This window comes from Cupressus sempervirens, chromosome 6, assembly GCF_028749045.1.
Source record: "Cupressus sempervirens isolate cs-2001-9-10 chromosome 6, ASM2874904v1, whole genome shotgun sequence".
Taxonomy (NCBI): Eukaryota; Viridiplantae; Streptophyta; class Pinopsida; order Cupressales; family Cupressaceae; genus Cupressus; species Cupressus sempervirens.
Genome location: NC_143123.1, coordinates 55,496,615 through 55,568,703, shown reverse-complemented (window position 1 = coordinate 55,568,703; position 72,089 = coordinate 55,496,615). Strand labels below are relative to the sequence as shown.

The window sequence follows — 72,089 nt, the reverse complement described above, 5'->3', positions numbered from 1 at the left end:
ATTTTATCCATGAGTTGTGTAGTGTTGGCAAGCATGTAGTGTCTCAACTTCTGGGAAGCAAAGACAACTACTAAGAAAGCTTTCTCAATAATGCTATAGTTCTTCTCATAAGAGACCAGTTTCCAGCTCAAGTAATAAATAGCTCTTTCTTTGTTGTCATTGTCTTCCTAAGCCAAAAGGATTCCTAGAGATGTGTCAGTGGCTAAAATGTATAAAAGTATAGGCTTCCCATGAATAGGAGGCATTAGGATTGGAGGATTGACAAGATATTGTTTGATTTGTTTTAAGCTTTTCTCACAATCCTGGCTCCAATTGAATTTCACACCCTTATGTAATATCTTTGTGAAGGGTTGTGATCTATTTGCCAATTGTGAAATAAACCTATGAATAGATTGAAGCCTTCCCTATAGTCCTCTCATCTAACTGATGTTCTGAGGTGGTGGCATGTCCATTATTGCTTGTACTTTCTTTGGATCTACTTCAATTCCTTTTACAGAGATGATGTATCCTAACAACTTTCCTGATGTGACACCAAATGCGCATTTCTTAGGATTGAGTCGAAGGCTGAATTTTTCCATATGATCTAGGATGGATCACAAATCTTTTAGATGAGTATTGCTTTTAGCACTTTTGACCAAGGTATCATCAACATAGTCCTCCATGGTTCTATGCATCATGTCATGGAAAATTGTGGTAACAGCCCATTGGTATGTGGCACCAACATTATTTAAGCCAAATGGCATCACATTCCAACAAAAGGTTCCCCATGCACATGTGAAAGCCATTTTCTATTGGTCTTGTGGGGCAATTTTTATTTGATTGTATCCAGAAAAACCATCCATAAGTGAATACATCTCATAGCCAGCCATCATGTCCACGATCATATCAATATTAGGGAGTGGAAAGTCATCTTTAGGACATGCCAAATTAAGATCACGAAAGTTTGTACAAACCCTGATAGATTTATCATGCTTGGAAATAGGAACAATATTGGATATCCATTCAGCATAATCAATTGCACGAATAAAATCAGCTTTTAGAAGTTTTTCCAATTCTTCTTTGACGAGCAATGAAACATGAGGATGCATTTTTCGAAGCTTCTGTTTAACTGGTTTAATGCCTAGTGCTATGGACAAATAATGCATGATAAGATCAGGATCCAATCCTGGCATGTCAGAATATGTCTAGGCAAAATTTATTTTCTTTTCCTTAAAAAAGGCAATGAATTCTTCCTTCTCTTCAGGTGACAGTGACTGTGCCAAATGTATCAAATGAGGATGTTCTGTTGTGCCCAGATTAATTGGCTGTGTCGGCTCTATTAACACTGATGATCTCTCCTAAAAGTAACTGGGAAGGACATCAAATATCCCATTCGTGGGCACCTCAAAGAGGTTTTCACCCTTGGATACGTCTTTTATTTTTACGTTTTTGGGATCTTATACTGCCACAATGTGGTTTTCACCATCGGACCTCTTGCAGTTTTTCTTTTTTATTGTGTGACTGAGATATTTGATATCAGCCTCAGTCATGTTGATTCTCTACTCATTGGTGAAAGATGTTACAGGTTTGATAGTGTTAAGGTAGTAGGCAAGAGCATAGTCATTCTGGAACGTGGGGACTTCGTTAGATGTATTAGGGTTTCAGTCTATAAGCTCAAGATGTGTGAGTGAGAGAGTAGTGGCTAGTTCAATTGCATTCACATTATAGTCATTAAGTTCGTGGACCAGCAATTTGAGACCTACAGCGACTTCATCCATAGGTGTGCTCAAATGCCTCGAAGTACAAACATTAGTAATTGATGACTCTAGGACATTAGTTGGATCAGACTCCCGTGACCTAACCCTAGACGTTTCACCCACTTCGATTTGATTTTCATGGACATGCACTTGGTCAATGTCTTTATCAATAGTAGCTTCTGAAAGAGAGTCAAATTCATATTCATGAGAATCGGTGCTACATGGCGAGAGATTATAGAACTCCCCAATAGTGATAGGGACATACTTGCCTTCATCCTTTGGATTCTTACACAAATACTCAATACAGCATGACTGATTAGATTCTTCCTTTTTTGAATGATATTTGAGTTGTTCAGTATCGTCCTTAGAAGAGTTACTAGTATCATCCATAGTGCTAACATGTGGCACAAAGTCATCTGGCTTAGCAAAGAATTTAGCAAGATCATAAGGAATAGGATGAGGGTAGGAATCCTCATCATCAGGTTCTTCCTCTTGAGTACCTAACTCAGATTGTGACTCATTTTTAGATGAACTCTTAGGTACGGGTATAAATTTGTTTGATCCCAAATGGAAAGAGACTTTGTTAAACCCTAGACCAGTTGTATCACTATTTTTTTGAGTGCTTTCTTTGAGAGGAACAATCAGGCCATTATTATTGTACCTAATAGGGCTAGTTCCCTTGTAACCAAAATGCTTCATAAGCCTAAGGCGAGACCCATATTTTTAAGGAGTAATTTCTCGAACTTGTTCTATTAGGTCCACGGGAGCCTCTTCTTTGTAAAGCCATGCGGCAATGGCTCTGTTTTCACTTTCATCCTCTAAGGGAACTATAGACTTGACAAAAGTGCCATTATACTTGGTCTGAGGTGTCAGCATGAAGGGCTTCTTCACTTCTGAAGGTCTCCCATAATGTTGAGGAGACTCTGGGAGAGATGTCAATGACAGAACTGGTTCAATGTGGTACTCTCCCATGCCAGTTTCTTTCAGTTTGAATGATTGCTCAATTTGTTTCAGCTTACTGTCATGATAATTAGTGGAATCGCGGTTGGAAGGGACAAAAGTTTCAGTAGCTTTGAGCATATTGCAGGTATAGCTAGTGGTGACAAGAATAGTAACTTTAGAGCCGTGAAATGGGAACTTGATGCATTGGTGGTATGTGGATGGTACAGCGCACATCTCATGTATCTGTGGCCATCCTAATAGAATGTTGTAGGTAAAAGGAATGTCAAGCACCTGATAGGTGACATCCCTTTCGACAGGACCGACGTGGCTTGGTAAAACCACAAGACTGAGAGACTTTCATTCCACCTCATCATACGCTTTGATAGTGATCTTTCATCGAGGATCAACAGAGTCTTCAGAATAATTCAATTGTCTAAGAAGAGCAGCAGAGACAATATTTAGGCCAGCACCATTATCAATGAGTACCCGACAAACATGTTTCTGGTGGATCATAACCTCGATGTGTAGAGGCAAATTGTGTGGGTGATTTAGCGAGTTGTCATCCTCCTCGGAGAAGGTCATAAGATAAGGTGAGGTCAGGTGACCTACCATGGATTGAAATCTCTCAGGATCAAGATCTTGAGGAACATTTGCCTCAGTGAGGGCTTTGTCCAAAATCTGCTTGTGAGTAGGTGAGATTTTAAGCAGCTCAAATATGGAAATCTGAGCTTTAGTTTGTTTCAGCATATCAAGAACACTATAACTAGTTGTAGTCAAGTTCATTGTGGGTTTTGCACCTTTATTGAATGGACCAACAAGGGCTTTGTCTTTGTGTTGTTCAATATTTGAAGTAGGAGGCCTAAGGCCTTTAAGCACCAACTTAGCGTGAGAGTGAGTATCAGTGTTAGCATAGAGTTGTGAGGGTGCATTATCCATTGCATTGGAAGTAGGGCCCCTCAAGACAAATGGTTTCTTGGGTTTGTCATTATCTTGCTTCCCCTTAATGGTAATAATGTTATAATATTTAGGATCTACAGGGTCAACCATATGAATGAAATTGTCATCATTGGGATAGGTATAGTTGACCTTGTTGTAGGGTTTTGGCTTTGAAGTCTCTCCCTTTTCATAAGATGGGAAAGGTTCTTTGAATGCCTTGTGGTCTGAGTTTTTATTATGTCCATCTACCACAAGACCACCAGCATCAATCATGTCTTGGACTTTATGGTGCAAGTTTATACAGTTGATAGTTTTGTGTCCCTTGTTTTGGTTATATTCATAGAAAGAGGTCTCATTCCACCATGGTGGACGTGGATGTGGATCATAGGGAAGAGGGTTGTCCATTGGTGAAATAAGCTTGTATTGTAGTAATGTTTTGTAAACCACATCCAAAGGTTCCCCCAAAGGTGTATACACTCACCTGGGGTGTGTTGTCCACGAGTTTCTCAGTTTGTTCCCAGACGTCTTATTGTTAGGGGGAGGTTTCTCAGCATTTTTGGCCACTTTAAGACCATCTGTAAGATTAAATGCAACCTTAACAGGTTTGGGCATTACATTGTCAACAACTCCATCATGTACAATTTCTCAGTTCTTGTTGATGTGTTTGGTTTTATCCCTATTGGAAGTGGAACCTTGTTTTGTGTCTCTCTGAAGAGTGAGTTAACCCTTCTTGACCATAAATTCCTCAATCTGGATAGCCTGTATAATCATGTCTTCAAAGGTACGTGGACCTTGAAGTTGGACTCTGTATCTGAAACCAAGTAAGAGGTTATCAGTGAAATATCAAGCTTCTCTATTTTTGGAATTTTACCAGAATACTTAGTGTATAGTTGTCTCCACCATTGGAGGAATGTGAGAAAAGGCTCACCAACCTTCTGTTTAAGGTTGCATAGATCTTGAATGTTGATAGGGTGTTGAATGTTATGAGAATATTGCTGAACAAAGAGATTGGCAATTTCATCAAATGTCTTGATACCAGGAGGTAAATGTGAGAACCACTCCAAAGCCTGACCACCTAGGCTCCTAGAAAATAAATGCATGAGGTATGTGTGATTGTGCATAAACTCCATGGAAAAAGCACCAAAATCCCACAAGTGATCTTGGGGATCAGTAGTACCAAAGTACTTGTCATATTTGGGTAGCTCTACGCCTCATGGAAAAGGTGACATGTTTATGTTTCTGTGAAATGGAAATGGACAAAGAGCGTCCAATGTATATGTCTTTATAGGTTTCTCTTTCTCATGCATCATCTGAGCCAATTGGTCTTGCATAATTTTCAGTTGGTTTTGGAGCTTAGAAGTCTTAGTTTCTTCCTTAGGTGTGATAATGGTTTCCACATTGAAATGAGAGGGTAGTTTAGCTCCCTCTTGGGAAAGTTTGAGAAAGTATTTTTCTTTCTCTTCATTGAGTAGGATTTCCATGACCTTTTGGAAGTTTTTGTCTCTTCAACATTTTTCTATGTGTTTAGGGAGTATCTCCACCTCTTCCTATTCCTCATCAGTGTTATGATCTTTCTCTTTCTCTTTGTCATGCGTTGGTGTTTCTTGATGTCTACTATGACTACCATGTTCAGGTTCACGATTAGTCATTATAGGAATGTGTTCTGTTTCAGTGTGTTGCATTTCAAAACGCTCTTTGAAAAAGGAATCTGACATCATGTTTGGTAATGTAGGACCTCTATTTGTTTCAGTATCCTCTTGGTACAAAGGATTCCTAGTTTTCTGCAGGTTTATGGAAAATTTTTGCTGAGCTCGAGGTGACCTAGCAAGTGAGGGGGATCATGAAGATGCCTCACTAGCCCAACTAGGTATAGATTGTGTAGCAAAAGGTAAGCGATCTCTATCGTGATTACGGCCCCTGGCATGACCACGTCTAAGGTTATAAGGATAAAACACGTTTCCACTTCTGGTTGCAATAGTCATAGACAAGGACAAAAAGCTAGAACTTGGACAAGGACCACACTAAGATTGAGTCTCAAAAAGGATGAGATAATAACAAGAATGTTGTCCACCTAGGCACAAATAGTCTAATTTAAATGCTAGAATAGCTAGAGATTATGACCAACGTGAGACAAGGTATGACAAACATTAAGAAACAAAGACCAAAGGTAACTTAAGAGACGAGACTAGTCAAAGTTCAAGACACAAGTCTTTAGCTAAGAGAAGTGTCATTGTTTCAGGATTGTTTACAGATAGAGGGCAGATTTCAATCATTTTGAGCAAGCAAGCAGATAAACAAGCATGTAGAACAACAAGTAGGTGATATCAAGCATGTCTAAAAATAATGAGCAAGGGCGAAAGAAACCATGTGCATGAACAATCAAGTGACTTAGTTTGTGCTAATCCCTAAGAGAGCTAATTGTGTATGTTTTCAAAGAGTTTTGCAATCATTGCACACATTCCTAGAAAACAAAAAAATTTGGCCTCTCTAAGGTTTTTAGTAATGGTTTGACTCTGCAACTTTTATGACTCACAGGGGTGACCTCCAATCTCAGTGCACTGAGGTTTTGACACAGTCCGAGAGCTTAATCTTCAAGAGCTGCTGGGGAGATCTGACAACCCACAATGAACTACACTCATGGAGATTTCTTCAACAAGGACATTTATATAGCGGTTGTCACTACCATGGCAAAAATGGCTATTACTGCTTGAGGTTCCATCAATGCAGTTTTCCCTATAGAGGGATTTTTTGCTACGATTAAGCCTCTCTAAAGGTGACCGACTCACAATAGTGTACCACAAGGGGACTTAGCTTCTAGATCCAAGGTTTTGACACCTTTTCACTTTTAGCCCAATAAAAGCAAACAGATTAATCCGACACGCTAAACTAAAAGTATATCTTAAAGATCTATGATATCAACTCCCAGTGATCTATCAACCTCTATGGAGAAAGGATGCCTCAATCAACAAGTTGAAGATTCATCTACCTATGAGATGTTCAGAGTATCCTCCCCACCTACAAGGAATCCGTTGTAGAGAGGAGTTTCACTAGGAACCCACTCTCTCAAGATCCATGAATAGTTTTCAAAAGAAAATCTATCCAGAAGCAACCGAAGAGCACAAGGTGGTACACTTAATGCTTTAACTAATGTAAGGTGAGTCCAAAGATGTGGAACATTTAACCCCTCACACAAGCCAAAACGAGTCCACAACTCAGAAACTAGTGAGTTTTAGAAAGCACAAAAGGGTTGCCTAGTGGAACATTTAATGCTTCTGTCTTGTAGACCCCTCCCCTTTTAACATGGTGCTGAGCTTGCAACCACAGGGTGGAACAAGGGGCCGGTGAATTAGCGAGTCCAATAACCCAAGATAGCTAATTAGATCTATCACAAGCAACTAAGCCTACTAAATGAAAACTAATGGAGATCACAACCTACTATCAAATTATGCATGTGTTGTAAGATAAGAACATGGAAGGAAACACACACAAGCTTGACATGAGAGATGTTCATTTTAGGTCCAAATTAAGTGTTATCAGTCAAAGAAAATTACCTGGTAATCCTTGCAATGCATCTTTTCTTTGTTGTACCTTTCATTTACACTTGATCACTCGCTCGCAACGAACAAAGCAACAAACTCATGAATGCAATATATGTCAACTCATCCAAAACCAAGGTTAGATCTGAAAATCTGATTTTTAAGAGTGATAATAATCAGTAAGTAACCCAAATGAAAGCCCACATCATGCATTGATTCATTGTAAAAAATGAAATGCAAACTATTCATTAAATGCCTTTTTTTTTTTTTTTTTCAATTGATTTTTGACTTAGTCATAAAGATAGGATCTACATGATATGAATTCGGATCCAAAACTCAAAATACAAAAAAGTAACCCCTATCAAAAATTAGAGAGCTTTCAAAAAAAGAAATTTTTTTGTAAAGATCTTTTAATTTGTGCCCTAGGGAGTTGTTTTGTCAAAATAGACCAGTTTTTGCAAATTGAATTAGTGACCCATAATATGACCTCTAAAATTGAAACACAAAGAACCAACTCTATTTAAAATTCCAAGAGCTTTATGAAACTGTAAATGTTTCCAAAAAATGTGCTGATTTACACCTTAAAATGATTTTTTATGAAAATGAAGAAAATATCATAAAAGCTAGAAAATGTTTTGAAAAAGACTAAAAATTGGACCAAAGCTTCTTGGACATATTGCCGCCCTGCACAAAAAAATTTAGATCAAAATACGCATCCATTTGAAAGATATGAGCAAATCTTTCAAATCCAGCGTTTCTTTGAATGTACAAATAGATCTGCACAAAAACCAGCAAGCAAAGGTGGGTTACCCCACGGTGGGCACCAAAAATGTATGCCTAAAATGTGAATACAGTTCTATGAATCATTATATTCGAGATTACTCAAGAATGAGGTTTCAAATGATGACTCATAGCTCTCTAGTCATGGCATGCAAGGGTTTTGCAATGGAGGCCCTCAATTTGACCTAGTTCATGCCCATGCAAGTATACCATGGAATGAGAGATTCAAAGATCCAAAATGCATGCAAATGGAGATGAAAACTAATCTATATGATAATAATGCAAGAACAATGCAAAATCTAATCTATGAAAGCAAGATCTAATCTTATGAAAGAAAATATGACTCTAAAATAACATGCAAATGCAATGATAAAAGCCCATGATGAAAGCCATGGGTGCAAGAGAGAATGAGACAAGAAGATAGAAGTTCTCCACAAAAAGCTTTATCATTCAAAAACTCCTTCAAAAATTGCTCTCCAAACCTGCCGCATAACAATAACATCATTCATTCTTAAAATGAGGAGAGGGCTCTCCCTTATAAAGGAAATTATGGAGGTGAGAGGCTTCTCACAACCAATATGGGATAATAGAGTTTGATCCATGTGACATGAAATTCCACCAATGAGAAAAGAGGAGTGGTTGAAAAGAAAGTGAAAAGATAAGTCAGACTTAGAAATATGTGCATTTAAGTGTAGAAATTAAATAAAAGAATTTATTTTATTTCTCTTTCAGCAACAAGAGATATTTAAGTGGGATTTTTATTTAATTAAAAGGGAGCAAGTTCTTTTAATTAAATAGGAGATATTTAATTAAATTAAAAGAGGGGTTTTTCTCTTAATTAATTAAATGTGGATGAATTATTTAATTAAAAGAGAGGTTTCCTTTTAATTAAATAGGGACTTATTTTATTTAATTAAAAGAGGAGATTTTCTTTTAATTAAATAAGACTTAGGATAAAATGACCAACATTAGAAATAAAATAATCGAATTTGATCAAGGAAATTGATTTGAATTGATTTAATAAAATATTGCAAACCATTGATTCAAGAAATTTGATAAATTGATAAATTGAATAATGGGGGCCCATAGTCTAGGTGACCATTTTAGGGTGTATACATTTGCCCCTCTTTGACTAATGTGTGATCGATTTGGGAACACATGTAGTCAAAGAAAGAAATTGAATCAAAGATTGAAGTTAATAATTATTGCCCCCTCATGATCGAAATCGAAATGAGATAGAGGAGAGACAATGAATTGATAAATTTGATCAAATTGAACAAAAGATAAGTTTCTTGATGTAAGATGAAAGATATAAAAATCATTGAACCAAGGTAGATCATCAAGCATGAAATATTATGCCCCAAAGGTGATTTTAGAAGAAAAGAAGTGGGGGATAAAGAAAATGGAAGATAGGAGTTTGAAAGATATGGAAAGAAAATAGAAAGAAGAAAAGAAAATGCCCCAAAATCAATCAACTGTTTAAGATAGAAATTTTGATTGAGATAATGAAAGAAGATAAAGAAATGAAGATCAAGACATAACCACAATTGATTAAAAGTCCACAATAAAGATGAAGGGAGAACCCTCTCAAACTCATAATGTGGCCTAAAAATGCAAACTAACATGAAGTCTAATAATGCAAGCTAGATGAAAATGCAATGGTGTACATGCAAAACAGAAACTATAACATAGGATTTTGTGTTCATAATTAATTAGAGAATGTAAAGAACTTATTTTCATCATTGGGCCATTATTAACGAACATCAAAAAAATCACACAATCATCACTAGTCACAAGTGCAACTATGAAGATACCTTTCTCATTTAATTAAATCATTACATTTAATTAATTAAGATAGGTGTATTTATTAAAAGTGATTTAATTTAAGGTTTGGTTCCGAAGTTGATGATACAAAGACCAATTGCTAAGCTTTTAAGGACTATCTCTACAACAGAGCTTAATCCCAAGGAATCTAGGTGGAGCACCTAGATACCTAAGATTGAAAGCATTTAGAAGAATATCTCCAAAATGGAGTTAACCTTCAAGGATCCAGATAGAACACCTAGATACCTGAGATTGAAAGCATTTAGAAGATTATCTCCAGAACGGAGCTTAACCTTCAAGGATCTAGATAGAACACCTAGATACCTGAGATTGAAAGAATTTAGAAGATTATCTCCAGAATAGAGCTTAACCTTCAAGGATCCAGATAGAATACCTACATACTTGAGATTGAAAGCATTTAGAAGATTATCTCCAGAACAGAGCTTAACCTTCAAGGATCCAGATAGAACACCTAGATACCTGAGATTGAAAGCATTTAGAAGATTATCTCCAGAATGGAGCTTAACCTTCAAGAATCCAGATAGAACACCTAGATACTTGAGATTGAAAGCATTTAGAAGATTATATCCAGAATGGAGCTTAACCTTCAAGGATCCAGATAGAACACCTAGATACCTGAGATTGAAAGCATTTAGAAGATTATCTCCAGAATGGAGCTTAACCTTCAAGGATCCAGATAGAACACCTAGATACCTAAGATTGAAAGCATTTAGAAGATTATCTCCAGAACAGAGCTTAACCTTCAAGGATCCAGATAGAACACCTAGATACCTAAGATTGAAAGCATTTAGAAGATTATCTCTAGAATGGAGCTTAACCTTCAAGGATCCAAATAGAACACCTAGATACCTGAGATTGAAAGCATTTAGAAGATTATCTCCAGAACGGAGCTTAACCTTCAAGGATCTAGATAGAACACCTAGATACCTGAGATTAAAAGCATTTAGAAGATTATCTCCAGAATAGAGCTTAACCTTCAAGGATCCAAATAGAACACCTAGATACCTGAGATTTCTAAAAGATAACAAAGTCTATTCATGAGTCGTACGATCATCCCCAGAACTATGCTTGATCCTCTAGAGTCGGGGTTTAGACTATCCCAATACCTATCCATCGAACTCTAAGAGGAGCTATTATAAGGTTGATCAATTGATGAAAAGATAAGATAGATAGAAAAGATGCGAGATAGAAGTGAACAAGATGCCCTAAGTGATGAGATGCCCCAAGTGACAAGGACATAAGATGGGAACGAGATGCCCCGAGCAATAAGTATTCAATGATGTAATCATCCTATCCCCTTGAGAGTGAAATCGAAAGATGACAGATCGGAAATATGATTTGAAGCAGTATACTAATTTTGAGATTCAAAAAAAGAAGTCTGAGATGTAGTAGAATGTAGAAGAAATCAGAATGGTTGAAAGAAAAGATGAGAAGATCAGAATTATTAGAAGAAATTGAAGAGATCAGAATGATTTGAAGAAATGTGGAAGTTGATCCGAAGTGATTTTGAGGTCCAAAAGTCCAAGTTTGATTTGAAAAGATTCCAAGAATCGCAAAGTATCAAAAGAATTTGGATTGCCCAAAATTCTAAAATGCATTTTTGAGCCACTTAAGTGTGGCAGATTTTGAATTCAATCCCAAAAAAAAAGGGTTCTAAGCAGCCAAAGTAGCCAAAAGAGTGATTAATCGATCATTTGTGCAGTCGTGAAGAACATGATACTTTGAAGAGATCAACAATCCCTCATCAGAGAAGGTGAAAGTAGATTCGCAATTGAATCACATGCTTATACAAGTGAAGTATGCAATGCGAGACTATGTTAAATGCAATCCTAGGTCTAGTTACCAAGCCTCAATATTTAATCATCACCGAATATAGAACAAAGCTCGTAGGTCATACATTTCCCACTGACATTGCAATCATGGAAATATGAATATAACATACCTTATTGGTTTTTCGAGATTAAATGTAAGCATTCGAGGCACAAAAAGCTAGAATGACCAAAACATTTGTCCCTTTTAATGTAGCAAGTTAACATAAGCAGCAAAGCATAAATGCTAGGATGACTAGAATGTTGCTTGCATGACAGGCACACCAAACACATGGGAGATCCCTCTTATGCTAAGTATTCAATATGCATTCTGTCCGCAATGACCCTTATGTTCATAACCTAAGACAAAAGTGCGCTAGATATACTCGTAATGACCCGTACGTTCACTTAGTAGGACGAGTATCAGTATGTACTATAGCATGAAGAGTTCACTCAAACAAAAAAGGAGAAGAACCAAAATTATTGGTGTATTCATATAAAAGAAGTCAAGGTACACACAACCATCCAATATGAGATGGAGGCTCTTATAGTGGACACCCCTCTTATAGGAGTAGATCAACTTATTGGAACTAAACCGCAAACAAAAAGCAAAGAAAAAAAGATCATGCCCCTAGTCATTACTTCTCTAGTCGAAGATGACATCATCAAGTTGCTCGAGGAGATATGCTAAAGAAAAACAAAGAAAAACAAAAAAAATGCTTAGCATATCTAAACAAGTATATCAATTTTGAGTTCAATGTTTTGGGATTGATGTCAAGTGCTAATGTCCAGAATACATGCAAAATTAATCTCATTAGTAGGGTGACAATAGTTGGCAAATGCAGTCAGAATGACTGGTGACGTATTTCAAAGAGGAATCTTCACAATGAAGAACCTAAAGAGGACTGGGCGGTAGTAGACAGACATAGCCAGAACGATCGGTGACTAACACAATAGAGATCTTCCATAAATGAAGCTGGAGACGTGACCTAAGCAATAGTAGGCAGACACAGCTGAAACAACTAGTGACTATTGTGAAAGAGATTCTATGAGGAGAATCTTGAAAAGTGTGACACTAGTGACAGTAGGCAGATGCAGTTTGAAACAACTGGTGACTGTCGTGAAAGAGATTCTATGAGGAGAACTTCAAAAAGAGTGACACTAGTGACCATTTAATTCCATAAAGAAATTTCCTTTTCCCTTCATTTCCATAAAGAAATTTCCTCGTGTTTAATTCCACCCAAATATTTAATTTTCTTTTATAATCAAGAAGGCGACATTTGTTGAAAAAATAAGTAATGCATACTTATGCATTCATTTTATTTACTCTTCTTAGTATGGTTAAATTTTATTATCTAAAAAACTATAAATTTGATCTCCCTATCAACATTACTTCCCTTATATTTCTTTTCAAAAATCAATTTGTAATACTTGGCTTTGTGAATAATATTATGAAACAAAGCTATCAGATTTCCACAATTCATGAATATTGTATATGCTTTTTGGGGAAGATTGTGTATTTCTTTACACAATCTTCCCCAAAAAGCATATATAATATTATGAAGCTTATAAAATCCTAAGTTTTTCACTGATTCAAGTGTGTTTCCTAAAAAAAAAATATTTTCCTTCAAATAAAACAAGTACCAATTGATCTTAAGACCAAATTGATTACAAAAGAAATAGTAGTCAAAGAAATAGAAGTTCAACTTGATTAGAAATGTTCTATCTATAGCAATTGATGATCTTTTAAATAAATTTTTGTTTCCCTCTTCATCTAAACATATAATTACAACATGCTATGGTCATTTTTTGTAGTAATATTTGTTTGCATTTTTTTTCCTTCACTATTGGAATCCCTTAATGTTTACAAACATTGCATTATTTTTGTTTGCATGAGAGATTTTAGAACTTGCAAGTACTTTCATAGCTTGTTAGCTTCATTCTCAAGTAGACAAAATCTAGTTTTAGATTACATGCCTCTACCTATGATACTAATTCTTTCTAAATTCACTCTTCAAACATTTTTCTTTGAACAAGCAACTGAACTAATTTTTTTAATTATGAATCATCATAATTTTTCTTTCTTTAGAAACTTGATTTTCTACTTTGAAAACTTTCATGTTAAATTTTTTTATCTCCTTAAGAACACAAAGTAAGTCACAATAAAAGTCAATATGATATTCTAAATCACTCTATATCTCATATCATTATTGCTAACCTAAATTCTCAATGATATTTCCTCCATGAAAAATATCACTGTGTATCATTGTTTGAAATAAGATGTTATCTCTTGTCCTTGTACCAAACATCACACCCATTCATATAAAAATATGAAACACAATTAAGAACTTATGTTTCAGGCCATATATGAACAATATACATCCACAATAGGCATATTATCATCCTAATGAAGAGTTCCTATATTAGTAATATTTCTAGATCTGTATTATCACAAAACTTTAGAAATCTAGCATCACAATCTTTTAGATTAACTCTATTATCTCAAAACCTCACAAATCGACCATCATAATCTTTCAATTTATATTTTAATTTTGTTAATGTTCAATTTTTTTTTTGTTATTTCAAAGTTTATTGACTTTCATCATATTAATAATTTATAGAAATAGTTTTTATTATAGTTGTAACTGTTACCCTATAGTTATTATAAAAATTAACAGTCAAGTAATCTAAATATTGGAAAACCTTGTTTTTATTCTTTACAATATAACGCTTAGGAATATATATCATGTTCCTACAAGATTCAACCCTGGTGATATTGACCATTCATGGTAAGCTAATGAAATTAAGGGAGATGGAGAATAAAAAGTACTTGAAAATTATCTTTATAGACTAAGAATAGAAGTTATCAGAAAGGGAGAGAAGAAATCATCCTATTCTATTTGCTTCAATATTTTACCATATCAAATCTCATCTGAGAGAAATACTAAATATAGAACAATTTATTTTACTGTATTGATTTTGTACATTTGTTTCAGTATTATTTTCTATGAAAACTAATCTACAAGATATAGATTACCAAGCAATTTCTTCTTCTTCAAATTTATGGAATGTCGGTAGTAAAATCTCATGGAGAACCCAATTCCAATACTTTAACATTAATAATATTGTCTAATACCAATAGGCATGATGTTTACTCTAAAATATTCATGTTTCACTTGGTTATCAATGATAGAATTAGCATGTTTGTAACACACAATAGAAGGTTTTTCCTATATATATATAGTGCACCATTGTAGTGTAAATTTGCTGAAAATAGTCAAAATGGTTAAGTCTTTGCTATTCAACTATTTTAAAATATTACATATTAAAGGAAGAATTAAGTTTGGAAAAAAAAGTCAATTTTGACTATTTAATACTTTTAGTCTAAGAATTAAACTTACTATATAATATTTAACCAATTCCCTCAAAAATAGGTCTCAATAGAAGAACTTAGAAAATCTAGGAGGACTTGATTTTGAATACATTAAAACTCATTTTCAATGACTAAATTGAAAATGGTGGTTGGAGATCTCTTTCCAATAAAGCATATAGATTTCAGTCTCAATTTGTGTTTGCAACAATGATACTCTTTCTAATTTTCATTTCACTAGTCATGATCTACCATAAAAACTATCCATGTTTTCTTATTCACCCACAAAAGGATTTAGGAGCTTCTATATTTGTACTAGTTTCACATTGACATGTATTGAGGAAAGATAAAAAGAGAAAAGTGTTTGAAATTCGCACAAACTACAGGTTGTCCTCGAGCCCCATGCCTAGCTACCATGTTAGGTTGTTTTCGACAGGCACCCAAGGACGACAAGCATTTATGTTTGGTAGGTGAATCTAAATTTTTGAATGTTGAGAGGGAAAATGGCATATAGTCATAATGAATGTTTCATTCTAGTGGTTGAATTAATTGCAATAGACTGATAGAGCAGAAGAAGGAAGAAAAGTTTCAGTGTTCAGTAGAACAAAAGGAACAAGCACAAAGTGTGCAGATCATTTTGCAGGTAGACAAAAAGGAAGTTCTATAAGTTCATAGTTTTTTGGATTTGTCTTGTTGAAGCAATGATTGCTCTAGGCATTGTAGTATGCAGCCATTAGAGCTGCAAGTTTGAAGTTTGAATTTTTTAGGTTTTTCCAAGTTTACAAGATTCTAGGGTTTTCTAGTTGAAGTGAAATGCTCCCAAATTTTTTTTTATAATAGTTTATAATATTTCAATAGCAAGCAAGCAAGTAGGTATAAATATTATTGTTTTTATTCTCCTATCCATCATTGCATATTTTTCAATTGAAAATTTCTTTGTTGAATGCTTGGCTTCCTAGTTTTAATGGTGAAGAAATTTTAATTGTAAGTTTAGCTTATAGGTTCACTCGACACTTCCTTTGATTGTCGAGCTTACTCAGCTTCCACTTGCTACTAAGCATTGCAGTTGATGACGAGCTCACTTAGCTTCCTCTTGTGTCGAGTTACTTAGCACCTTACTGTCACTTGGCTTCTATTGGTGCCAAGAAAAATTTCACTCGACACCTTCATGAGCCGAGAAAATTTTTAGGGTTGAGTTTTTTTTAAAATTTAATTTAATTTCTCTCACATGGTATTAGAGTTTTGAAGCCCCACCTCCACAGTGAGTTAGGGAAATTTTTTTGGGATATTTAACAAGGAAAGAGATGTAGGAAAGATATGATAGTAGCCACCACCCTTCAATGGAAAAAATTATGATACAAAGTGCTGACGGAGAATGACAGGTGTATCATTCATGAAAAGGATGGGAGCAAGAACTTACTTGTAGCAGTTCAAATGACAAGGAACAAAATATTTCCCTTGAGGATAGAGACATGTTTCTCATCTCAAGATTGTGTTGCACCTCCCACACAATCAGCTCTAAGGATTGTGATTGAAGACCCTTCACAGCTATGGTACCTCAAGTATGGTCATCTTGGCTATACTGGTTTAAATTTATTGTTAAATAAAAGAATGGTAGAAGGTTTTCCATGAATAGGAAATTCATGTGACAAGTGTGAGGCTTGTATTTTGGGTAAGCAACATAGGCTTCCCTTTAATTCTAGATATTCTAGGAGGGTTAGATATCTATTAGAGTTAATGCATATTGACCTAGTCAGTCCTATGCAAGTTACTTCCATTGGGGGGAGTACTTATTTCATGAAATTTATTGATGATTTTAGTCATAGGACATTGGTTTATTTTTTGAAATCTAAATCTGAAGCATTTGATAAGTTTCTTGAGTTCAAAGCCCAGGCTAAAAAAGAATATGGACACTATATCAAGGTCCTAAGATCAGAAAGAGGAGGGGAGTATACCTCCAATTCTTTTGTAAATTTTTGTAAGAAACATGGCATAAAGAAAGAGCTCATAGCTAGCTATACACCACAATAGAATGGAGTGGCTGAAAGAAAGAACAAGACCATTGTTGAAATGGTAAGGAGCATGATGAAAGAGAAAGGTCTCCCAACTGAATTTTGGGAAGAGGTTGTGGAACAACAGTTTACCTAATTAATAGGTGTCCCACAAAGGCAATCTATGATAGAATTCCAATGGAAGCATGGTCACGAGGAAAATGGATAGTTGAACACCTAAGGGTGTTTGGATGTGTTGCATATGCACATGTGCCTAAAGATAAAAGGTAGAAATTAGATGACAAAGGTGTGAAGTGCATCTTCATAGGGTACAACTCAAAATCAAAGGCATATAGATTGTATGACCCACTGAACAACAAGATGATTCTCTCAATAGATGTGAAATTTCTTGAAAATCAGTCATGGTATGGACCAATTGATGAATCACTAAGCACCTCAAGTAAAATGGTAATTATGAGTGAAGAGGATGCTGATGAACAGCAAGAAGATGGAGAAGATAGAAGAAAAGGAAAGTAGCCCCAGTCATTGATGAGCTCCTCTAGGCATGACCGAGTGTCGGTGCCAAGTAACAGTGAAGACCAAGCTGGTTGACAAAGTAGCAATAGTAAAGATTCTAATCCCACACTCTCCTCCCTATTACCAAGAAAGACCAAGAGTCTTAGGGAGATATAACAAGATGTAAGGTATGAAGATTATGATGAGAGTGTTAATTTTATATTACTTTCTTATAGTGATCCAATATATTCTGAAGAAGTTGTTAAGGAGAAGAAATGGTGTAAGGCCATGGATGAGGAGATAGATGCTATAGAAAGGTATGAGACATGGGAGCTAACTGAATTGCCTCCCAAAAAGCAAGTGATTGGAGTGAAATGGGTCTACAAGACCAAATGTAATGTTGAAGGCAAGATTGATAGGCATAAGGAAAGGTTGGTAGTCAAGGGCTACAAATAGCAATATGATAGAGATTATGATGAGACATATGCCCTAGTTGCAAGAATGGAAAGTGTGCATGTTTTCACAGTAATTATAGTTCAACACAAATGGAAGGTATTTCAAATGGATGTGAAGTCTTCTTTCTTGAATGGTGTATTGAAGGAAGAAGTCTATGTGGAGCAGCCACGTGGTTATGAAGTTGTAGGTGAAGAACACAAAGTATATAGATTGAAGAGAGATCTTTATGGGCTCAAGCAAGCTCCAAGGGTATGGTACAGTAGGATTGACTCATATTTGATGAGCAATGGCTTTAGCAAAAGCAATGGTGAGCCTACTCTCTACATCAAGGCAGCAAATGGAAATGTGTTGATTATTGTCTAATATGTAGATGATTTGATTTTTATTGGTAATGACAAGGCTCTAATTGGTGAGTTCAAAGAGGCCATGAAAAATAAATTTGAGATGACTGACCTTGGTCTCTTGAAGTACTTTCTAGGCATAGAAGTAAAAAAAATGCATGATGGCATCTTCATCTCTCAAGAAAAATATGCAGGGTAGATCTTGGAAAGAATCAAAATGTAGAATAGTAAGCCAACCCCCACACCAACTGCAATAGGTCTAAAGTTGACCAAGGAAGACTCTAGCAAGAGAGTGGATCCAATACTATACAAGAGTATGGTTGGAAATTTAATGTATTTGACTGCAACTCAGCTAGACTTGATGCATGCAGTAAGTTTGATTTCCAGATCTATGGAAACACCAAATGATTCCCATTGGCAAGTAGGAAAGAGGATCCTAAGGTATGTGAAAGGTACCAAGGGATTTGGAATTTTATATACTACAGCAAATGAATTCAAATTGGTAGGTTATATAGATAGTGATTAGGTTGGAAGTATAGATGATAGGAAGAACACTTCCAGATATGTATTTGATATGGGATCAGGTAAAATTTCATGGGCATCCAGGAAGAAACGTATTGTTGCTCAATCTACAATAGAGGCTGAATACATAGCAGAAAATATAGTAGCATGTCAAGCTATTTGGTTAAGAAGGATCTTGATAGATTTGAATGAAAGGCAAGAGAATGGAACCGCAATTTATTGTGACAACATTTCCTCAATTGTATTGTTCAAGAATCCAGTCTTCCATGGGAGAAGCAAGAATATAGAGATCATATATCACTTCATTAGAGAGTTGGTGGAGAATGGGGATATAAAAATGGAATTTTGTAAGTCTGAGCAGCAACTGGCAGACATCTTCACAAACCCATTAAGCATTCGACCTTTTGTACACCTAAGAGAGAGTCTTGCTGTAGTTGATTTGGATCAAGTGTGATCCTAGTTTGTGGGTCTCAGGAAAAAGGGGGAGTGTTGGAAATTTGCATAGAATGCAAGTTGTCGTCGAGCCCCATGCCCATCTACGCTATCAAGTTATTTCCTTTAGGCACCCATGGATGGCAAGCATTTATATTTGGTAGGTGAATTTGAATTTTTAGAGTTGAGTTTTTTTTTTAATTTTATTTTATTTCTCTCACAAAAAGTATAACACATGATTGGCACTGATATTAATTGGGAACTACTAATGGACTGCAAGAATCTTATGAATGATAAAGTGGATAAATATACTATACAATCTAGAAATGTTTAACAGACTACAATTTCCTAGATGGGTACTGATGTGCATTGAGAAAATCATTTGAATGATTGAGAAAAATAGTAAAATAGACATAGTTTAATTAAATAATATTCAAGTTAGTGCATTGGAAGCTTTTAGATGGGTACTGATATGGATTTAGGAAATCTTTTGGATGATAGAAGAAAAATACATAAAATTCTTAAATTGATACTAATATGATAATTAGTAGTTAAGATAATCTAAATATCAATTTGTTTCTAGATTTGATTGTGTGTTTTTAGTATCAATGTTTCAGATCATACTTTTTGATTGGTGATTATTTATATTTCTTTTTTTGATAATATATCATAGAATGTGATTATGAATATTGATACTAAAAACACAAAATAAAATAAAAAATGAAAACTAATATTTACTAGTAGATTGTGGAAATTGAATGATATTTAATAGTGTTCTAAAATGTAGAGAAATGATGGTTGTAGATGTAAATAAGTGTGGAAAGACTTGTAGATTGCATTGGTTGAGCTATCACCGACCAAATATCAAGTGTGGAAACATCTCAAGTGATGAGGAGGAGCTTATAATTAGATTACATTGTCTCCTTGGCAACCGGTTTGTCAATAAAATGTTCCAAAATTTATGTATTCATTTCCATTTGAAAGCATATATATATATATATATATATACATGTATATATATATATATATACATGTATATATATATATATATATATATACATATATATATACATGTATATATATATATATATATACATGTATAAATATATATATATATATATATACATGTATATACATGTATATATATATATATATACATGTAAATACATGTATATATATATATATACATGTATATATATATGTATATATATATATATATATATATATATATATATACATGTATATACATGTATATACATGTATATACATATATATGTATATACATGTATATACATATATATGTATACATGTATATATATATATATACATGTATATACATGTATATACATGTATATACATGTATATACATGTATATACATGTATATATATGTATATATATATATATATAGTGTTCTACAAATGTAGAGAAATGATGGTTGCAGATGTAAATAAGTGTGGAAAGACTTGTAGATTGCATTGGTTGAGCTATCACCGACCAGATATCAAGTGTGGAAACATCTCAAGTGATGAGGAGGAGCTTATAATTAGATTACATTGTCTCCTTGGCAACCGGTTTGTCAATAAAATGTTCCAAAATTTATGTATTCATTTCCATTTGGAAGCATATATATATATATATATATATATATATATGTACATATATACATGTATATATACATATACATATATATAAATGTATATATATATACATACATATATAGATAGATATATGTATATATGTGTATATGTATATATATGTATGTATATATTTATATGTATATGTATATATATGTGTATATGTATATATATATATGTATGTATATATATATATATGTATGTATATATTTATATGTATATGTATAAATATACACATATACATATAAATATATACATACATATATATACATATACACATATATACATACATATATATATACATATATATATATATGTATATATAATATATATGTATATGTATATATATCTAGGAATGCTGCTTGGGTGAACAAATAATGAAATAAATAATTATTGGAACATCTATCATAGAAAGAATTGTAAAACTTCCATAAGAATTCAAAATAGAAAAGAATCAATTGGTTCAAATGGAGATGAAAATGATGATATTGTTTTGATTAAGTAATGTGAGAAGGGCCCAAATCCATTAAATCAAAATAACATCAAGTCAATAGAAAATAGAAATAAGGTCACAAGAAGTGACACTTACCAGACATAACCCAAACTAGAACAAACAACAAAAAAGAATATAAAATAGAACTTAGAACAACTAACTAGGTTGGGACAAAATCTAAAACTAGTCACCATCTAAAAAGGCCCTACAACTAGACCAAGATGTAGCCAACAAAAAACAAAAAACAAAAAACAACATCCACCTATTGCATTGAGTTCAACAACCTAAACAACTACACTGATCCAATCCAACAACCAACACCATCACGAATCAACACACTGTTACTCCCATATATTATCAAGCTAGCAATTAGTGTCAAAAGTCGCCAAGAGACAAAAAGCATATCAACTGAGTTACTATATTGACCAAATGATGGAGGAAATGATTAAGTTTAATAGTTATGATCAAGATAGGTATTTACCAGGTGATTTTGTACTTACCGAGCCAAAGACATAACTGAGTCATAGGACATTACTGAACTACACAATTGTAACCGAGTAGAATATTCAATAGGTGATTGCATGAAGAACACAATATTTGCCAAGTAATACAACAATTACATCAAAGTTTGATTTGCAACAAAAATTGATAAGATGCAATTGTACTAAGTAAAGAAATGGTTTACATCAAAGAGGTGTTCTAGAAAGTTCTCAAATCCTAATTAGGTTTGTTGGTGTTATAAAACTATTGAATCAACAAAATGCTTGATAGCAAAATGATATCACTCACACAATCTAATGATTAACCAATTCCTATTAACAATTATATGTGCAAACCATTTGGACCCAACTTCAACAAAACCAAGGGTTGTTTTCTACTCTTTAGGCTCTAGAAAACCAAGGTCGGTATACCCCAGGGATGATTCAAGACTAGGAAACACTGTATGAGAATTATTTCAGTTTCATTCTGATTCTCATCTCAAATCCTTAAATACATGCATAATTCTTGACAATTTGATAGACACATCCCATATAATAGATTTGGCCAAAATTCTTCTATAGATCTGCACATGTTCTTAGCAATAGTGGCTAATTGAAGCTAAAACATTCCATGCAAACAAGTACCGACCAACTTTGAAGATCTTCAGGAAATAAAAGTAAAATTGATTATTATTTTGCATTTGAAAACCAGTTATGACACATTTCTCTTCTAGCTAAATCAATTTGACCAGTGCCTAATCCATTAGGGTTTAAGTCTACTACAAATCCTTAGATCTAATTTGTTTCCTTACAAAAAATATTATTAGCAATTCTTATCAGAATTCATCATTCAGAAATCCTTTCTACTAGTATAGCAACCTTATCAAATTCATCAAAGCTTTTACTTAATCCATTGAACTAATAGCAATGTTGAACAGATATACAAACTAACTGGATTGCATTTAATTGCACAAGCCTTTACTCATACAATATCAAGATGACCAAGTAACTAAAAGGAGACAAAATTTAGAAAGAACTGATATGGGGATAGCTCATAATTTGTATTCATTTTCTTTGAAAATTGTATACATTTGCAGTAAACTCAGAATGACCTTAGGAAAAACACAAAGAGCATTCTATATTAATGTATCCTCAAGAACTAACAGAGATAATACATCATAAAACTTTCTCAAACATTGGACCGAAACCAAGCTAAGTATATCACCTAGAAACAATAGAAATCAGACCCTTTCTCTAGCCCTAGAATCTCACTTATATAGTATGAGATACAACAAGCTTCAGGCTAAGAGAAATTGATAGGTGTCTTTTACAAGAGATATTTACATACACCTATCACAAAATGACAAAAATGTAAGTAACAGAAAGACTTATACATCAAACATTCCTTTTGTAGGCCCCTTTCTATTACATCCCTTGGAATCAACAAAGTAAAAAGATTTGATTCTTCTATGAATCTAATTCCTCAGAATAAGTGACCATGAGGCTTGAAAGTGATGTGTCCTCTTTAGTTACCTGCAAGTTTACTTTCACTTGGGGATTTTCTCTATCTTCGTCCTCAACTGTTAAAGTAACAGTTACACTTGCATCATCTTTTGCCTCATCATCTTCTAACATCTACTCTATAGACATGAACTTATCTTTCCACTCATTATAAGCAGTGTCATCTGGCCAATCAAAACTTAGGACTTCTCTTTGTACAGTTATCAGGGAATTTGCAATTGCCTCCATATCCATCAGATCTTTTTTGATGGTGTTATAGAATAACTACACTTTTACTAGCTCTTCATTTGTCCTTTTCCACAACAAATGACGAGTCTCATTAATGATTTTATTCATCCTTTCATAAATTATTTCATCTAATTCTCTTTTCCACTCTTCCTTTTCCTTCACTTTATCAATGGTCTTTAAAGCACAAGGAAATAAATCAAACTTCTCTATAATATGCTTGGAAAAAAAAATTAATCTTTTTTGAAAAGAATCATGTTTGTCATCAAAACCTTGCAATTTATTTAGAAAATCAAAGATCTGTTCTATTTGATGACATGGTAATTGAATGAAAGATATACACATAGTAGTGATATATTTATTCCTTTCTATCCATTTCTGCATAAGGGGTCTGAAACTACCCTCATTTTTCTTCAATTCATCCTTGATAACAAATCAAAAAATGATGGCCATTCAATTCTATCTACTAAATACATGACACCCTATCTCAATTTTGCTTCACACTAATCATTTAGCTCCACATGCAATGCATATAATTTATTCTTTTCTTCCTCAAATTCCTTTACAGTGTAGAATGATGACCTTTCCTGGGGTGTCTGGTATTTCAACAATTGGAGTGGACTGAAAAGGCTCAATTGGTGGCCATGGAGGGTACATAATCCTTGGTTTACTGGTTTCTTGTACTAATTTTTTCCCCAAGTACCTTCTCCATTTGAGATATTTTGTTCTCTACTGATTGTATCTATATACCCCTCTCCTCATATGCTTTCAAAACTTCTTCAAACCTAGCATTGAGTTGGGAAAATCTATCTTCTTCCTGGCTAGATACAACACTACCAAATTTTAACATTTCTAAGGCCATTCCTATTATCTACTTACTGCCTACCTCACCAACCTTGAAAACTATCAATGCACCAGTATGCTGTGCAGTAGAGATTTCCTACATTCTGGTCTTGTCTTTTTTTTCAATTGACCAAATAACAAGGGCTTGGTGGTCATCGCTAAACTTGACTCCCCTATGAGCCTATAATATCTCTTCCTCACTCTTAAGCTAGACATCCTCTTGTTTTGAGAAAATTTGCAACTTTTTGATTTAGTAATGGTGAATTTTTATATTATACCCATGCATTAAGGTCGCACGAAGGAACTCTGAATCATATTATCTCCTGTAGCAATTATTTTCGTGTTTGTGCTCCAACTTTTAATTTCACCCTTTGATCCTATGATGATCAGACAGCTTTACTTGAAAAAACAAAAAGCTTCAAAACTTTTAGAACCCTTGGCCATGTGTCAAAAGGGCACATGCCCACATTACTTAAAATTCTTGCAACTTCTTATTGCGGGCATGCGTTCTCCATCGATCTTTCCTAGATCAATGATGGGCCAAAGTCCTTTTCTTTCACGGCCCACTCAGCTGACTTAACCAATAAAATATCATCCTTTTACCAACGTGCTTTGACAAATTTGACTGTGGCATTTAAAGTTTTAGCACCCTTGACATCACCGCTTCTAACTTGGCATACCTGTCATATTCCACCAATGAGTGCATTTTACTTAATCTGACCTTTCTAGCATGGCATGACTCATCATTCCCTTTAAGTCTTAGTCCCACTATGCCTACTTGCCCACATTAATTAAATGTCAAGCAAGTCCATATTGTAGGTAAGCACTAACCCTAGATCTTATTCAGATTGACGGCGATCAAAAATATTATGTGAATGTAATATCTAGTCAGCTAGTTAGACCAATGAGATGCTTTCTCTATACTCCAGCTTATCTAACAAGTACCACATAAGACAAGTTGTTATTATCCTCTAAGAAAGGCTGGCCCATGATGTCACACTATTCCATGCATCACATTGGCACTTCTCTACAAAGTATAACATTTGTGCACTTTATTATTACAGGCATGTGCTATAGCCCTTGATTCATTGCAAGATCAACGACCAGAAACTCCAAACTATAGAATAATACCTTCATTAAAGAACAATCCAATGATATTGCAAGAATTTCAAAATGTGTGTGAGAATAATGACAACTCTACAAGAAGGTCTGACTAGCTCTGACAACCACGAACCTTTTGTGGTGAACTAAGGCTTAAACGTTAGCAGGGCCTATGTGTCGAAAAGGTGCTTGCCCACAATATTTAAAGACCTTGCAGCTCCATATTATGGACAAGCCTCAACCCTCAACCTTAAAAGGATCTATGATGCTTCACAAATATCGTGACTTGGACCTTTTTCAAATAAAATAATGCAATAAAGGTATCTTTGCATGGATAAACCTTTAGGATAAAAATGTCCCGCCAAAATTTATTTGACATAATAATTTCTAAAGTTTTCAAAGGTGAGGGCCAAACAAGGCAAGGCACAAGGTTATTTGGTGAATTTTTTGCCTAGGGTTTTTTAACCAAATTTCAAATTACTTGGAGTGCACATTTAGGGTTTTTCACTGCTAAATACAACAAAACAAAGGTGGTGAAAAACTAGGCCAATAGTGGCTCTGTATGGGAACAATGAATAAGAAAGATTCATATGAGGGCTCAAAATCCCTGGGAGAAGCAAACCATGAGCTTGACCTTAAAAACTATTACAACTTAGAGATAGAAAAAATGAAGAACAAAAGAATATATAGGGACTATATAGAAGACACAAATATTATACAGAATGTACAATGAAACCTAGACTACTATTCATGGAGAAAAAGAAGTATTTTTTAAGAAAATTACCTCTTCAAGAACTATCCATGATCTGGCAGCTAAAGAATATTATTTGAAAGATCTTTGAGAGCATAAGAATCCTCACCCCAAGTATTTTCAATCAAATAAGGTCCTAACTAGATAGGATCAAATTTTCCATGTTTTCCTTTATCCTCAATTTTTGAATTCCACATTAAGACTAGATCTCCATCTTCAAACTTCTTGCTTACCATTATTTTATCATAGAGCTTCTTGACTTGTAGTTGTAACTTTTGGTTCTTAAGAGATGCTTCTCTTCTAGTTTCTATCAATCCTACCAGTTCATCCATCCTTTCTTGCATTTCATCTGTAGTATCTTCATCATATAAATGAACGTAATTGTAGAGTCCTATCAATTTGTTCTAAGGCATTCTAGCCTGAATTCCATATACCAAATCAAATGGTGCCACACCAATAGCCTTTTTGATAGTCACTCTATTAACCTATATGGCTAATTGCAATTTAGAATCCCAAGCTTTCTTATTATCATCCAATGTCCTTTTTATTATTTTCAACAAACTCTTATTTGTAGATTCAGCTTGTCCATTTCCTTGTGGATGATATGGGGAAGATGTTGATCTAGTAATTCTATATTTGTCACAAAATTTCTTGAATTCTTTAGACCTAAAGCACATTGCATTATCTGTTACAATCTTTTGAGGACAACCAAATCTAGAAATAATGTTACTAAGCAAAAAAATATTAACAACTTTACTAGTAGCATTTCTTGCAAGGATTGCTTCTACCCACTTTGTGAAATAGTTAGTAGCAACTAAAATCTAGGAATAGGAAGTGCTAGATTTGGGAGAGATTTTACCTTTGAAATCCATACCCCATTATTGAAAAGGTGCTTGGACTTCAATTGGCTTTGATGGAATATCACCTAAAATTTTCAGTTTTCTAGCAAATCTTTGGCAAGCATCACATGTCCTAGTCATGACTTGAGCATCCTTGAAAAGAGATGGCCACCAAAATCCTACTCTCATCACTTTATGTGCAATGGTCTTGGCCATATAGTGTCCTCCACAAACTACAACATGCATTTCATTTAAAACCTTTTTTTCCTTTTCTTGATCAATACATTTTAGTAACACTCTCTCAAAATTTCTCCACCATAGACCACCTTTGACAATTATGTATCTGATGGCTTGTAATTTAGTATTCCCTTTTTCATTTTCTATCAAATGGGAGGGAGCTTCCATGTGTTGAAGATAATAGAGAACATTTACATACCAATCATAATGATCCATGTCACATAAGTTAGATCTGAGGTCATCAACTACCATATTTATCTGATTAGCATCCAAATTAGATTTAGCCATGAGTTTAGCCAAACCTTGACCTCTTCCCAAATTAGTTATCTGTATTTCAATATTGAATTCTTGGATCCTATTGATCCATCTACACCTTCTTCTTGACACTTCTTGCTAAGAAAATATGTCTTTGACAGTAGCACTAGGCACAAATGCAATGACAATAGCACCTATCAAGTAGCATCTGAAAGCCTTAACAGCCTTTACTAGAGCATATTCTTATCTTTTATTTATCTCATATTTCAATTTAGTAGGCTGCAATGACTTACTAAAAAAAGCAATGGGTTGTTCATACCCTTCTTCATTTTTTTGCAACAAGACTATAGCTACAGTGTGGAAAGATGCCAAAGAAAAAATGTGTATAGGATTTTTATAATCTAGAGTTCTTAGTACTGGAGCATTTTTTATTACAGTTTTAATATCCCACAATGCTTGTGAAGGCTCACCATTCCAATCTATAGTGGCTCCCTTCTTGAGCATTTTAGAAATAGGTCTACTAATTTTAGCAAAGTTTGTAACAAAACTCCTCAAAAGATTAACTTTCCCAAAGAAAGACTATATTCCTTTCACATTTTTGGGCTTAGGCACCTTATCAATGGCTGCCACTCTTTTAGGGTCTATCTTCACACCATCCTTCGACACTATATGTCCTAATAATCTGCCTTCTGTCACCCCAGAGTACATTTCTTTGAGTTCAAGGATACTCCATATTCCAAAGCTTTCATAAAAAAATTCTCCAAATGCCTACAGTGATCCTCAGCCTTCTTAGAATAGGATCTAAGATCAACCTGGTATACAACCATAAATTTTTTTTTATAATCATGAAATGCCACATCTATAGCTCCTTGGAAAGTAGCTCATGCATTAATCAAGCCAAATTGCATTCTTACATACACATAGGTTCCCCATGGGGTTGTGAAGGTTATCTTAAATTGTTCATTTTTCTTTACCAGAACTTGATTGTATCCAGAGAAGCCATCCATCATGGACATTAGCTTAGAACCAGTTACTTGCTGCAACATGGCCTCCATATTTGGTAATCCATAATTATCCTTGAAGGATGCAATGTTCAAATTCTTGAAATCCACACATAATCTTATGTCTCCATTTTTTTTTTCTGATAGGTACCAAATTTGAAACCTAGGTGGAATGTCTAATTGGTTTGATTATCCCCCCATCCCTTAATTTCATCAATTCTTCTTGCATTTTGGGAGCTAGGGTAGGGTTTACTAGTCTTTTTTTCTGTCTAAAAGGTTTTACATTATCCTTTAGTGGTATGACATGTTGGAACAAATCTTCCCTATAAGCCTTAAGGTCATCATATGACCATGCAAAAACATGTCTATACTTCCTAAGCAAGTCAATTAATGGTTTTCTAATTTCAGCAGGCAATTTTTGGCCAATATAAACTTTTTTGGGAGCTTCATTAGTACCAATGTTTATCTCTTCTAATTCTTGAGGCTTAGGGTCCTTAGCTCCTAGTTTTACTCTATCCTGATTATTAAAAATACTTTCCAAAACCACTAACCCCTTAGGCACCTTGTTGGTTTTCAACTGCATAATCTCCTGGCCAAAAATGGTTTTCTTACCATCTATAGTTTCAACTAAATCACTAAAATCCATTTCTTGACCATAGTATTTGTCTTCATTTAACAAAAAATTTATAATGACTTTGTCATCTTCAAAGACTTGCCAATTTTCAACATTATCAGTTATCGAAGGTCTACTTTGTACTTCAATTTGTGAAATTCCTACAAATGATATCTCCTTAGGTTTGATTGTTACATTTGCTAATAAATCAGCCATCTTATTCTGATTCCTATCTCTCCATGAGATACCAAATGCATCAAAAGATTTTATCTAGTCCAAAACAACATTTTTATACTACTTTAATCTCCTGTTCTTGGATGCATAGGTTTCTTTTATCTTGGAGATAACTAGTTCCGAGTCCCCTATAACATGCAATTTCTTAATTCCATGATGGGTAGAAACTTTCAATCCTAACAACAAGGCTTCATACTCTGCCATGTTATTTGTGCAAGAAAACTTTAAAGTGAATGAGTATCTGAAAGTATTTTTCTCAGGAGAAACAAAAACTACCCCTACCCCTGCACCCTCTTTAGAATGAGCCCAATCAAAAAATATTGTCCATAATATTGGTGAGTTTGTACAACATTCAACTTCATGTTCAATTATAGCAGGAAAATTCTCAACTTCTTGAATAATCAATTCAACTTTAAATGAATTTACACTAGTATCTAAGAAATAAGTGGCATCTTTGTCAATTTCTTCCCCTAAAATGTGACTGACCCTTGGCTCTCTATTTACCTTGACAACTTTATCTCTGATGTGAAAAGTAGCATAGGTTAAGTCACATTGTAGACTACCACCCATAGTAACACTCCACTTTCTAGAAAGCAACATTCCATAGTGTGGAGGTATATCCACTACAAGGACTGACATGGTCAACTCTATTTTAGGATATGCAACTAATTTGAATGGTAAAGCATTTATGGTACCTATGATTGGGACTTCCCTAGCATCCATTCCTCTGCATTTTCCCTACTTGGTGTCCACTTTCAACCTTAAAGCTTCCATTACTTTGAAAGGCATTATGGTATTAGAAGCTTTTGAGTCTATCATGCAATTTTTTAGGGTCTTTCCATTTATGATCAAACTAAGGAAAAATGGGTCAATATCTTCTATATATGCCACTAAGGAATCATCTAAAAATATTTGGGGAATCTGAGATATGATACCACTATCCTCTACTACTAATGTGGTTTGTTGGATAACACTTTGTTCTACAATAGTATTGTTGTTTCCTATCCGTCCCAACCATGATAAAGCCTTGCTTTTTATGCTCTTCAATTCTAAGAAGTTCAGACAAATGTAATTTTACAGTTATTTGGGACAACATGGAAATCATATCAACAGGTTCAAAAATAGTGGGTTTTACAAGAAAACCTAGAATTGAAGTCTTTTGAATAGCAAGCACCATTGTTTGCTTGATAGTATCAAGTCCTGATTTCTTTGTTTGCACAACTAGTTTTGTTGTTTCATTTGTTTGAAATTGAACCTTCTTTTTTGGTTCCAACTTCTTAACTTTGTTGTCTTTGATCTTAGGCACATCTATATTGACCTTATTTTTGTCATTCATCTTATGGGTGATATCTTTGATGAATACAATGGATGGCTTTTCTACATCATTATTTACTATTCTATTCCTCAAATTGTAGTTACTATGAACTTGGGAAATCATTTCTGATGTAATTCTGTCAATCTCCTCTTTGGAGGGCATTCTTAAGCTTATGTGACCTATGTCAGAAGATGTAACACAGACCATATCTTCATCATAACCTTCATCACCTGAAAGCACTTGCTGATAATGTAAATGATAAGTGATTCTTTGACCAGTAATATCATTTTTAGGTTCTTCACAATCATAATCTATAAAATCATCACACATGCTTACCATATTGAAACTTATATCATCATGGCTTTTCTCCTCATTTTCTTCTTCAAGTTGCACACCTTGATCTAGGGAAAATGATTGAGAGACAACACAATAATCAAAAGAATGAGGTGATTGACATACAATGCACCATGGTACATCATCATTCATATTTAGAGTGTTCCTTTCTAAGGGGTTTGGAGTACCCTTATCCTTCACATTTTGTGTCTAGTTAGGAACTGGCTTACCATCTTTCCATTGGGTAGTGTAAGGGTAATTTTGCATTCTAGGCTATCTATTGAAACTGCTATTATTCACAAGGGTTCTCTCAGCAACATTTGGCTTATTGAAATTAGTGGGATTCATCTTCTTCAACAATTCCAAGACCTGGCCTATAGTAGGTTCTTCTAGATTTTTTCCTATTGGAGTTTTACTATCCTCCCTTTTTTTATTATTCTTGGGATTGAAAAGCTTTGGGTCATCTCTCCTACCCATTTTTCTAGATTCTTTCCTATTATTTTCTATATTTACTAAAACTTTATAGGCATCCCTTAAAGTTTTGGGATCCTTATCCCTCAATTGATAAGCCATTTTTCTATCAAAAGCATTAAAATATGTTGTGAGACAAACATCCTCATTCAACCTCATAACTTGAAATAGTTTGTATATACCTTTCTAGAATCTAACATTTAAATCAAATGTGGACTCATTAGGATTCTTCCTGATGTTATTGAATTCATTTAACATGAATCTTGCATTATTGTTTTCTCCATATTGCTCCTTGAACAAATTTTCCAAGTCACTCCAAGAGGTAATACTATCATCAAGCAACCTTCTAAGCCAATCCCTTGCATCCTCAGTTAGTGAATGAACAAACAACTTCATGACCACATCTTCATGTTCAACTTCATAATCATTCAACATGTCTATGAAAACTCTCAAATGTTCTTCACTAGTAACAACATTATTTCTAGAGAATTTAACCACTTTATCTCTTAAATCAAAAGATATGGGATGTGGAGCACTAGGAATACCTGCAAATGATATTTGTCTATACTTTTCCATGTATATAGGTTTCTTCTAGAAACCAGGAAAATTTGAGGTACTTGCTATATTAGCTTGGTTTAGAGGAACATTTTGGGATTGTTGAGGTTGGATAATAGGGACATGAGTATAACTGGTAAATGATGAGGTAGGAGCAGACTGAGATATTCCTTGAATTGAGACTATTGGTCTAGAGGGAGGTATAGAAGTTGAAGCTGGGAGGGATAAATTTGGCCATGAGGCTAATGCAGAATTAGATTGTAATAAACTAAATTTTTCTCCTAGTTTCTACTACTTGAGCTTCATTCTCCACCTTCTCAAGCTCTTTTGCAAGATCTTCCTTCTCTTTTCTAGCCCTTTCCAAGTCTAAATCTAACTTTGACATGGAGTGTTGTATGGGTTTTCTTGGTTGAGCTTGTGGTTCATTTATTTGAACTCCTATAGCTTTACCCTTTCCTTTGTCTATAGCTCTCACAATGGGTTTTACAAGATTTACTTACACAGGTTTATAGTCTTGGACTTGAGAAATAATTGGTTATTTCTTTTGATTTAGGCATTTTTCTTGTTCTTGAACTTTAGCTCTCAAACCATCTACATCTCCAAAAACATCAGTATGAAGAGTCATAGTTTTTTCTACTAACTTTTTATTCTGCTCCTTCAAGGCAGCCATCCTTCTCAGTAGAGCATCTCTTTCTATTATGGCATCCAAGGTGGCTTGCTCCTTCTCTTTTTCAATGATGAATGTGCTTACCTTCTTCCTCAACAACCCATTTCTTCAGAAATCCTATCTCTGACTATACTTCTGCAAGATCTATAGAAGTAGCTTCTAAATCAACAAGATCATCTAGATCTATAAGATTTGGTTCCTCATATGGACTATTTTAGGATTAGAGGGATTTCCAAAAGAATTCTTGAATCCTATCCTATGATGCATCTCAACTATGAGTTCTGGTCTAGGGGAAGTATTCCCTACTGGTGACATATCTTTATCTTGATATGCTCTTTCATCTAGTACTGGGGTACTGAAAATGCCTCCTAAGAGTCTTGTGCTTTCAGATTCAAAACTGAGTGAAGAAGACTCTCTCCCTAATACTGGTTGATACTAGGAATTGATGGATACACTACCTCTAGGTTTACAAGTAGGATTTGGATCTGTCCTTTTCTTATTTTGGTTCTTTCTACAACCTTTCAGTAAATTAGCATACATTGGTTCATTAGGATGAGTTCTTGTGTAAGCTCTTGTGTTTCTCCTTTTGTCATCCATACTCACTATTTTATAAAATTAGCACTAGCTCCAAAACCTGTACTGAGTTGCCACCCTTTTCTTGGGAAAATACATGATTACAATTACTCCTGACTTTGAGGAAAAACACAAGTAGAGATAGAAATATCAAATAAAGATGGACCAATTACTGATATTGTATGACTACAACTCATGCTTGTTAGATAAGACACCTAGAGAAACTGGATATGTCAATGTGTCGATGTGGTACTTGGGCTATTCTCTCTTTAAATTCTCAAGGTTTGTCACTAAAATATCACCTTATAACCATGGGAAAAACTTAGATAATCTGACACACACATACACAATAGGACAAAAGAATCTACAGTAAATTTCATAGATGTGTTGGACAACTCCCTAGTAAAGTCACCATTTTGTTGGTATTTTAAAACTATTAAATAAATAAAATGCTCAATACAAAAATGATATCAATCACACAATTTAAGGATTAGCTAATTCCTATTAACAATTATATGTGTAAACCATTTGGACCCAACTTCAACAAAACCAAGGGTGGTTTTCTACTCTTTAGGCTCTACAAAACTAGGGTGGGTCTACCTAGGGATGATTCAAGACTAGGAAACACTGTATGAGAATTATTTTAGTTTCATTCTGATTCTCATCTCAAATCCTCAAATACATAATAATTCTTTACAATATGATAAACACATCCCATATAACAGATCTGGCTAAAATTATTCTATAGATATGCACGTGTTCTCAACAATAGTGGCTAACTGAAGCTAAAACATTCCATGCAAACAAGTACCAACCAACTTTGAAGATCTTCAAGAAATAAAAGTAAAATTGATTATAATTCTACATTAAAAAACCATTTATGAGACATTTCTCTTCCAACTGAATCAATTTGACCAGTGCATAATCCATTTGGGTTCAAGTCTACTACAAATCTTTAGATCTAATTTGTTTCCTTACAACAAATATTGTCAACAATTCTTATCAGAATTCATCATTCAAAAATCCTTTCTACTACTATAGCAACCTTATCAAATTCATCAAAGCTTTTACTTAATCCATTGAACTAATAGCAGTGGTGAATAGATATACAACCTAATTGGATTGCATTCAATTGCAGAAGCCTTTACTCATACAATATCAAGATGACGAAGTAATTAAAATAAGACAAAATTCAGAAAGAATTGATATGGGGAGAACTCATAATTTGTATTGATTTTCTTTGAAAAATGTATACATTTGTAGTAAACTCAAAATGGCCTTAGGAAAAACACAAAGATCATTCTATATTAATGTATTCTTAGGAACTAACAGAGATAATACAGCATAAAGCTTGCTCAAACATTGGACCAAAAAAAAACTAAGTATATCACATAGAAACAATAGAAATCGGACCCTTTCTCTAGCCCTGGAATCTCACTTATATAGTATGAAATGCAACAAGCTTTAGGCTAAGAGAAATTGGCAAGTGTCTTTTACAAGAGATATTTACATACACCTATCACAAAATGACAAAAATGTGAGTAACAAAAAGACTTATACATCAAACATTCCTCTTGTGGGCCCCTAATTGTTAGATCCCTTGGAATCAGCAAAGTACAATGATTTGATTCTTCTATCAATCTAATTCCTCAGAATAAGTGACCATGAGGCTTGAAAGTAATGTGTCCTCTTCAGTTACCTACAAGTTTACTTTCACTTGGGGATTTTCTCTGTCTTCATCATCAACTGTTAAAGTAACAGTTACACTTGCATCATCTTCTGCCTCGTCATCTTCTAACATCTGCTCTATAGACATGAACTTATCTTTCCACTCATTATAAGCAGTTTCATCTGGCCAATGAAAAATCAATAATTCTCTTTGTATAGTTATCAGGGAATTTGCAATTGCCTCCATATCCACTAGATCTTTTCTGATGGTGTTGTAGAATAACCGCACTTTTACAAGCTCTTCATTTGTCCTTGCCCACAACAAATAACCAGTCTCATTAATGATTTTATTCATCCTTTCAAAAATAATTTCATCTAATTCTCTTTTCCACTCTTCCTTTTCCTTCACTTTATAAATGGTCTTTAAAGCACAAGGAAATAAACTTGGAAAAACAAATAATTTATCTTTTTTGAGAAGAATCTTGTTTGTCATCAAAACCTTGCAATTTATTTAGCAAATCAAAGATCTATTCTATTTGATGACATGGTAATTGAATGATACATATATAGATAGTAGTGATATCTTTATTCCTTTCTGTCCATTTCTACATAAGGGGTCTAAAACTACCCTCATTTTTCTTCAATTCATCCCTAATGGTTGCAATCCTTGATAACAAATCAAAAAATTATGGCCATTCAATTCTATCTACTAAATACTGTTAGAATTATTTTAGAATAACTAAGAGGGGGGATGAATCAATTATTCGAGGTCCAATAATGTCCAATACAATTTTTTTGTCAAATCCTTCTAGCATATAATTGAAATTATCATGCATGCAATTAAACTTTAAACAATCATAAAAAGTAAACATGCATCACACCATAACGCAAAGGATTTTGGTGACCTAGAAACCCTCTAGGAATAAGAAGGTAAAACTAGGGTGGGGATGACACCCACAAAATAATTGCGCAATTGATTTCAACCACTTCTGATGGTTTACCCTATTAAAGGCTTGCCCTGTTGAAGGCTTTACACATTGTTAGATGTGACTCTATTAAAGGATTTCTACACCCTATTAGGAGTGTGCCCTATTAGAGGACTTGAGGGAATTTGCAATTGCCTCCATATCCACTAGATCTTTTCTGATGGTGTTGTAGAATAACCACACTTTTACAAGCTCTTCATTTGTCCTTGCCCACAACAAATAACCAGTCTCATTAATGATTTTATTCATCCTTTCAAAAATAATTTCATCTAATTCTCTTTTCCACTCTTCCTTTTCCTTCACTTTATCAATGGTCTTTAAAGCACAAGGAAATAAACTTGGAAAAACAAATAATTTATCTTTTTTGAGAAGAATCTTGTTTGTCATCAAAACCTTGCAATTTATTTAGCAAATCAAAGATCTATTCTATTTGATGACATGGTAATTGAATGATACATATATAGATAGTAGTGATATCTTTATTCCTTTCTGTCCATTTCTACATAAGGGGTCTAAAACTACCCTCATTTTTCTTCAATTCATCCCTAATGGTTGCAATCCTTGATAACAAATCAAAAAATTATGGCCATTCAATTCTATCTACTAAATACTGTTAGAATTATTTTAGAATAACTAAGAGGGGGGATGAATAAAGGATTTACATAGAGCTATTAAATCCACCCAAGTCCATGGGATTTACAGTCACCTTCTCAAAAGAATCTTTTATCCCTCTCTGAGGATCTCCTATCCTTCTCCTAAGGATCTCTTATCCTTCTCCTAGGGATCTTGTATCCTTTTCCTGAGGCTTATCCACCTAGCTATTAAGCTAACCTAGAAATGTAGGATTTTAATGTCTAATACAATGGTAAGAAAGTATTAGAAAGGTTTTGACCTGATAAAGATTGCAACTCTAACCTTGTAGATTTCAGATCACTCTTCAATTCTTTTCTTTGCTTTTCTTCCTTGGAGTATTGACTATTTGTCCACCCTTCAAGATCTATCTCCTTGAGTTCTTCCACTTGTTATGCCAATGCACTCTATGATCACTTGATCAACTCAGAGTCTTGATGCTCTGCTCTTACTCCTCAATGTGTCCTCTTCTTGACACTTCACGCAAGCCTTCTCTTGGCTTCTTCACATGACCACACTTATGACCAACTTACTCTCTCTCCCCTTTCTGCTGATCTCTGACCTGTGACTCCTTATAAAGAAGTTTTGTTCTTGATTTCTCACTAAAGTCTTCCTGCTCACCAATTTGAATTGATCTAAGAAAATGATATTATTTTCCCTCCAAATTGTTTCTTCCAGAAACTTCATCAGTATTTTCCTTGAATTGGTTTGCATGGTTTACATAAAATTATGTGACATCTACTCATCATCCTTATTATCCAACTAATTCAAAAAATTCAATGTAACAAACTTATCGCTACTGATCTGGTGAATCTTTTACTTGACAAATAATGTAGCAACTTAGCATCATTGGTTTATTGATGCTCGAACCTAACTGGCTTACTCGGCTTCTATTTTTATTTACTAATGCTTGACACTATCTAGTTCTACATTGCTCAACATCCAATGTGTTTCTTGGTTACTCAACTCTTGAAGGATTACTGTGTTACTTGGCACCTGAATGATCTTGCTCAGCACCTAAAGAATTACTTGGCACACATTGAAGTTGAACTTACTCAGCTTCAACTGAGAATTTTCTTGGCTCTAACTAGCTTGCTCAACTCTCACACTATTTCATCAATGACTTAGTTGATCCTTATACTTCATTACAACATCATAACTTCAACCTTTCTCTAGGTGTTCTAGTTACATCTTATTGATTGCCTCCTCCTTGTCAATCAACTAAGTGATAGTATTTGGATCACTTAAGCAATTGCCATTCCTGCAAGTAGTAAGTTTGACATCAATGACAAAATAATGATTGAAAGTATTCTTTGCCATCATTCTTTATTCAAATATCTTTTCAATCATTTCCAACAATCTCCCTCTTTGGCATTGATGGCAAACTAAACTGATCAATTGATTGAGCTGATCAACTTAGTTACCACCATAATTATATACCAAATAGAAAACTTGTTGTTATTACATATCTTCCTTTTTCTATCATGTCTCGCTCTTTTGCTGATACAAACTAAATCCTTTGTTCTGCTTCTCCCTCTTGACTGTGGCATCCTTATTCTGTATTCCCGATCCTTCCTTCATAGCTGCTTGCTGATCATTTTCTTATCTCTTCTAAATCTCCTTCTTTCATCTCTCCTTTTTTCTACTACTGATCTCATACATTCTCATACATATCTTTCATTTCTCCTTTCATTGATTAGTTTCTCATAAATCTCCCTCTTTGACATAAATGCCAAAGATGTAGCATCTTCAACATGCTAAATATAAGCCTTGCATCTCATGTTTTCTCCCTCTATCACCATGCTTGTGACTAATATAGGATTTATGTTCCTATTTTCATCCTCTGCATCATTCTTTTAATATTTCAATGATCTACTCCTATTGATGTAGGGAAACTTCTTTGTTGCTTTAGACTGCTTGAGTTAGGGGCATTACCCCCAAATTTCCTCTAAGATATTCATAAGGATCCTTGGGCAATGGTTTGGTGAAGATATCTGCAATTTGTTCCTTTGTGTGAATGTACTCCATCTTCACTTGTTTTTCTTCCACCAATTCTCTAACATAGTGATACTTGATTGCAATATGCTTGGTTTTTGCATGCATTACTAGATTCTTGGATATGTTTATAGCACTTGTATTATCACAATATAGTATCATAGTTTTGGTTACCTCTTCTTTCATTCCTTTCAATAGATGTTTGAGCCACACAATGTTTGTGCAATTGACTATTGCTGCCACATATTCTACTTCTACAGTGGACTGGGATGTGCATGTTTGTTTCTTGCTAGTCCAAGTAACTAGTCTTTTACCTAAGAATAATGCTCCTCCACTTGTGATTTTCCTATCATCAATGTTACCTCCCCAATCTACGTCTGTGTATGCATTGAGCTCAAACTTCTCATTCTTTTTTGTAGTATAGGCAAAAATTATCAGTTCCTTTGAGATACCTCATTATCCTTTTTACTGCCATGAGATGATTTTCTCTAGGATTAGCAAAGAATCTAGCCACTATTCCAACTACTAATGCTATGTCTGGTCTGCTATGTACAACATATTATAATTTTCTAATCATGGATCTATACATTGTTTGATAGACTTTAGCTGATTCACCATTTTTGGATAGCTTATGTCATGTTTCCATTGGTGTGCTGATAGGTTTGGAGTCTTCCAATCCAAACGCCTTGAGTATCTATTTGATGTACTTTGATTGTGTCACAAATATAACATGTTTTAGTTTATGTACTTGCAATCCAACATAGAACTTGATTTCTCCAAACATAGACATCTCAAACTCATGTTTCATTTTGTCAGCAAAACTTTTGCAAATTGCTTCCTTTCCTCTAAAAACTATGTCATCCACAAAGATTTTAGATACAAGGATATCCTTACCTTCTTCTAATTTGATGTACATGTTGCTATTATCATCAGTTCTTTCAAATCCTATTTGCACTAGATACTTGTGAAGTCTCTCATACCAAGCTCTAGGGACTTGTTTTAATCCATATAGAGCCTTATGCAATTTGCATACCTTTTTTTTGTTATTTTCGTCAAAAAATATTTCTTATTGCTCTATGTAGACTTCCTCTTCAAGTATACCATTCATAAATGCAAACTTAACATCCATTTGATAGACTTTAAATCCTTTGAAGGCTGCATTATGCTAGTAAGGTCCTTACTCCTTCCATTCTAGCAACTGGGGCAATAGTTTCTCCATAGTCTAATCCTTCTTCTTGTGCATACCCTTTACAAACTAGTCTTGCCTTTTTCCTTGTGATTTCACCATTCTCATCTAACTTGTTTCTAAACACCCACTTGGTTCCAATCACATTCTTGTTAGCTAGCCTTGAGACTAAGGTCCATGTCTTGTTCTTTTTGAATTTGTTCTATTTCTTCTTTCATAGCATTGTACCAGTCATCATCTTTTATGGCTTCACTTACTATTTTTGGTTTCATTTTGTTAAGCAGACATGTCTCACTTCTGAGTCTATTCCTTGTCATTGGTCCTGCCTCTTTATTTCCAATAATTTGATCTGTAGGACAATGTCTTCTTACATACTTTTCCAATACTGGTTCTTTTCGTGTTTTCATGTTGTCTCTTTCAGAATCTAAATCTTCATGTTTATTTTCATCAAATATTTCTTCATTTCCTTCATGTTTATAGTTCTCATAATTTGAATGAACATTCTCTGTATTCTATAGCTCAACTTTTGAATGTGTCTGTTGCTCGGCATTCACTGTCTGTAACTCAACAGATATTAGGTTTTGTTGCCAATTGTCATTCTAAGTTGCAACCTCACCATTATTAGGTATACCTTCATAAAATTATACAAAGGTCTTGTACTCTTCTACTTTCTTGGTGTTCCCAACACTTTGAACTTTTGCAAGTTCATCAAATTTCACATTTGTGTTTCCTACTACTTTGTTAGTGTTAACATTCAAGCACTTATAAGCTTTAATTCTAGTAGAATAACCAAGAAATGTGCCTTCCTCACTCTTTGCATCAAACTTTCCATTTCTGGACTCTTTATATATATAGCATTTGCATCCAAATATTTTGAAATGTTTTACATTAGGAGAATGCCCATACCATAATTCAAAAGCTATTGCATTTGTACCTTTCTTGACTTGAACTCTATTGAGTGTGTAGACTGTAGTACTTACAACTTCTCTCTAGTACTTGAGTGCAACATTTTTCTTCATCATTAAGGTCCTAGCATAGTCAATAACTAATCTATTCTATCTTTCTACTATACCATTCTAAGATGTAGTCCTAGCTGTTGATGTCTACCTTTTGATTCCTCTTTCATTGCAGAATTTTTCAAATTCTGTTGATGTGAATTCACCTACTCTATCAGATCTAAGACATTTTAGGTTCTTCCCAATCTCTTTCTCAACTCTGGCCAAGTACCATTTGAACATTTGGAATGCATCTAATTTTTGTTTCAGGAACATGATTCTCATCATCCTTGAATAGTCATCTACAAATAGCATTATGTATCTGTCACCTTTGTAGCTTTTCACTTCAATAGGACCACACAAGTCAGTATGAACTAGCTCTAATACTTCATTAGAAGTATAAGCCTTGTTTTTGAAAGTTGACTTGGTCATCTTCCCTAGTTGGCATTTTTTGCACATGGTGTTATCAAGCTTCTTCAACTTTGGTAGACCTTTGACTTTCTTCATTTTGCTAATGCTTATCAGATTGTCAAAATTTACATCACATAGCCTCTTGTACCATAGCCATACATCATCAGTTTGAAAAATGAGACAAGAAGCATCTTCCACGTCTAGGTAGAACAAATTACTCCTAGTCTGGTCACCTTTTCCTATTAGACTTCCTTGAGAATCATAGATCTTGGCAACTCTATTTTCAAATTCAACCTTGCATCCTATGTTGCCTACCTGTGAGACACTTAACAAGTTATAATTCAGGCCTTCAACATAGTATGCATTATCACATGATATCTTTTTAGTAAGCTTGATACTTCCTTTCCCTTTGATCTAACATGGTGCATTGCTACGAAATCTAACACTATTTCCTTCATATTGAGTAAAGGAAATGAACTTAATTTTATCTCCAGTCATGTGATGAGAGCATCCACTGTCTATGATCCATTTGTCATTCTTGTTCATGTAGGTTACTAGGGAAGTTGCTTCATCTTCATCTGATTCATCTTTCATAGCCACATAGACTACTTCATCATCATTCTTGTTAGAGTCTTCTTCAACAATGTAGCATCTTTTTCCTTTACCTCTGTAGTCCTTGTTGTCCTCTTTCTTGTTCTTGAAGTTGCCTCCATCCTTGTAATTTTTCTTTTGTGTGCATCTAGCTGCAATGTGACCAACTTCATTACAATTGAAACAAATGATTGGTAGCTTACCTTTGAATTTGCCTCTTCCTCTATGAAATCTTCTTGCTAGTAATGCATCCAATTGGTCTACATCATCTTCATCAGTGCTACTATCAATAGATACATACTTTCCTATTCTACTCTTTTTCTTTGTTAGCACCTCCTCATTGTCTTTTATTGTCATCTTGGCTTTGAATGCAGATTCAAAGTTTTATGGCTTGTAGTTGTCAAATTTGGATAGCTCAAAGGAAGTGAGTCTTCCAATTATTCCTTCAAATGAAATTGTGTTACTCGGTACACACCTTAGCTCTTAGATGGATAATACTCAAAAAAATTTTAAAGAGTAAATATTTAGTAATTACAAAGTGATAGAGGGAGTAAGGAGAACTCAAAATTTGTTTAAAGAGTAAAAGTTATAGTGGATACTGATTCAACCACACCCCCCCCTACCCCCTCAACATCCTACCTTTACTAATATTTTATCACACACAATAGGGACCCAACACACACTACTTGGAGATAACATAATATGACACAACCAATCACTTTTGTAGCTCCTTGACCTGATCTAGTAAGGAGAACTTTGGAGAATAGAAAGGCCTAGTTTCACTCCACCACTTAGAGGCCTAATGAATGTTTTCCTCCATTTTTGGAGTCCTTGCACTTCCTTTTCATAATTATTTTCTCTAGGTGGGCCTTCAGACTGCCAATGTCCTCGTCCAATTTGGCCTAAACCAAACATGGATAAAAAACTTATGTAATAAAAAATGCATTTTGCTTCTGGATAGAATTGAGCGATGGATGGAGCGGGCAGGAACTGCAATTTGAATCACGTTGTTTCGAATCTGGAAAAAGGCGGGAGACAGGAGAGCACGTCTGCAGGAGGGCATGCAGCAAGGCATGCAGCAAGTGCAGGGCAGGAAATGGAGGGGAAAGATGAGGATGCCTCAAAGGATGGGGACCCACAGGTTATGATGCCCCATCTAGGTGAGAAGATTCCCCCTCCCCCCCATGTGGGCAGTGGGCCGTCTGGGGCATGGGGACGCTGGTCGAATCTATTCGGGATAAAACCATCAGGTAAATCGTCTTTCCCAAAAGTCATTGACAAATCTGATAAGGAGAAAGGTATTTTTGCTCTGGAAATCCCTAGGGAAATTATTGACCACAATATCCTAAGCATGGCGAACACTCTGGTAGGAAAATTTGTAGGGCCAAGACCTAATATTGATGTAGTGAGGACATTTACTAGGAGAAAATAGGACCTTAAAGGGCATGTAGAAGTGACTGCTATGGCCAAAGGCTTCATGTCTTTTGAGTTCTCTTGCTTGAAAGATTTTTCCCGTATACTATGTGTTGGGGACTGGTCTTTGGGCAGATCCAACCTAATATTGCAAAAATGGACATCCAACTTGGATTTGAACAATGATTTCCAATCTCAGGTTCCAGTTTGCTTAAGACTTCCAGAACTTCCTTTGGAATATTGGCACGAGGATGTCTTTGATGGCATAGCCAGGACCTTTGGAGAGCTCCTCTCCATTGACCCTGTCACAGCAGCTAAGAAAAGATTGAACTACGCAAGAATCTGTGTAGGAGTCATCGAAGGCCAGGACATGCCTCAAGTTTTAGAACTACAATCTCGTCTGGGAAACAGATCTCAAAAGATTGACTATGAAAGTGTGCCTTTTCCTTGTTTCCATTGTAAGAAGGCTGGCCACAAGGCTGGATCATGCCCACTTTTCAAAGGGAAGAGTACGGTGGGAAAGGCTCGTCCACAAGGAGGGATAAAAGATTCTCTAGATCCCAAAAAAGAATGGAGGAAAAAAGCATCGCAAGTCAAGGCAAATGGAGAGGCAAAAGGAAAAACAAATACTGCTCCTAATGCGCCCCAAGAGGAACCAGGGCCTCCTCGGGCGACTGGAAACGTAGGAGGGGGAGAAGAGAAAGGAGTGAAAGACGATTCAACACCTCTCCCCAATGCGAAGGAATCTGAGAAGAAACCTGAGGAGACAGGAGAAAATATGACTCTTCCCCCTCTGGATTCTCAGGAGGATGACTTGAAACTATCCTTTGTCTCAAACTCCATGGAAGAACTAAAGGAGGGGGAACCCATGTCCCAGGACCCTAACCCAGTGTGTTGTCCCCCCCTTTCAATAGTAAACAGAATCATAGAGAGGCTGTCTACATCGACAATGGAAGATTTGGCGAGAATTGATGCTTGGCTGGACAAAGGACTAGAGGGAGAAGAGAATCCCTAGACAAAAGTCATGAGTAGAAAGAAGAAGAATAGCAGGGACCCTTCTCCGGTATCTCCCCCTTCTACTAGAAGCAAGGCCAAGGCTGATCTCGGCCACAAATCTAACCTAGTGGGAAGGAAAAACAAGAATGAAATCAGGAAAGAGGAAGCCAGAAGAAACATTAAGGATGGTACGCAGCAAACCATCCAGGAAGCATGTTCAGTAGTTAAATCATGAAGATCTTATCTTGGAATATTCGTGGACTCAATGGAATCCACAAGCAAGAAGTTATTAGAAATATGATAAGGGACCAAAGGCCTGATGTGTTTCTAATCCAGGAAACTAAAATGAAGAAGGAAAGGATGGAAAATATTAAGTTCAACAATAGCATGAAGGGCATAGCCTCTAACTCTGAAGGAGCGTCTGGAGGACTGCTGTTACGTTTCAATGATAAGTATTTCAATATAGTAGTTGAGTATGATGAAGATAACATTCTTTTCTGCAGAGTTCAACATTTGTACACCAATGATTCCTGGTTTTTAGTGAATATTTACGCCCCCAATAATAAGAGAGATAGAAAAAACTTCTGGACCAAAGTTGGTAATATGGTGCAAGATTGTGACATTAAGAAAGGTATAATCATGGGAGACTTTAACACACCGCTAGAAGATAAAGAGAAAAAGGGAGGTATGCCCCCGGATTGGGAAAGTAAACAGGATCTTTCTAACTTCATAAATAATCTGGCCCTTATGGACGTAGAGCTTAAGGGCGGATCCTTTACCTAGTCAAACAAGAGAAAAGGCCATGATTGCATTCAGGTTAGGCTAGATAGAGCTCTTATATCTTCAGACTGGCTTCAATCCTTCAGCTGCAGACTATCTCTGCTTCCCAGAATTGGTTCGGACCACTCTTCCATTTCTCTTTTAGTTTCCCCTCTGGTACACAGGAGATGCCATCCTTTCAGGTTTGAGAAAATGTGGACCTCTCACCCTGACCTCCTGGATAATATCAAGAAATGGTGGGGGATAGAGGTGGAGGGCTCAGCCATGTTCAGAGTCACCAGAAAAATTAGCAATGTGAAGAGGATGATTAAAATTTGGAACAAGTCTGATTTTGGTCATATCTTCCATGAAAAGAAAGAGTTATTTGATAATCTAACTATTATCCAAGATTGCATTCAGAAGGAAGGCTACACTAAGACCAACAGGGTTTCGGAGCTCAAGAACCTGTCTGAAATTCATAACATTATTAATAAGGAAGAAAAATTTTGGAGGCAAAGATCGAGGATCACCTGGCTAAAGGAAGGAGATCGGAACACTAAGTTTTTTCACCTAACCACCCTCAAGCACCGTGCTAGTAACAGGATCTATGGTATCAGAAAGGGGCAAGAGCTGTTAACTGAAGAATCTGCCATCTCGGAAGAAGCTGTTTCCTTTTTCTCTAGCCTTCTCTCTGAGGACCCAATGCTTTCCAATTTGGACCAAGAGGATTTGTTACATTGTATCCCTCAGCTCATTCAACCTATCCATAATAAACAGCTCTTTTCTATTCCTAATGCTTCGGAAGTTAGAGAGGCTCTCTTTTCTCTGCCTGCTGACAAGGCTCTAGGCCCGGACGATTTTCCCACTTTTTTCTTCCAAAGGTTCTGGCCGGTGATCATGGGAGAGGTTATTCAGGCTGTCCAGGAATTCTTTGGAGCCAAATATATTCTCAAGGAGCTAAACTTGACTTTTGTGGTTCTCATTCCTAAATCCCCTGGGGTGGACTCATTGGACAACTTTAGACTTATTAGTCTGTGCAACTCACTCTATAAGATCATCTCTAAAGTTCTCACTTTAAGAATGCTCAAGATCTTGCCCTTGATAATCTCGCAGCATCAATCGGGTTTTGTTCCAGGGAGACAAATTTTGGATTCTGTCCAGATGGTGCACGAAGTCATCCACTCTCTTGAGGCATCCAAACGGGAAGGTATGTTTTTCAAACTAGATCTTTCTAAAGCTTATGACAGGGTGGACTGGTCTCTCCTTGGGAAGGTCCTCTCAACTTTTGGCTTTGACAGTAAAGTTTGCAAAATTATCTCTCAATTGGTGTCCACCTCCTCCTTGGCTGTTCTGGTTAATGGAGTCCCTTCTAATTTTTTCAAACCTTCCAGAGGCCTCAGACAAGGAGACCCCCTTTCACCCATTTTGTTCATCATTTTAGCTGAATGCTTAGGAAGGATTATAGACTGTAGAAAGCGTGAGGCTTGTATCAAAGGGATCCTTCCCTCCTCTAATTGCGTTCCCTTCACTCATCAGCAATTTGTTGACGATACTATCTTGGGGGGGGAAGCTTCTGTCAAAGAGGCCAGAGCCCTGAAAAAGATTCTTGATACTTACTCCAGTGGGACGGGTCAGCTGATTAATTGGAACAAAAGCTCACTCTTTTTCATCAACACCTCTGAGGTTAGACAAAGAAAAATCGCCAGGATTCTGGGTTGTGGGGTAGGCTCTTTCCCCTCTACCTATCTTGGTCTCCCTTTGGGATCCTCACCCCCGGAGTCTTTTTGGAATGGTATTTTGGACAAATTCAATAGGAAGATGGCTGGTTGGAAAGGGGTCTCTCTTAGTCAAGCGGGGAAATGCCTCTTAGTCAAATCTTCTCTTCAAAATCTGCCAATCTACGCCCTGAGCCTCTTTGGAATTTCGGGGAAAATAGCTGAAAGAATGGAGAAAATCTAGAGAGACTTCCTTTGGAATGGTAATGAAGGGAAGAAAAGATACCCTCTTGTTTCTTGGGAGAAGGTTTGCCTCCCTAAGAGGTACGGAGGTCTGGGCATTAGAAAGATCACCCACCTCAATAAGGCTCTCCTAGCTAAACAAATATGGCAGATCTTCAGTAGCACCGGTGATTGGAGGGACACCCTGGTAAAACAGTACCTTAGAAGACCCACTCTTCTTTTCACCCTTTTTAATGAAGATATCCCAAAAGGATCGAACATTTGGAATGGGATCATGAAAGCCAAGGACCTGGCTAAGGCCAGGATATCATGGAAATTGGGAAATGGGAAGGACATCCAGTTCTGGTCGGATAGATGGCTTTCCCAAGATCCACTTATCAATAACCTTATTTTTGAGAGATGGATGCAAGCTTGTACTGATCAAATTGGGTCCAAAGTTTGTGATTATTGGAATGGCCAAGAATGGAGTGACCTATCCCTCATCTCTGGGGACTTGACTCCTATAATGCTTATGCTCAATTCCATGATTCCTATCAATTTGGGGGATGAGCTGGTCTGGAGGGATAATCCCAATGGAAGATACTCTATTGCCTTAGGCTATAATTCCCTTTGGAGCTTAAAAGAGAAGGCCCCTTGGGCGAAGGCTTGGATTCCGGGTCTCACTCCAAAGATCAACATTTTTTACTAGCTGGCTCTTCAGAACAAAATCCTTACTCATGACAATCTCATGAAGCGAGGACATGTTATGCCCAATAGATGTCCCTTGTGTAAGAATCAGGTTGAGACCGAAAATCACATTTTCATCTTATGTGACTATGCCAGGGAGGTGTGGAATGTCATCACACGTGATAATGAAACCCTCTGGTGCAAACCGAATAATCTCATGGATTTTTTCCATCAGTGGAAAGGTCTTTGTAAGATTGCTGGTCGACAGGATCACTCGGACTGGATTTTACCCCATTTTTGCTGGGGAATTTGGAAGGAAAGGAATAATAGAATATTTAGAGACAGAGAGGAGCCGGCTATAATCCTTGGCAAGAAGGTCTCGAAGAATATAAAGGAAAATCTCCAAGTGCTGAAGGAGGAAGAAGAAGAAGAAGGTGACAGAAAGATAGCTAAAGAAAAAGACAGGAACCTCAAAAGGAAGGATGCTAGCTGGCTTCTCCCCCCAGATGGTTGGTCAAAAGCCAACTTTGATGGGGCTTCTAAGGGTAACCCAGGCCCTTCAGGTTGCGGTGGAATCATAAGAAATAGCTATGGGGAGGGATTAGCTGCCTTTGCTTCCCCGCTTGGAATCCAGACTATTCATCTAGCTGAAGCTAGAGCTGCGAGTAAGGTGGTCAAGTTGGCTTTTGAAGCTGGGATTACTAAACTCTGGCTTGAGGGGGACTCCAAAAACAGTATTAATACCATTAATGGTATTTCCCCTCCCTCGTGGACGATTGCGAACATAATTGTTGAGACTTGCGCCACTCTCACAAAGTTCGATAAGGTCCACGTCACTCATGTTTATAGAGAGGCAAACCCAGTCGCTGATTGGTTTGCTAATAAAGGGGTTAACGCCACCAATAATCTGACCTGGTATGTCGGAAAAGATTTTTCGGCGGAGGCAAAGTTGCTTATCGACCAAGATAAAATCTTGGGAAGGACGGCTCAAATCCAATGCAATTATGGATAATAAAGATTGCCCAGACCATGCTCAAGATGGAGAAGTAGTCTGCTAGGTTGGGTCTCTGTCCTTTGGTTTTTGTTTCTCCTGGATTTGGCTTTTTGTCTGGTCTCTGTTTTTCTGGTTGGTTCTCTGGCCTTTTTAGTGGGCAGTTGTTTCGGGCTGGGCCTTTGGGCTTATTTTCAGCCGTAAGGCTTATGTTTTGGCTGGGCATTTTTTCGCTTATTTTCAGCCTTTCTTGTTGTTAAACTTATGGGTTTCAGGACCCCTTAAAACCTGTTTACCTTATCAAAAACTTTAAGAAACCCCTCATGAAAAAATGCCTAAAATGTTGGTGAATCCAATATTTTATGGGTGGGAAAATTTTAATGTCGAGGGAAATTATTTTGTTCCACATAGGGAAGTAAAATATTATATATGTTGTTGATTTTTTTCTTGCCCTAACAAAAATCATTTTCAATGTGGCAAATTTATTTTTTTCTTGCTGATAGATAAATAAATGATGGCAATTTTTTTTTTGCCAAAAATTATTTTGTAATGTTAGAGGTGAATTACTTGTTTTGTAGGAAAACAAATAATAATGTTCTTGGCTAATATTTAGTGGTAAACTGAAAAAAAAATTAATCTAAAATCGAATTTTCCAAGTGTATTGACTAGTGACCTTTAAGGCTTTATGGTTGCCAAGTGTACTGACTAGTGTACTATCTATTATTAATAATGCCAATGTTTCCATTACCAACTTGTGTACCATTACTTTAGTATCATTAATATCTTATTTTTATTGATCATTCATTAATTAGAGATCAATTATAGAAAATGCACTTTGGGGCCAGTTGCTTGAAAAGACCTGGAGCAACATGCAATTCTCTAGAATGGAGACACATGGAAAGTTTTGCATTGAAACCATCAACTAAAATATAGTGAACATCATATGAAGATTAAAATCATAAATGTGGTACTAATATTTACAATTATTACATTCCATTTATAGCCAGCTTGGCAAGCACTCTGATTGTCTTGACATTAATGTGCGTACATTTCCCACACTTGCAAATTAATAGGAATACAAAAAAAAAGATATGAAAGATCATGAAAAATTTAATTTAACTTCTATTAAAGAGTCTCCTCAATTCCTCTTTCACTGTCATTTCTCAAATTCTCAAGTTGGTTTGCAAAGTTTCTTAGGTTTGTAATTGTCATGGATACACCAATTCAGTTGAAATGCACCACAATGGGTCTTTGAAAACCCTTTTTGGGCATGATACCTAGGGATGTCCAAACAATGGTTTTCAAGGAAGATGTCATGGGTCCTTTTTTCACTATGTTTTTTTCATGGTCATCGTCCATGAATTCTTAAGAAATGAGAAGAGGTATCGTGTGTCCACAGACATTACCTCCCACTTCCTTGCATCTCTTCTTGACCTCGAAGGCAATCAAGTAGACATTTTGATGCTTCTATGTAACATTTTTAAGAAAATACTTTTAGAAGATGATGTCAAAATTCTTGTATTGTCTGAGCAGGTACTAGGGCTAGGCATTGGCATCCCTTCTATAGATGTAGAAAACAAGTGTTGGGAGCAAGGCATAGGGAGCATTGTATAAAAGCATCCCTTTGTACTTGACATGACTGGACACTAATTAACTTGCCATCAGAAGTGTGAATGATTTGGGAGGGATTTTCTATAGAAGTGATTTTTTTTGGATGACATCAGTGATACCGACTTCACATAGTTGCATGAGTTTAGTGAAATTATCATCTCCAAGAAATTCCTCATGGAGGGACTTGAAGAGATTTTTGATTGAAGGCTTCAATCCCTCAGCCTATTAATGTTCCATATTCCTTGCTCCATATTTCCTTGACCCTTGCCCTTTGGGAAAAAAATGCATTTAAGATTTATTTTTTGATAAAAATGATAAGTAGTTACTTCAGATTGGGCCTTGCCCTATAATGTAAATTATGAAATAGTAAAATCAAGCTGATTTAATCAGTTATTTTAAATATCTATGGTATGAATCTATACATTGTACAATCAAAAATATAATCAATGGAAATAAATTTTTGTGGCTTCTCAATTCATTGTTCCTATTAGTCTAAGACTCTATTTTTGGCTTGTCAATGGATTGTTGAAATGTAAGTCTATGTTTCTATTATTGAAAATTAATTGTTATAAAGTTAGAAACAAACAAAAGGGTTTCAACAATCTCTTTATGGTTTCATGTTTGATTAATGATTTATAGTAAAAAATTGTTCAATTGAAAAGTTGTAATATGTACATATGTATGGCCTATAAATTTCAAAACCTATAAATTTTGATAATATATGAATGTAGGGGCTAGGGCCATACAAGTTATATAATAATTATCATTAATTATTGTGATTTGTAATTTTGTAATTAATAGATATAATAGTTTTAACTACTATTAATTTATTTCAAAATATTAAATAAATTATAAAATAGTTTATTAAAGTTAAACTTATGCTATAGTAACATTATGAGTCATAAATCATGAATCATGCAATTTAAATTGTATAAATAATATTAAATTTTTATTTGCAAATAAAAAAATTCAAATTATAAACTTATATATAAATGTTCATATAAAATATTGAATATTAATTTATTAATTCATTACTTCCAATTTTTTGATCTAAATTTATTTAAATATCATGATCACCATAATATTTTTAAATTTTTTTATCATATTTTGAATTAAATGAAAAATGTCATAGTTATTAAAATTTATATTAAGTTATTATTATCAAATCTAAGCAATTTAGTAAATATTAATTATAATCTAAATTATTTTTAATTGAGTAAAAATACTATGATTATTAAATTATCATTATCAAGCAATTATTGATTAATGAATGATTACAATTTACCAATTATAATATTATATTTTTAAATTTTGATATTTTATTAATTTTACATGTTTAATTTTATTCTAATTCAAATCAAAGATTTTGAAAATTGTTAAGAAATTCAAATAATTTGTATGTTATATAGCTAAATCATTTATTTAAAATGTGTGCAACTGGTTACTGCCTTTTGTAATTGTGATTTAAATTTCAATTTGCAATTTGCAACAATAAGAAAAAAATATAACTTAATATTTTTTATGTGAAAGGTTTAACAAATTGATCTAGATTGTTCAATTAATGATAGATCAATGATCACAAATCTATTTCAGGCCAAATTTCAAAAGATCAAAGTTAAATTCTATTTCTACTTGAAATCATGACACTTGTAGTCCAAGATTCTTTTTTATAGTTATGTCCAACTATTGATTAAAAGAAAGATCAACAACCCGAGATGAATTTTGGATCAATTTGGGGAATGTTTTCCCATGTGCCTAGATTCTTCTAGAATCATGGCATGTGCCTAGTCATTGCAATGCTCAATTAAGTGTCTGTTATTATTTTTAGTCCTTTTTATTAGTTAATCCCAACTATTAAGTAAAAGAAAGATCGATGGCCCAAGATGAATTCTCAATAAATATAGGGAATGCTATCGATGTTGTCAAGAAAAATTCGAAATCGTGATGTGTCAAGGAGACATGTCCATGACAAGTGTCATGATTTCAGATGACTCTTGACAACAACAATAATATTCCACAAATTGACCCTAAAATCATATTGGGTAGGGGTCATCGTTTATTAAATTCAATTTTTATTATTTAATATATTTAAAATGTACAAAATTCAAAATTTCAATTGTATTATGTAATTAATTATTACTTTTTATTATTATAATTATGTACATTGTACAAAGTATAGTAATTTAAACCATTAATTGCTTATGTTTTAACTTTTAACTATTAAACTTTTACTTTATATTTTTAGACTATAAAGTTCAATGTTCTTGAGAGTTCGATATTATAGAGTTTTCAAAGACTATGTCTAAATTCTATTTTCTATTTTGAAGACTGAATGTCTGAAACTTGACTACCACAAGACATCTCTAATTATCTTAGTATCTACTAGAACCAGTATTATAGAATCTCAAATCTTGATCCTGGGTATTTCAAATTTTTAATTATTTTTGTAGTGCAATTGGAGCAATAGAAATCTTACTTTCTTAGGTTTACACTTTATAATTTTTGATTAGGGCTTGAAGAAGAATTTTGTGTAATAATTAATAACAGATATGGGCAAAACAAAGTCAAAATCCTCAAGTACAAGTGCAAGCAAAAAGGAAAAGAAAGACATTATAAAACTCGGGAAAGTACATCAAGGCCTAGATTTCACCGATGAATATCATGATATTTTTATCCTGTTATCCATGGAGATTTGGGAATCATGGGAATTAGAAATTCATTGTTTAATAAGTGGAAAGATCCACATAAGGGGAGAAATTATTTCAAATAAAACAAAAGTCTTGGTGCACATACAAATAAACTAGCTATTTTGGTTAGTGGATTATCAAACCTCTGTGTACCTAAAGTATTTCCTTGACTTGAAATTTTAATGCTATGCACTTAGAATTATGATAAAAATACAAAGAAAATTTTAAACCAAAACACTTAGGAGAAAACTTTATCCATAACTAAGAGTGAATTTTTCACTCTATTAGACCTAGGGCTAGGGTTTAAACCAAAAAGCTTGAATGAGTACATTGAGTGGGTAAAAGCACAAACCTATGTCACCCAATTACAAAGGAAAAGGCTAACAAAAGTATAGTTTTTCACCTTTAATGATATAAAAATGGCATTATTATTTAGAATTTGAAAATGAATTAAACTAATGAAATGTGTAGAAATGGATGAAGTTTAGGATTATAATTTTAACTAATTATTTGGAATAAGAAATTATATATTTTATAACTTTTTAAAGATAAATTTTTGTTGCTAAAAAACACTAAAAATTAGGGGTTTAGTTCACACCACAAAAGTACATAGAAATAAAATTATTTCCTTTTAATCTCAGATTATGTTATAGATAACATATGTATGTAGAACAATAAAAAATAAAAATTGTGTTAGACATTTATTTTCACTTTAATAATGATTCAAATTTCAACTTATTCAAATTGATAGTTTTCATCTCTCACCACATTTTTCAAAATAAATATATTCCAACCAAAAGAAAAATTAAAGATTCTAAAAGAGGACTCTCTCCTCTAGAACATCATTAATTTTTAAATTTTTTAAAATATGATTTAGTATTTTTTCTTTCTCAAAATCAACATCTTTTTGAGTGTTAAAATATGTACTTGTAGAATTTTTAAATTATAATATACTATATCTAATTAAAACACTATGAACTCTATATGAGAATATTATTGAGTTTGAGCTCTATAAACTATTGTTTATATGTTATTTAAAAAATATCATAACAAATAGTAAGAGTTATTAGAATGTCAATTTTCCGTAATAATTGCATTTCTTTAGTAATTGGATACTAACTAGTATAAAACATACATTTAATAGACATTTCCAATTGGAAAAGTGTGAGACCATATATAACTTAGCTAAAATAAATTTATCAAAGATCATATTTTGAACAAAATTGATTTTTAGATAGAAATACTAAAATTTAGTCATTCTTATAAGTCAACCTGAAAGGTGACACAACTTTGTACTTCTACCCGAGTTGGATAAACTAGCACATGCTTATGATAAACTAGATAGATTTTTTCAAGATTCATATATTAAGGGTTTAATAAACTCAGAGCCATCTAATGATCATACGAGTGTTACTGTTATACTAGAGATAGACCAATCCTTCTTATTAGTATGATATTTTTGTGTCATGGGTTCATAATACTATTTCTATGTTGTTATTTTTTCTGCGAATGGATGGTAGCAAGGAAGTGGGGGCATCATTCTTGAAGTGATTTATAATATCCATTATCAAGGTCAGTTAATTGAGAAGGTAGAAGTAAGATATAATTATGTTTAGCACATTGTCGAATCTAATAAAGAATAATTACTAATGATTAAACAAAGTATAACTACAGGAAAGATGAAGATATTTAGGTTCACAAGTTACTTGTTCTACATTCTTTTAGCAAAGCATCACCCAATATTTGAGACTGAGAACAACAAGCTTGATATTGAGATCTATAAGTTTGATGAGGAAACCTAGAGGAAATCAGAGACTCCAAGTCTCATGAATATATGAGTGGAGACATACAATGAGAATGACTAGTAAAAAAAATAGCTACAACCATTTTGTACACTTCTTTTTGGCACCTATTTACTAAAAAATAATAGGTACTTTGATGCTTAGATTTCCTATGTCTTGCAAATATTGTACTCAATTGGGAAGTCAAATTCAATTGGTCGACTGGTTCTTTATGGAAGACTACATTGTGTTAAGGTTTTATAGCTCAATGGTTGAATCCTGAAAACCTCCAATGCATGTTACAAAAAAGGTTTTTTGAGTACAATGTGAATGGCAGATGGAGAGTGCAGATGAACTTTTTAGTGGAAAGCAAAAGAAAATGATACTTCCTTCCTTGTCTTTCACAATTGGAGGTCTCACATTTGAGAGAAAGGCTTTCGTAGTGGCAAATGAATTGGTAATTTTTTTTATCTTTGATTTTGTTATTCACTAGAATTATGATCCACTGAACATAATAAAAAGAAGACCTGTTGCCAATGGTAAATCTGCAAGAAAATATCAACATCATGAGATACCATTTGTAGAAAAGTTTTAAAACAAAGATTTGTGGGATGAGGTTAAGAAAGAGATGGAGAAACATGCAATAGAGAATAATATTTCAATGCAATAATTTTTATCCCAAATTACCACATTGTACATATATAAGAGTCACACAAATTAAAGCCTCTAACATACTTAAATTTTGTGGGATGACATTAAGAAAGAGATAGAGGAACATGCAATAGAGAATAATATTTCAATTCAAGAATAGTCATCCAAAATTACAACATTGCACATATATCAGAGTCATAGCCTCTGATTCATCTACAAAGGGAAAAAAACATACTTCTACTTCTAGAGATCGTCCCAAGACAAAATTTGTTAAATCTTCAAATCCAATTGTAGTTGATCCCACTGGCAGTTGTATAGGCACTATCACAGGTGAACCTTGTGAAAAAAGAAAAAAAATTATGATAATTAAAATGCAAGAAATGTCAATGGTTACTTCACCAATGTATTCACCAGTAGCTTCTAGACAAAACCCTAAAATTAGTCCTAATACACGAGGATTTGGAACGAGTCATCTTCAGGTTGTTGGCAATCTTCAAAATATAATTGTAGGTGAAGTAATCATAATTGGTGTTGGAGGAGAATACAACAATAAAGTTGATAATTCACCTTGCAAACACTCAATTGTGTCAGCAAGCCCATATTTTAGTGTAGATGACTTTGCAACAAAGTTTGATTAGACAAGAAAAAGAAATAGGAAAATGATAAAGACTTTGAAAAGTGATGCAGTTGATGAATATCAGGGATATAGTAACTGTATATTTCAAAGATATGGTCCAAACACTAAAATTATGAACTTCATGGTTGTTATGCCCCTAGATAGATATAATAATCCACAAAAAAATCTAATAAATTGTAGTGATGTACAAGTAAACTGTCTTCAAATAGATTTGGAAAAAGTGAAAATATTGACAAAATCAATATATCAAAAGAGAGCAAAAAAATGGTCTGGTCTACACTTTTGAAAGTGGAGAGGGAAAACAAAAGGCTTGCAAAGTAAATAGAAAAGTTCCAGGTACACCTTGATAATGTGAAGGCAAAGGAGAAAGTAGAAGACAATAGGTTCAAAGAATTGCAATGCAAGATTTAAAAATCTTCTTCTACAAAGGGAATTGTCTAACATGAAAATATGAATGAGCAACTGAAAAATCTGACCAAAGAATTAGATGAGTACAAAATAAGATTTGAGAATGAAAAAGCTTCTACTACATAGTTGTTCAAGTCTATAGAGAGTAGTGCACAAGTAAACAATAAATTGAAAACTAACATGAACTCTTTTGTCAAGGAAAATAATATTTGAAGATTGAATCTAGAGAATGAAAGAAAAAATTACTCATTTACTAAAAATACAATATCTAATTTGAAGATGGCATTGGAGAATGAAATGAAAAATGAGGATTCTAATAAAAGAATTATTCTTAATTTTTAGAAGAAATTGGGGAACAAGAAGAAAAAAGAGGAATCTAGTGAAAATACAATCCACAATTTGAAGAAGCAATTGGAGAATGTGAAGAAAAAAAAGAAGTCAGCTGCAAATAAAATTCTTGATTTGAAGAAGGAATCAGAGAATGTGAAAACAATGGAGTTTAGTGCAACTGCAAATAATAACACAATCCACCATATGAAGAAGGAATTAGAGAATGTGAATAAAAAAGAGGATTCAACTACAAAGAAAATCCTTGATTTGAAGAAGGAATTAGAGAATATGAAGAAAGAGGAGTCTACTCATAGTGCAAACAAACTCCATGATTTTAAGAAGGAATTGGAAAACACAAAAAAAGGAGTCTATTGTGAAGAAAATCTATGATTTGAAAGGGGAAATCAAGGATGAGAAGAAAAAAGAGAACTATTGCAAAGAAAATCCAAGATTTGAAGAAGGTATTGGAGGATAAGAGGAAGAGAGCAACTAATTGATAGGGGAAAGTAAAGAAAATATGGAAAAAGAGTGAAATTGAGATATCTGAATTGAAGAAAAAGATGGAGAATGCAATTGCACAAAATATAATTACATCATTCGAAGACCATCATGTTAAGGATACTATAGTAAACACAGTTAAGCTTATCAAATCAGAAAATTGGGAGAAACTAATGCAAAATAGTGATAGCTTGTTTGAATGGCTTGATTTAAATAGCAATATTAGAGATGTCTCTGAAATTCTTTTTAAAATGTTGAGGATAGAAAAAGTATCTTCACTACTTCCTTAAAAAATATTGAAAATAGATTTTGAATAAAGTACAAAGATTCAATGACAACAATTTGGAAAACCAAGGAATAAACAACCATTGCAATACCTCTGTACTGGTCTTATTTGTCTATCAAAATTGTGAAAAATTAATGGAAATAGATGAAACTATGAAATCTACTTCCAGAGACTTGATGAAGATGAATTACAACATACTTCACTTGATAAATGTTGGATTACCAAGTCTTGTTGACTCAGATGATAAATTAATTGGAAAAGATGATTATATGAAATAATTATGCAACATCAGGAACTCTAATTTAGGAAAGTTGTCTAAGGAAACCACTCTAGAAGGAATTGCAAGTTGCATCAAACCACTATCAACAATGAATGCATTTATAGATAAATTATTTGATTGATATAAAAAAATATCTTCAAAGTATTTAATGCTAACAAGGTTACAGCTATTTATGTACAACCTAAAAAAATAGAGCTTCCAAGTGATGCAAAATCGAGCACCCTAAAGTACATCATTGGAGTTGGATCATCTACTCAATCTGTTAGTGTTACTCACAGCACTAACAAGTAACAACTTAGTAAGTGATAGTAATATAATTTTTTTGTTACTTTTTGATCTTTAATTTTAATTTTTTGATTTAATTTTAACTTTTTTTAATGGTAATTTTTATAAGAATCAAGAACCATCATATTAGGATAGTTGGATAGCTAGGCCTACCAGTATTACATTGACCAGATGGAAATATTTTCCTTACTCCTACTTGAAAAAATTGTACAATTGAAAATGTGGCAATGCGATTGTACACACATAATGTAGTACTAATATAATTATATATATAATTACAAATTGACCTATAGCAATTGTTGGTCCCTTGTATTTGTAAAAGAGAATTTGGAGTCATTGATTCATTTGCAAAGGATTTTAATATTCTACTTCACTAGGCTTTATATTTGTATGATTATTTGTAATTGTTAATGTAGTATGTTACACTTTGATTTATTTAAAGAAATTTTATTCTATAAAATGCATTACGTTACAATTTCTTAAAGAAACTAGAATCAATGAAAATCTAAAAATGTCTAAAAAGTAGAATGAATGAAATCTCAAATTTAAATTGTATAAAAACTAGAATAAATGAAAATCTTGACATGTTTAAAAAATACAATCAATGAAAATATCAACATGTAAAAAAAATAGAATCAATGAAAATCTCAACATGTGTAGACTCTAAAAGTTAAAACTAGTTTTAATGAAAATCTCAACATATTTTAAAAAAATTAAGCATCTATGGTAGGATAGTATATAGAGTCTTAGAAATTGATAAGACCAGAGCACATAAATTAAATTGAATTGAAATTGGTAAGGCCAAAGCTATTAGCCTGCTACTTGACCTATAGATAAGTTAGAACTTGGGGAGTTATTATAGTTGCCACTTCGGTTAGAGCGGCTCAACATGAATGTCATCAAAATCCTCCTCATTCATTTCATATAAAATTTGATTGTTCATTGTGTTTTCTTCATATTCATTATAAGTATGCATGTCAAAGTCAAATTCATTGTCATTGCTTCCAATATTAGGACATGAACCACTACCACTATTACTATCACTACCTGTACCACCAACACTTGGGTTTGAAATATTGGCCAACCCTCTTCTTTGACATTTGTTTCTACAAATGTTGAGAGCCCTATCATAAGGGAAGCTATCTACCTTATACCTAGAATTATAGAGCCTCAAAAAATTATCCAAATTTTTGTCTAATTTGTTTCTAACCTTTGACTTTAGGAAGTCCAAGGTACTAAAAACTCTCTCATTCTTCACTGAATCCAATATCATTATCAAACATAAATCAATAAGCTTGAAATATTCTGGTATTAGCTCTCTCTACTAATTTCTTTGGCCCAAGTTTTTTCTAAAGCTTTTTCATTGCTCCCTATTCATTTGGATTCTCCATAAGATCATCTTGTTCCCTCATTATGTTTGCAAAAGAATATGATTGATCCTTCAGTTGAGATTTGTCTAAAATTACATTTATAGTCACTCCATTGATTATTTTAGTTTTGTAAAAATACTTAATCAAAGTCATCATCTTTCTTCAAAAATCACTTAGATAGTTTAGAGACCAATATTTAGGAAATAAATAGACATTTCTTCGAGAAAATCCTTTGGAGGGAATCTATATCTAATTTTGATTCTACGTCACTTCCTAATTCTTTGGGGTTGGACTTGGAGTTGACACAGGCATGGTACTACATTGGTATGTCAACTCCATGTACCTTGGCACATACCTCATGGTTTGCACCAATATGTAAAAAGCTCCTTGGGATTTTTTAAATCTATGATTTCAATCTACTTTGCAAGCTTTGATTCATCTAATAGTTGTAATTGGTATAGAGTATCTAGGCTATTACATTTCATTTTTCACAACTTATTATATTTTTCAATATACATAGCTATTTGTTGAACCTTTTTCATAATATTTCTCATGTCTTGTAGCAGGGGGAGAATAACTGCTAAAGTTAAGACTATCTTAACATTAGTTAGGCTTGAATATAGCTAAGGGAATCTATCTTGCATAGAGTAGATTAGTCCAAGAAATGATGGATATTCAAAGAATACTCAGCGTGCTAGTCCATCTAAGGATATCTATCTAATATCATTATCTTTAAGAAGCTTTCTCATATTAGTAAGTCCTTGAGCAATGTGTTGAAATTACTAGACTCATTTTGGAGTTCGAAAAAAGTATTGGTAAATCTCTTTGATTAAAGATTCTACTTTATGAACACAACCAAAATCATTGACAATTGCAAAAGCTAGATTCATTCATTGGGCCATGAAGTGAACGAGAATAACGTAGGGTGCCAAATCATTCTAGATCATTTTGAAAAGACCACCTTTATGACCTTGCATAACCAAAGCTCGATATGCTCCAACACACACCAATGTTTGGAAATCTCCATGTTATCCACAGCTCCACAATCAATTTGAGTACCCATTAATAAATCATATAATTTTTTGGCTTTCACACTACAATTCAATTTAGCAATAGATAATGGAAAGGATTGATGAAAAAAGTCATTTATAGTATATATATGCATGCACACTCAAGAAGTATCATCAATTGTTGTAACTCCATCTAGAGACAATGCAATGAAATTTTATTATTTTATTTTTGTCTTCATAACTTTTTTTTCAACCTGTGCAAGACAACTAACCCATTCCCATCTTTTGTTTACTGACCGGTGACTATTCAGATAGTTTCAAACTTTAAAAAAGTGCAATAAAATAATAATTGAAAGGTAGTCCATTATAGGACACCCTCTACTCAAAATATAAAATATGGCACTTAACTAAACAACTTTTCCCATATTTTAAACTCTCATTTCTTTCCCAAGAAAATCTTCAATAGAATATTTTACTATAGAATGCTTCTCTAATAATTTCTCATGTAACTTGTATAAATCAACAATCTTGATATGTAGATAGTTGTCCTTGATTTTCCAAGTTATCATGGATTTTTCAACTCTATTAATAGTTTCCTTTTTGTAAACTTTATTGACATGTTTTTCTATGGTATCAAGTTTAAACTACAACCTCTTCTCCTTCTTTGTTATCTCTTTGCAAATCTTACATCTGCATTCTATAGGAGGCTCACCATCAATTAAATTTGGCACTAGTTCAATGAATGAGAACTTTTTCCACCCATTCTAATTAAAAATGCCTTTTAGAAAAATCCTAGCAAGATTGGTCTTTTTTTATTCGAATGTCATTTTCCTCTTCTGTGCATGAACATCATTTATGGCATCACTTTTGGTTTTCTCACCCAATTCTATAATATATTCTATTATTTTTTGGAGCAAAGTCAAAAATAGTCCATCGAGGGACCAATAAAATAGAGCATCTATATTAATGATGCCTGTGAAAAGAATTCGTCAACAAAATCCCTAACGTCCTAAAAACCTTGTTCTCCCATATTCATGGAGTGCACATTTACTCTCATCAAGGATTTCATTTGGCATGGATAAATTCCATGATGCCCTTCAAAATTTTACTCTTCACACTCCTTAGAGCACAATCCCTAGGAAATCAAGGAATTTCTCCTATGGATGGAAATCCATGGTCACCAATTGTGTTGCCGACACAATCTGGAGCATATTTTTTTCATGTCTTGTGGATTCTCTACATAATGAGAATCTACCAACCCCCACAAAAACTCATTCTATTGACATATTCAAGCACATTTTTTGAATAGTTATGGATTTTATTAATGATTTTGACCTTTTTTTTAAAAAAACCCCCCCTTTTTTTGTGGTATCATAGAATTCGTTCAAGGGATAAAGTCCCTAGACAAAAAAATTTCCTGCCTAGACATCATGGCTAAGATGCATTATTATGAGTTGCAGAATTTTTTTAAAGTTTGAGAAAATTTGAAATTTTGAAAAAGTTTGAAAACATGGAAATTTTTGAAATTTGAAAATGCCTAGATACTTGAAAATTTTGAAGAATCTAAAACATTGTGAAAATTATGAAGAACAAAAGTTATGAAATTCAAATGGGAAGAAATTGAGAATTTGGAAAAATAAATGAATAAATCTTGTGAAAGTTTTGGAAATGTCAAAAATTGTAAAAAAAATGGTCAAGAATAAATGTAGAAATTCTTCAAGGATGAAATGTTTGAACTAAAGCATTCAAATTTGAGAAAATTGAGAAATGGCTTTGGAAGAACATAAGTGTTTTTGTTTGGATTTACGTATTGATTTTTCATTAATATTTGATTAATCAAATCCAAAAAAAAATTTGGATGTATTAAGACATATCTTCATCATGAAGCTAAGAGCATCAAAATGGAAAATTTTTTGAAAATAGGAGAAAAGGTGACGAGTGACACAAAAATTGGAATTTTGGTGACTAAGTAAAGAAGTTGCCCAATATAAGCCTACAAATTTAGTTTGAGGTTTTTTGAAACATGGATTTTACAAGAAAGCCATTCATTCATTTATTCTCACATAGAAGTTTGTAGATTGAATTGAGGAAGGAAAAAGTAAAATTTAGAAGGCTTGTGAGAAAGGGAATTTTAGGTTCTTTTTAAGAAAGTGGGAAGTTAAATCCTTGAGGAAAGAAAGAAGAAATTTTCTTGCAAATTGTGAATGGAGGATTTTGAAGTTAATCAGAAAGGAACTTTTTAAGTGAGTTGGAGAAATTTGCAAGTTTCTTGAGAAAAGTGTGAAAAGTGAATTCTAAGGAGAAGAATCTAGAAATCTTGACAATGTTCCAAAATCTTCATCTTTTGTAGGAATTATTATTTTTCTTTTGTGCTTTTTCTATATTCTTAAATACAAACATTTTATGTGTTGTAGGAAGGAAGAATGACATAACTCCAGGGAATAGGATAAATGTAAGGGAAATTAATAAAGAATGAAAGGAGAGGATTCTACCTCAAAATCAAAATAAAATTGAAGTAAGAAAAAATTAGTGATACAAGCCTTAGTGGCCTTTATTTGAAAGAATTCAATTAAAAAATGTGTGCATACAATGACCATCATCCTATGCACTTCGTTGCTAGAATTGTAACAAGTGGAATTTTTGTTGTATTTTTTTTCCCTCCTACCTTTCAACATCTAGAGTTGATTTTGGAATGTGTCAAACACTACAGTCTTAAGGACAAAACAATCAAGGATTTGGAATGAATTTTTCTCATAGATTTTTCTCCAGCATCAATATCCAAAGTATTTTGGATTCCTTCATACCCAAGAATGGTGACAAAAATATAGGAGCAAGCACTTAGAGTCTACACTATTAAACTTCAATTCTCTAAAGAAAATATCAACAAGAAATTTGATTGAAAAAGAATAAGATCACATCATTTGAAGATTCCTAAGGAACTGGTATGGTTTGACTTGTAGCAAGCATATAGAAACATGATCATGATGCTTAGTCACTATTTTTTTGTTCCCCATTCCCAAAAGTTTGAATCTTGGATGTGATATTTCATTGAGAAGGTGGCAGAAGAAGGTAATAGGATAGATTGGGTTGGACTCATAAACGATAACCCGAATGAAGAATTAATGAATCTATAATACACAAGAAATTTTTACATGATCTCTTGTGTTATCTACATGCTAGCACAAATAATCAATAATGATGGAATAAGATGCAAAAAAAGAATTAATTATGATGGACTAAGATGCAAAGGACTAATTGGGAGCATAACCTAACACTTGAAAGTTTGTTAATACTACCCAAAGTTAAATTTAGATTCTAGGGGTGATTATGTAAGATTCAATGATGTATTTTCTATGCACATAGTGATGACCCTACAAAAGAAGTTGCATATGTGATTACCTTTTGTTACCTCTTGGCACAATAAAGTTGGTTCATGACTATGATGCTTGGTTCATTCAATTTCCCAACTTTTCATATATCTAAGCTTTGGGATTTTCCATGAAGCTATTCAAAGTTTGGAGATACCCAAAAAAAAAATATGGTCAAGTATTAAAGCTCACTCAATAACTCATGGTCTATCACAAGATTCATAAAGGAAAGAGGAATTTTGGATTGTAGTTCCCAATTTCAATTAGAGAAAGAAAAAATGTGACATGTCCATGTTTGAAGGTGGTAGAGAGATCATCAAATGAACTTCACTTGTTTTGTCTTCCACTTTATCAAAAAAAAATTGATTTTGATTACTACAAAAATATCACATAAGTAGAGAGATAAAAGTACTTGGGCATACAATTTACCTTGAATATTTTTGTGAAAATGTTACAAATGAGCATGAGATTAGGAAGAGGATATATTCAAGATTGTCATTAAGAATTGTAAGAGAATGCAACATATTCCAAGTTCTTAATCAAATTGAGGAGGATTCAAATGTGATGCAAAATGTATTCAATCTAGAAATAACAATTCATCAATATGATTGGAAAAATAAAGATGTCATCCATATGGACACTCTTTCAAATCCAATCTTATATTTTACAAGGCTGTGAATTTAGTGTAAACTCACTAAACTAGTTATATAGAAAATAGATTTTCATATATAAATTAATTGGACACTAACCACTTAGGGATGAAAGACCAAGGAAAATATTTGAAGGAACTATTGAAGAAAGGGGAATCCAACATATGGTCTAGAAACCAAGGAATGGAAAGTGGAATATTGATAAAAGTGTCCTAGGAGTGAGATAGATGTCCAAGAGCCTCAATAGAAGAAGAAGAAATCTAGAAAGGTTCCCTCTTCTTTGAGTCATACTCCCAATGTTTAAGAGATAGAAACATTTGAAAGGAACAAAATAGAGACAAGCATAAGGTTTTTTGAGTGAGAATAAAATTTGGCTAGGCTAGTACATGATAGATTAAAGTATAAAATCAAAGAGAAAGATATCAAGATAGAACTATGGAGGAAACTCTCACCACAATCTTATAGTGAGAAATGATGGAGCTAGCAGCTAGTCCAGAAAAGGAAGAAGCTCCTATACTAGTGATATAGATTCCAAGTGTTGAGGTTAAATCTTCTAAAGTGACTATAGATAGTTCAAGAGGTGAAGAGGAGATCAATATTCAAGTAGCTCAGAATGAAAATTTGGTGATCTTGGGAGACTGGAGCATATCCATTCCAAAATGGTTAAAGTAATGAATTCAAATGAGTCAACAAAAGGAAGTTGATTGAGCAGTTGAATTACAAGAAATTTTGGACTAAGAAAACCAATGCAAAGAACTAGGGAAAGCAAAAAGATTCACTAAGGTTTTTAGAGGAGAGTCAAGTTCTAGAATTTTGCGTATTGCAACTCTTATAGTTGATAGTGTTAAGGACCATATTGCTCTAGATGAGTACCATGTCTCATAAATGAATCTTGGTCATGCCTTCCATGAGAAAATCATAGAATAATTTGATGACTCTACTTACACTTTGAAAGATAGGTTAAAGAAGCTAGAAAAAGGATACCAGAAATAGAAAAGGGAAATTAAAGACTTGCATCATTACATTAACAAATTTCCTCATCTAGTAAGAGAGGAAGGTCAATCATTTGTCCCTTTGATTGGTTTTTTATCAAAAGAAGTAAATTATATTGATTGGATCAAGTGGAATACTTAAGGTGCAAAGGTGTGGGTTGAAAGAATTCAGAAGAATCCTTCAAACATGTGGAAGAATTAGTGCAAATGCATACAACAGTTTATCAGTTATACTCTCTAGGATCCAATTTATGGAAGAATCATGAGGAGATGAGCATATTTTCAAGATGAAATTATTTTCAATATCCAAATTCTAATGGATACCCCAAAACAAATATTGATCGATGGTAGAGTTATTGTCGAATGAGTTATCTATGATTTTTCTTGATTGTACAGTATAGTGATCACAACTAAGGAAATGTTTGAGAGTTTTAACAAGGAATTTTCTCGATGGAAACTATTCATGACAACAACAACAAGGGGGTGTCCAATACATTTACATTCTTATTATCATAGAGATTGGTAGAAGATGAAATGAGAATGAATAATTTGAGAGTCAAGTTGGAGGAATTCTTTAAGCTAAATATTTTTGAAACAGATGATTTTGACAACTTCTCCATCTTCTAAAATATCATGCACACCACTTCGGACTTGCTACCAGATTGGGAGGAAGATTTGGGAAAATAAGAAAGAGTTGTTGTAGTTCTAGAATTCAAGAAAGAACTAGTGCCAAGTGTCAGCATAGAATAGTTGGAGATGGTCCTGGATTGGTTTCATGCCTTCAAGAGATAAAAATGAGGATATATGTATTTATTTCATAGTGGGCGTGTGCTTCATAGTCATTTATTACACCCCACTTTCTTCCAGGATAAGCATCCATAGTGATCATTTATCACCCACTATAGTTGTGGATTCCTTATTGCATTAACGTAGATTTATTTTCTTTCTCCAAACCCTAATTAGGTCTTATGTGGCATGATATAGGCCATTGGTTATTGTGATCATCTAATCCATCTATTCTAATCAAAGACCTATATAAAAGGAGGATTTTAAAAGGTTCTTTCTATGAGCTACTAAGATAATAGATTTTTAATTGAAGCTTGGTGAATACTTGATGTGTTTTTTTTCTTGCTCATTCTCTTAAATTCCTTCACTTAGATTCAATTTAGTTTATTTAAAGTGTTGTGACTGCAATGGAGAATACGATGGTATTTCGATGAATTTCTTTCATTCGTACTTTTGTTATTTTGGTGATTCTAAATCATAGTGCAAAGGTAGCTTGAACCACTAACATGCATATGTTTAACTTCTATCTTTCATGTACATTGTTCTTAATGATTCTATATGTGGTGGTATGAAACTCTTTCACATAACCCTTGAAGATATTACCAATTCATGTGTAGTTATAGTATAACTTGGCAAAATGGAGCTTGGTAAATTGAGTAATTTTTACACTGTAACACTATTTTTTTCATCACTTCCCTTAGGATTATAATGGAATTTCTAAACCCTATCCCATTTTATTCTCGCATCTTTTGTCAAAATCCATAAAAGTACTTCATTACAAAAACTTTAGAGAGCTCCCACATCTAGTATGGCTTGAAATGAATCTATTCTATGGGTGCCATAAAAAATCATGACTCCCTAAACACATCTAAAGCCCCTTGTGATAATCACCAAATTACATCAACCACCGACCTTATCCACAGTCAAGACTTGATACTAAAGGAACCTTGGAGTCAACGTATCATCTTCTTGCAACCCCAACATACATGAGACTTTATTCAAGAGAGGAAAAGATATTTTAGTATTTTGATCTAATTTTTGTTGGCCATAAAATACATATCAATGGGAACTTTCTCTCTAGGGTCAAGAAAGTGCTTCAGGGCCTCTTTGAAGGACATTTTCATGTTCCTCATAATCTTCACACCATCAATTTTCAGCCCAGTAATAGCATAAATGGACTTTGGTGTAATCACCAATGAAATGCAAGCCACTATAATCTTTCCTTCATACCAAGACTTTGGACAATTTTCTTGGAGATCTCAGGATTTTAGCCCTCCATTCCTCTGATATACTTAGCAACCCATCCACCATCAATTTTGTTCCAAAGTAAATTATCATTCTAATACTCCCCCTATTCATCAAGTTCAATCTAATTGGGATCCCTAGCCATGCTTCTCATGCTCTAGTGATTGTAAATTTTGCACAAAAATTTTAGAAAGAAAAGACCCAAGAAAATTGAATACCAAAATAACTTGAACACCCAAAAGGAAAACCAACTCATACAAAAACCATGGGAACCAGACCCAAACAAAGGAAACATTAAACAATTGTCTTCATTAATGCATAATTTTAGAACTATCAAGTCATATCATATCATATACCTTCACAGGGATAGATGAAGGGCCATCCCAAATTGGGAACCCCTATGTATATTTTCCCACACTTTCCAACCTATCTGCAACATGATTTCCTCCTCAATAGTTGGGGCAAAAAGACACTTCCTACACATTCATTAACAAGTGTCTAATCATTTGTATAACATCTCTTCTATTTTATCCAACCTTAGCCACACCTCTTAAAACATCAATTATATTTAAGGCATCCATTTCAATAATAAACCCACTGATAAAGAGAAAGAAGCTTAGCCATATAAGCCATTTTGACACCCAAGTTGACTGAGTAGGATGCCAACAATTCCCCTTTTGAGTTTCTCAAAAGCCCGCCCCCACCGGCCTGACCCAAGTTACCCATTTAGAAGCTGTCAAAATTCAGCTTGACCCGATCTGGATGGGAGGGGGCCACAATGATGATATTGTTAAACCTAAGCCCGTGAGAGGTTCTCAAATAGAAACACATAATTACACAATCACAAGTAATTGTGCGAATAATGGTATTCAAGATCATGACTCCGAATCAATTTGCATGATTCTTCTGAATGATTTAGAGCCTGCTACCCTTCATTCAATCCCACAGAATTCTGATATTTTCAAGAGGGGTAATAATAAAATTCCAGCAGAGAATTCTTTGACTATAAATGAGCTGCCAAATATACACTGTACTATATTTTTTATTCCATCTGATTTCCAAATTAAAGATTATGAAGAAGGAATACCAAAGATTTATAACGGCCTACAGCTTATAAAAGATTGGATAAATGAGATGGAATACATGTAAGGAATAAGTTATACGGAAGAAAAAAAAATTCCTCCATGACACTACGAGTGAATATATGTCATATCTATCCAATTTATCAGATTGATGTGCCGAACAAATAATTTCTACATTTAAATTGTAGACAAATTGTATTCAGCAGAACTATCAGGCCTTCATAAATGCCCATAGAAAAAAAAATGGCATTGTTGAAGTTCTATGAAATGTAAAACAAGGCTTATGACGTTGGTATATATTTCATATAATTATAAGAAGCTTTCTCATTCAAAGCCCATAAGTAAGTTGTGTTCCTTGCGGTGAGTCATTCAACTCATACCTTGACATAACCTTGACTTCCTTCACCTAGAGCTATAGGATATTTAATCACTTATAAAATATTCTTTAAAAATTTATAAGCGTGTATTTTATATACACAAATATAACTTTTATTAAAATATTAGTACTCTTTAGAAAACAGTAGAAAATGATAGAGAGAATTCTTTAAGCCTAATTGCAATCATCACACCAAAATTACCAAAAGATGAAAGGTTTTTTTGAATGCATTCTAATAAGATTTTTTTTTTTAAGATACTATTCTAGAGCTTTGGTAGTATGAAAGATGTATCTTCTCTCTTTTTCTTAATTAGTTATTATTTTTTATAACTAGTAATTGAATCTTGGTATTCAATAAGTATATTGAATAGGTATGGAGGATCAAAAAAGGAATTCTTTAGTAGAGCTTTAAAAAGTTGTCAAAGTTGAACAATCATTTCTCTAAGGACACATTTGAATCAAAGAGGGTCAATGTTCTATGCAATAGGACTTTGGGTTAAACCCCAATATTTATACACTTAAAATCCAAGTTTTATAGTAATCTTCCTTTGAATAGCCACAAACAATGTGTGGTATTCAAGGGGAGTCTTGGAAATCCAAGTGTCTCTCTAGAAATTAACCTTTCACACATTACCTATTTTCCAAACATTTTCCTAACATAAGGCTGCCCCAAGAATATTTTGCAAAAAAATTCCCATATAGTAGAATTGTGAGGCAAGAAATTATGTGGGAACTTCAAGCCATTCACATGTAGAAGATATTTGGAACCATTCAAATTATTTTTAGACAAAAGAGTCAAGTTCAAGGAGCTTAAATTTTGAACATTTAATCCTCCATTTTCTTTGAGAGAGAAGACTTTCGAGCTTAGTTGACCAACAATATCCTCTTCTTATCTTCATTTCTAGACCACAAAAATATTCTTTTAATAGCACTATGTTTCTTTAACCCACATGATAAGCATTATGAATAGGGACATGAGGTCTTTAAGTGTAAGTAGAACTAACATCTAGAGTTGTCAAGCATTGCTAAGAAAGGTCCCTTCCAAGATGCTAGCTTAACTTGAACTCTTCCAAGAAGACCAATCCACACACAATTATGCACATTACCAATAGTAAGAGGCATACCTAAGTAGGTGGAAGGTAGGAAAGAAACCTAATAGTTGAGAATAATAACTATTAATAATTGAATATCTTGAGGATTATAAAAAATCACACTCTTATGTAGATTTTTTTTTTTACTAAAATCAAGGCATAATTCTTAAGAATAAAAATCCATTATTTATCCTTGAAGAAAGAATTTATACCCAAAAGAATCAAATCATTCACAAACTATAGGGGAAATACCAATGGAAATGAAGATTAAGGTTTGAATCTCATGAGGGATCCCTCTAGAATATATGTGACATTGTGACCAAGCACATCAACAAGTAAAATAAAAAGATAGTAGGATAGAGGGTCTCACTCTTTGATCCCCATAGAATATGAGAAGAAAATTTTAGGGGAAAAATTCACTAGATCTTAGTATATGGGTGAGTGAATACACACCTCTAGTATAGTGGAGATCTTACCATGAAACCATATTAATTTAGGACTACTAAAAGGAAGGCCAAGAGGCCACATAATAGATTTTGAAAATATCTAACTTTATGAGCATATTCTCTTTCATCATCGAGTCAAGAGATTCATGAAAAATAACAAAGTTATATCGATGATCTACATATCAAAGACAAAGCCTTTATACTAGGGTGGATGAACTTATCAAGAAAAGAGACAATTTTATTCAACAAAAGTTTAGACAAAATTTTGTAAATAGTTTTGCATAAACTAATGGGCATAATTCTAACATCTTGTTAACTCCAAATTTCTTAAGAATGGGCATTAGGAAAGTAATATTAAGCTCATTTAAGATCCCTCACATAATTAAACTTCTCTAGTCTCTCTTAAAATGTCATTACCAATAGTATCCTATAATTTTTAAAGGAAAGTAAGGGAAATCCAATAATTCCTAGAGCCTTGTAAGGACTAAGAAAGAAGGTAAATTTATTGGCATCTTCTAGAAAGGCAATGTCATTCATCCATTTGGTATCCCTAGGAAAGAGAATCCTAAGAATATTACTAAGAAAAGAGTTGGAGATGAAAGAAGCATTAGGATTAACTTAGGGCTTCTAATTAAGAAGAGAAGAAAAATAATCAACTAGTTCTCTATCAATATCTTCATCAAACTTGTGGATAGACCCATTTGAGTTTGTTATTTCTCTAATAGCATTTCTTCTTTTGTTTTTGACAAATGACTAGAGAAAAAACTTAGTCCTCTTATCTCCCTCCTTTATCTACTAAATTTTATGTATTTCTTCTTTTTATTTGATAATGTGAAGTTTAGTCAATAAAGACTTTGCTTCCATATAAATCTAGAGTGACTAACCATCCTTTTGAGTCTAACTCTAAACTTGAGGAATCTATAATTTTAAAATATTTTTCTTAGAGGAAAATGTTACTGAGGGAATACTTTTTCCAATGTGTCAAATTGGTTTCAATCAATATCATCTTTCTTTCCAATATAAATATGGAATTACCTTGAAATTTCACAGACTACTAATCGGTATGAAGATCATTAAAATCTAGGTTATGTGTCCATGTTGCTTCAATTATAAAAGGAAATATTTCTTGGCAACTCATGGATTCCCAATTGATGACAATATGAACATTATATGAACCAAGTCTAAATGAGGGTACAATTTTATTTTATCATATATGGGTCAAGTAGAAGAAATAATATAACAATCCAATCTCACCATAATATGATGATTAGTAGTACGCATATTAGACTAGGTAAACTTATTACACATAAACTCTATACCCAAAATGTGACCATTTGATGTAAAATCCTGAAGATCTTTAATTGAATATGAGAAATTAGAATTTCACTTTATTTTTTAAAAGGTAAAAGAAGAGATTTAAAGTACCCAGTTAGCATGCAATCAACATCCAAAAATGAGACAAATCTAGAAGAATAGAGTCCTAGAAATCACTTGTTTGTACATCACACTATTAGGAGCATGAATGTTAGACAATATCCATTTTGTTGAAGAGAAAACATCAATGAAGGAGATGTGTGGAATAGTTTCATATTGAAAATATAGGAACCAATTCTAGAATGATC

The 72,089-nt window shown here is 33.8% G+C and overlaps 1 pseudogene; it reads left to right on the top strand.

Annotated features, from left to right (window-relative positions):
• The first annotated feature begins 20,643 nt into the window (after positions 1-20,643).
• On the top strand, positions 20,644-68,621 carry LOC149551110 (transcription factor MYB1-like; annotated as a pseudogene).
• Positions 68,622-72,089: the final 3,468 nt, after the last annotated feature.